Source organism: Hippocampus comes, unplaced genomic scaffold (assembly GCF_001891065.2).
Source record: "Hippocampus comes isolate QL1 unplaced genomic scaffold, H_comes_QL1_v1.1 scaffold248, whole genome shotgun sequence".
NCBI lineage: Eukaryota > Metazoa > Chordata > Actinopteri > Syngnathiformes > Syngnathidae > Hippocampus > Hippocampus comes.
In genome coordinates, this window is record NW_017806277.1 from 286,489 (window position 1) to 358,577 (window position 72,089).

General features: G+C 41.4%; 3 protein-coding genes across 4 annotated transcripts in view; 1 reads left to right on the plus strand and 2 right to left on the minus strand.

The window, feature by feature from the left end:
• Positions 1-432: 432 nt before the first annotated feature.
• Positions 433-27,910, minus strand: LOC109507992 (WSC domain-containing protein 1-like). The gene is made up of 9 exons (XM_019857775.1): positions 27,782-27,910; positions 25,957-26,598; positions 13,585-13,699; positions 12,371-12,555; positions 8,731-8,852; positions 7,320-7,509; positions 3,952-4,116; positions 3,671-3,871; positions 433-1,853 (listed from the first exon to the last, which is right to left on the minus strand). The coding sequence occupies exons 2-9, from the start codon at positions 26,345-26,347 to the stop codon at positions 1,501-1,503; spliced, it is 1,722 nt and encodes a 573-aa protein (XP_019713334.1). The 5' UTR covers positions 26,348-26,598; positions 27,782-27,910; the 3' UTR covers positions 433-1,500.
• A 34,163-nt stretch (positions 27,911-62,073) lies between these two features.
• On the minus strand, positions 62,074-63,242 carry bhlha9 (basic helix-loop-helix family, member a9). The gene has a single exon (XM_019857710.1). It carries the CDS (start codon positions 63,101-63,103, stop codon positions 62,294-62,296), a length of 810 nt encoding a protein of 269 aa, XP_019713269.1. The 5' UTR covers positions 63,104-63,242; the 3' UTR covers positions 62,074-62,293.
• Positions 63,243-71,687: 8,445 nt separating this feature from the next.
• Positions 71,688-72,089, plus strand: part of sptbn4a (spectrin, beta, non-erythrocytic 4a) — a 25,206-nt gene continuing 24,804 nt past the window's right edge. The window contains exon 1 of one of the 2 annotated variants that reach the window (XM_019857712.1): positions 71,688-72,089. This exon is cut by the window's right edge and continues 697 nt beyond it. The gene's annotated coding sequence lies outside the window, so the exon portion shown is untranslated. The other variant, XM_019857711.1, reaches the window with a different exon arrangement.

Consider the following 72,089-nt stretch of genomic DNA (forward strand, 5'->3'; position numbering starts at 1 on the left):
ATTGTTCAGATCCACTTGTTGGCAGTCGTGGAATAAAGACGTGTTTACAGTCAATCGTGTGTGCTCCTTTCGACTGCCACAATCGTGATTTTATTTATTTATTGTACAGGTTAGATTCTGTTGGTGTTTTGGTTCTGTGCGTCGTTCATTTAGTGCGGCTCCACCCACAACTTGAGTTTTGCATCAACTCTTATGTTTTTATTTTGAACACATTGACCTATTGTCACTGGCAACCATAATTATTCATTTAATTGTACAGTCTTTTCTGTTGCAGCCAACCTGTGATATATAAGACAGAACTCTTAAGACACAGGGATTTCATTTACAGCAAGGTCAGAACCGACTGATAAGTAAGTAAAATTCAATTCATGGCAATTCCATGGATTGGATTTTATTATTTTTGACTCGAAGCAAGTCTCTCTCTCCCTCTCTCTCTACTGTATGTATATTTGTGTGGTTGCGTGGGCGTGTCTGTGTGTGAACAGGGGCACCACTAGGGGGCAAACCTCCAGAAAATTGACAGAATGTCAAGAAACGTCGAACGTGGCCACATTGTCAGAAAGAGCTAACAAAGACTGAGAGATTGATTGCCAACGTTTTGGGGTTTTTTTTGGAATGGATTCGAGAAAGATTTACAACATCGGCAAATTCCATGACATGGCAACATATAAAAGGTGAAGTCTGACTGGATGAAAAGATATCAAAGCTGGCAGCCAAGACCTGCTCGAAAATGAAGGCGACAGACTTTAAAAAATACAAAGTAAGTGAATACCATTTCATGTAAACTCTAAATGTTGCTCTGTGCTTCTAAAAGTTTTCAGCCCAGCAGAGAAGATCCCTGACAAGCATACCACCAGCAGACCAAGAGTATGACTTTGCATCTGGTATTCATGAATTCATTCATTCATTCAATTTTAACATCTCTTAAATTGCAATGTAAATGGATTTAATGAAAAGATGCATTTCACAGCAGGAATTCAGTCCAGTCATTGCATTAAAAGTCTGCAGCATGTAGTAAATTTGAGGCAGCGGCAGATTTGCAGATCTGTATAATCTGTCTTTAGCCGCTGTCGTCTGTATTAATGTGGGTGTACGCTAAAAGAAAAATCTTACAGAGAAGTTGAGAAAACCATTTCCATCTTCAATTTGCACAATCATCCTTTTGTGCAGTCAGACACTTTGCTCGATAATCCACTTGTGGTGCCGCACACATCTTTGTGAAATCCTCTCTTAGCATTCATCATATTTGTTGCTCACGGAGAAGTGGGTCCAGCCTGCAGGCTTTTAATGCAGGCTTCAGGGTTCATTGAATGATGGCACGATGATTTGTTTTGTACCGTGTGGCTCCACTCATGGGGCATCTGGCCCTGACAAAGAAGCTCTTGGTCAAATTAACATTGGCCAGTACGTGTGTGTGTGTGTGTGTGTGTGTCTGTGTGTGTGTCTGTGTGTGGTGTGTGTTGCTCTATTGACAGCTACTTGGATGAATTTCCCACGCCATCATCTATGAATGTATTCTCTTGGAAGTCCACTGAAGTTTCTGCTCTGTAGTGCCGCATCGACAGTATGAATAAAGGTGTTAATCATTTGCCTCATGTGAGGTGTAAATGGGTCAAAATATGGCTGCTGGGCCCCTGGTCGTTTAAAGTAGCCATCTTGGTTGCTCTGAGCACAGATCAGTCGCTCCTCAGTCGCGGTGATGTTAAGGAAGGCCGTGATGAGTCGGAGCTGCGGGAGGAGAGCCCTCTGGAGCTCCTCATAATGGATCACCTGGAGGTGACGTCCAAACTTCAGCCAACTCAATGCATGGGATGCCCACCAGGGGGCGTAGCTGGAGACGAATTCTGGCCATTCTGCGGTACAGCATAACGTGGGATTGATTTGACATTCACCGTAGATTCGCAACTACTTTCATTTTATTCATTGTAGTACACAGTCGAACCTCAGTTTTCAGATGCGTTTGCGTCACATTTCTTATCAAAAGTCAGACTTTCAAAACATATGTGCATGGACACAGTTTCACCACAGTGTGGCTAATTTAAAACTCAGACTCAAGTAACAAGCTTATAACTTCACAAATTTCTCTATTTCGATAACCTGGGTATTGGCCCGGAACGAGCACTAGCACAAGTACGGTGGAAAAGGGCCATCAGGTGCCCTCAGCAGGTGCCAAGAAACTGACTCCAACGGGCACAGTCCGTCTGGAAGACTAAAACTGGTTCTCGCAAACAGCTGATGCACTGTCGATGCGCATCGCCCCATAGAGCAGACTATTGATGTGATTTACTTTACTCGCCAGCTTGTCCAGCTTTTTTTTTTTTTTTTTCCCACTGTTTGTGTTTAACGCCTGTTGCCCGTGATTAGAATCATTACAAGTTGGATCTGATTCAAACAGAATTCTCAGACTCACAGGCTACAATGAGTGAGAGTGTGGGCCAGAAGAAGTCTGTTGGCCGCCAGTTTTCCATGCCTGCATTATCATCATTAAAAGTCACTCTTCCAGAATCAATTGTGAGGCTTTTTTGGCGTTTACCGTATAATTTTCATAAGTGGCAGAGGCCAATAGGATTGTTAAAAAAAAAAAAGATCACATTTCTGAGAAAGTTAAGAAGGGTTAATCTGAAGGAATGGCCAATTGCACACAAGTTTGGGAATATATATATTTTTTTGTTTTACGACAATGCATGAAATCTCTTGATTCTTGCTTATGGTAGAACTAGGGTCTTGTTCGGAATCACCTACTTTCGATTATTTAGTGCCCTGTAGTGAGTACACTCGTTTATAAGTGCTGTCTTGATGTGTCGTGAGAATAGGTTATCCATTTTACAGTCTGCTCAATGTTGCCCAAAATGCATCTTGAAAAGTAGTGAACAACAATGATCATTAGAAAATTAAATATGTCCCAAGATGCACTGTGCTGATTTAGAAAAATTATTACATTATGGTCAAAAATTATCCTTAATGTAAGTAGAGCAACACATCATATACCGTACATATTAAATGGCTTTTTGTTTGTGGGTAATTGTATAAAATAAATTTACAAACAAAGTTTAATTTTACTGTCATGGACTGATTTGTTCACCATTTCTTACAGAAGGTAATTATGAGACAGATAATGTAATTATGTAATTAGAAACATACCTGAGAAAGGCTCAAAAAAGATTTTTCTTTCGATTGAGAATTGAAGAATTACTTCCGAATAGAAAAAAAACAATATTACTTTTTTAAATTTTTTTATTGAATGATTATTCACAGAAATGCCCGCATTTTTTTTTTCGTCAGTGACTCAGCTGTACATAGAACCACTTGACCAGGGTTCATCAACCTTTTTGAAAGTGAGAGCTACTTCTCGGGTACTGATTAAGCGCAGGGCTACCGGTTTGACAAATACTTCTGACATGAGAAACTTGCTCAAATATTGTTAATAATAATTAATGATATTCGTCCGCCGTAGGTGAACCCACCGACCATTTTGATCATTTAACAACCAATAGGAAACAGATAAATGTCACCCCTGTATTTCTCCAAGTGTTTCCATTTTCAATTGCACATTCCTACATGACTAGGAAATCAAAATATTACCCCACTAGTGAGTTTTTTTATTTTTAAATTTTCTTAGAACATATCCCGCCTGCACTAGACCGTATGGGTATGAAGAATAGAATGTTACCTTTGCTTTTCCATTGGGCATCTGAAGCGTGGCCTAAATGTCCGGCACACTTGCGGTTGAATTCAGCCATCAGGGACCGATAAGGATTCCGAATCAGCAGAATGGCGGAGTCGAACATCTCAATCTCTTTCTTTCCACTCTCATGAGTCTTGACACAAATACTGCGACCACTCCGCCAGAAGTCCTTCTCTCCTTTGAAACCTGGCAGAGGTAAACAAAATAAAATGAACATCTGTCCATCAACGGTTGTCAAAACACACCAGAAATGACGCCATTCCCACCTTTGCTGTATAAGGTGCCATCAAAATAGAAGCTGCCAGTGTAGTAGCCTGTCATGAGCTCGATCAGGTGTCGGACCCAAGTGTTGCCGGCACCGGGAAAACTGGAGAGAGCCACGACAGAGCTGGATCTCTGTGGTAGAAACATCCTCTCCTTGCACCTGGAGTCTAGGAGAGCAGTTTGTTTTTTTTTTGTGTGTTTATTTTTGTCAGGAAGCTGAAAGAGTCCTGGCTGATAAGATCTAGCTCATGTGTTCCAGGGTGAGTAAAAAAACATCTGTGAAATGATAATCCTGACGTGATCTTTTACGAGATCCTCCAGTATCAAAGGGTGGAAGAAAAAAATTGGCGTGTTCCCCTACTTCAATAATGAATGTGGCCCTGCCTGTTTCATGTTGAACTCATGCCTTTGACTCTCCCCTTTTTCTCTTAATGTCCATGGGGAGGTAAGCATTTTTTTATTGCTGGAGAAACTTTTGTTTTCATGTACAAGTTTAAGTATTTTAATACATTGCTGTGCCATATAATTTGTATTAGGGTCTGCTGGATCAATATAATTGGGGAGGAGGACATTGTTTTTGTCAGGCTTTGTGAAGTGAGATGATTCAACGCAACCAACACAAGAAATCCTGCCGTGCGTCATCAATCTTCTGAAACACAACGCAGTCGGACACCACCGTTTACACCAGTGCTTCTCAATTATTTTCTGTCATGCCCCCCCCCGGAAGAAGAAAACATCGCACGCCCCCCCCCACGACTATAAATAGTATCATTTGTCTATCACCTCTGCATAACACTGTATTCTTATTAACCTATAAGAAACCTATAAAAAAGAAAGAAATATGGACCAACTTACAACAAAGAATAGCTTTATGAACTGTAACAGAAAAGATTTAAAGTGCATCTGAAATTCAAAAATAAAATTAAATCCTTAATTAAACTGTAAACATTTTTGACTGACCATGTCAAACCATACGATACTGAAAAATAACATGAAATCAATAATAATGCATTCAAACTGATCACCAACATTAACTCAGGAACACAATATATAAAAAAAAACTTTAACCTGCAAAACAAAAATATATGAAATAATTTGTGCTGATTTTTTTTTTTTTAATCATAGATGCTGTCTGGATTAATGGCTACAATGAGCACGGTTTGCAATGCACATCTTTTCGAAGCGAGGTTTGAAGCAGGACACAGCAACTCTCGGCTCCTGCTCAGTGTGTAGCTGGGACCTGTATTTTAGTGGACTGAAGTAGCAGTCACAAAGCGGCATGATTGTTGGCAATATTGGCCACTATTTGAGAAACACTGGTTTACACTGATATACAGTGATCCCTCGCTATTTCGCGGTTCGTTTATCGCGGCTTCAGTGCATCAGGGATTTTTTCAAACATATTCATAAAAAAAAAAAAAAAAAAAAAATTCATATACATGTAGTACAGTACTGTATATGTTGCTTTATGTGACTCGCTGTTGTTACTGTATTTTGTTATTCATAAACTAACCTCACATATATGTTTAAATCTATTAGTATACAGCATTAAGTCATGTTAATTACTTCAAAATTTACTTCTACATGCATGTATACCATTAAATTTGGCCTTATAAATATTATGTACATGTACCTATATGGAGGGGGGGGGTCGCTACTTCGCGGATTTTCGTTTATCGTGGGTGGTTTTGGTCCCCATTAACCGCGATAAACGAGGGATTACTGTAGTGCATTTACTTCAAGAATTAAATACTGTCCCTGGCAAAGCTTAGCGTACAAAGGAAGCCAGAGGACTCCTGTCCTCCATTTCCTTACCCCTCTGTTCCTCAAATGTTCCACTTTCCAACGACAGTGAACTTCAGCACATTAGTGATTTGGCGTTCGACAATTGGCCTCTGCGAATTTTTAAGGTTGCCTATTAAAAATTCAGCTATTCACTCTTTTTGTGGTGGGACAAATCAGGAACAGTATTGCTTTGGTGCCATATAGTGGCATAGTTGTGCCAAAGAAACTATTTGAAGAGAATTGATGAGCTTCATTTAGAAAAAAAAAGACATGTCATTTGCCACATTTGTTGGGAACCATGAAACCCTTTTAGAGGGGGTGTCATATACTCGTGGATTATCACAATTAGCGGCAAGGCTTGGTCCCAATTACCTGTAAACAGTGGGGGTTCACTGAAATCATCAAATGAAGGCAGAGCCTTCTGGCACGGTCTTGTCATCCGGAAAAATCGAAATCTGCTGAACCACTGGAGCTCTTTAAAAGATTTCTGGACTGTTGTGAGAGCTGAGGCAGGGTGGCATGCTCGGCGCATATGCAGAAGTTCACATAAGAAGAACTCACATGAGTTGTCTATTTTGCGTAGTAAAATGTGACTGTTTTTACGCTTGAATAAAAGCAACAGCTTTATAAAAACAAGCTGCAAGTACTGTATTTTCCGCACTATAAGGGGCACCTAAAAGCATTCCATTTTCTCAAAAGCCGATAGTGCGCCTTATAATTTGTTGCGCCTTATACATGGACGTAGTGTTTTAAATGTTCTGTAAAGCGCTTTGTTACAGCGACAGCGGTTGTGAAAGCTCTATATAAATAACGCTGTATTGTATTGCCTTTAGCGTAGCTCCATCTAGTGGATGTGTAGCACAACCGCAGCCACTTTTGTAGCTCTTATTCTATGCGCCTTATAATACGGCGCGCCCTATATATGAAAACAGTTTTAAAATAGGCCATTCATTGAAGGTGCACCTTATACTCCAAAGCACCTTACAGTGCGGAAAATACGGTCGTTAAAAAGTAGCTCTCCTGTTGCAGACCAACTGTGGTTCGAAGCCGCCATTTTGAAGTGCATAAAACGATGTCACTGCACATTACGTCAAGACAGCATGTGCAGACAGAACTTCCTGGGTCGTTGGATTGACATGTATATATGATGTCTGATTAGATTTGGCCAAAGAAATATACTACCCCAGTGGATTTGTCACACAATCCAGTGAGACAAACTAAAACTATTTTAATGATAACTGTATGCTAGTGGGTGTAGTTGGCAATGGATTTACAACTGCACTCCTTCATAGTAAATGTATTTTTGAAATCTTGCTCTCACCATGTAGCTCGACAAGGTTAATCTTTTGAATAAAGCCAACACTAAAAAAAAAAAAAAAGGGGTCTCTTTGCTGTATGATTGTAATTCTCTATTGATTGGCTGCTTCATCAAGTCTCGAAGGTCTCTCCTCCTGTGTAGAATCTCCTTTTGATAACGGCTCAATCAGGCTTAGCCTTAATTTCAAACTACAGACGCCACATGCAAAAAAAAAAAAAAAAAACACTGACACAGGTTTATATATCACAGTTATAACAAATAACTCACCAAGAACAGGCGTGTGATAGACCTGATAGTAGTCCTGCCCAATCGATGTTGGAGGAGTGGAGTTACTGATGCTGTCCATACCCGTGTTTTCCAAACATCGATTTCGAGCAGACTGCTGGTCCAGACTGAAGAGAGAGGATGTCCAAGTACAGAAACAATGGGGCTTCTTGAACACGGCAAGCGGGAGCTCCTACAAGGCAGATGCACAAATGAGCATGTATTTCATGACTCATCCGGTTTATTTACAATGTATCACTCGGACCCCAAGTGGTGAAACACACCTCCCTAATATTTTCTCACACGTACATTGATAACACCAAACGTTCTATTTTGTTTTTTAAACTCATCCTACTCGTCAGTAGGCATCTCTGGAGGGGTAACAGACAACCGATCCGGAGGGTGGAGGCATAGATACATGAGGTCTGCCAGAATCTCGTTTACATATTAAATGCGGGTACCCATTTATGTTGCCTGTTTTCACACCGGCAAAAAGAAATGAAAATTCTGCGGGAACGCACGGCTTCCTGCTTTCTTTTCCATGTTTTAAAGGGAACAGGAGGAGCTGCGTTGATTGACAGCGAATGGACTGCACTGTGTTCACGCTCACAATGGCGCAAATTGCCATTTTTTTAAATGTACCGGTTTGAGCGTGTCCGTGAAATTACCAACACCCGGTCAAACCCGACTCAACAGATATTTATAGAGTGTGGTGCACCGACTTGTGCATGTTCAAAAAACAGAGCCTTCAGTGTCCAGTAACTAGGGCGAACACTCCATGGAAAACTTATGAAAAAGTTTTGCATAATTACACAGACATGCTCACTGTGATAATTAATCCCATACAGTCATGAAAAATATTTTTACACGCCATTCCATCTTTGGGAGGGGACCAAGCTGCCTGCAGGATGTCACTATAGAATTCAGATTATATCTTTCTCATTAGAGGAGGAAAAAGGCTGATCTGATGCAAAATCCCAGAAGCTCTCTTCATGTCATAGGCCAGGGGTGGGTAATTCATTCATTTTCCAAACGGGACACGCATGTGAAACAGTGGTTCAGGGCCACCCTAAAATGTTACCCGCAATTTTTTTCCTATAATAAAAAAAAATCATTATAAAAATACAAAATAAAAATTAATTTATATATATATATATATAAAATTTAAATTGTTGCCAGGGGGGGAAAGGAAAAGTCACGTAATGTGGTGACAATTTTGCTACGGTGGCCACATTGAGGACACAATACGTGCACAACAAAATACAAGCACCAAATATTTTATGTTCTATTTTTACTTAATATAGATTGTGAGGGCATGCCAAAGACTGTGGGCTGCCGATGTGGAAGTCTGTCATGGGCAAAACAAGGTTCACGACAGTGGCCAAGTCTTTAGTGGTAAGAAATTTATTCAAACCTTGTCGGTGCAAGTCTCGATGCAGGACTGTGAAGTGAGATTGGTTTGAAATGAGTGAATTGGGAAGTTGTTGGTTGTGTTGTTCCCCAATTTGAAGCAGCCTCGCTGGTGAGCATTCCTGACTGTGGCAAAAGCAAGGAACAACAAAAACACACACAAATATAACCAATAGATTTCAGTAAACTCATTTACGAACATAACTCACTATTTAGAATTAGCGATCCATCCATCATCTGAACCACTTATCCTCACAAGAGACACGGCGTGCTGGAGCCTATCCCAGCCATCTTCGGGCAGTAGGCGGGGGACACCCTGAACTGGTTGTGTGGGATTAGCTTTCAAAATAATTTTTTCTGACATAGCAGCCTTATACTCAACCAGCGGTTCTTAACCTTCTTAGAGGTACCGAACCCAACCAGTTAATATGCACATTCACTGAACCTTTCATTTGCGAAAAAAAAAAATTATATATATATATGTACTATCACGACAGTCACACGTTGACTACTAAGTGAACTAAATTTCCCACAGCACCGATTGGACAAGCAATGTAATGTGATCATCTGCAGCCAGTGATGGCCAAGCGGGCATGTCATAATTAATTGACATGTGAGTCGGGTGTGTCTTGCCCTCCATGGCAGAAGCTCCGTCGAAGCCCTGAGACCGATTCACCGAACCCCTGGGGTTCGATCGAACCCAGGTTAAGAACCACTGAACTAGACGTAGAGTAACTCATATCATTTGAAACAGAAACAGCACAATATCAAAACAACTGCAACAACCAATCTCTTTCAAAGCATTTCAATATTGTATTTGAAATCCATTCTTTTTTAAAATAAAGCCTAGTTATCGTACTTTAGTTTGTAGTTGTACTTGACTTACACTGCACTTCCACCCAGAGCAAAAGAAAACCAACAATCGAAAATTCCATTCCACTGTTTTCTAATACATTGTGACTGACAACAAACAACCATTCTCATGATCTCATATTGGCAATTCATCAATGAAGCAAACGTGCATGTTTTTAAAATGGGAAGGGAGCCGGAGTACCGTGCAAACGCTGCACAGGAAGGCCGCAGCGAGACTCAAACTCAAAATCTTTTAACTTTTGAGGTCGATGTAAGATTTGATTTGGTACATGGTGAAAAAAAAAAGGTGACCTGAACTCTTGGCTACATAGGCACACGGATGACACGCTAAATCATTGTGATCACCATGTAAACATGCGCAAACAATTTTGCAAACGCACAAATTTCAACGACTCGCAATATTTAAAACCGTAATGGGAGAGTGCTGAATACAACCAGGTGGGGAAATCGATGTGAATTATTTCCTGAGCTGAGAAAAACACTCAAGGCTTGTTTGTATGAATCCTCAATGGGCATGGCGGTCGGATAAAAAGAGATGGAACATATTTTTCAAGGATTTAAAGATGGCTCGAGGACACAAGTGGATTGAGAGGCCGAGGCTGAACTGCTGTTGAATTGCTTTGTCAGCAAGTTGACGTTGACATACTTTGTGCCGGCCCTCGAGAGAGTGCATCCAGATAGAAATATTCCTCATCAGATGAAGAAGCACACTTGTGCTTCAAGTAGGGCGACTGTGTGACAGTGTTTGTTTTTTTTTCCCAGACCAATCTGTTCAGCAGCATGCAGAGATCTTGTCTCATTAGCCTCAACTTAGGTTGCAGCGGTGATAAAAGACGCTGAAAATATGGCAAATTTAGTGGTTAGCCCGTCTCTGAGTGAAAATGTTCGACTCTCGACTGCACCCTTCTCTCCCTTAAGTTTTCTCCAAGTACACTGACTTCCCACTGTATTTCAAAAACATTCCATATTCGATTAAAATTGAGTACTCCAAACTGTCGGTGTGCGATTGTGAGTGCAGATTTTTTTTTTTTTGTCCATACTGTATGTTTCCCACCTCTCTCCTCAAGTTAGCTGGGATAGGCTGCATATGGACTCCGCTGTATTCACTGCGATCATAAAGAGGACGGAAAACAAACGGATGGTTATGACGTTATCTTTCTATTTGACGATTTTATAATTTAACCCTTTCATGCGCCCTGTAACCCGATAACATGATAAGCTGTGCACTGTAGTAGCCGCTGTCCCTGAAAGGGTTAATGGAAATGGCATGGCTGTAACAGGAAACAATTTGTCTTGTACATGTACATGCATCGCATGACATCAGCGTTGCTTGGGATATGTTTGATTTTTCACATTATTTTCTTTGTATCAAATATTAATAATTATAATAATAAAAAACAATATATATATATATATATATATATATATATATAAAATTTAAATAATTTAAAATATTCACAACCATTGAAACTGACGTATACACCTTTGTCCAATTTCGAGTATTCAGTGCACCCTCTGCGCTGTAATGCATTCGGCCTGACTGATGGAAAGGACAGCTGGCATAACAGTTTCCACCGTCAAATCTGGAAGGTACTGCAATGCCATCTGACTGGGGGGAGAAAAAAACCCTCCGTCGTTAAATGTGTGTTAAATTGCGGTACTTTCAGTGTCGTTTCTTTTAATGCTGTTCATTTTTTTTTTTTACGTGTCACAGACGCGACTTTGATGAGCCACGATATTCAGCGTGCATGTAACATGCTGTGGCTGGCGGCATGGTGATCGACTGGTTAACACATCCGCCTCACCCTGCACTGTGAGTGGAGTTTGCATGTTCTCCCCGTGCCTGCGTGGGTTTTCTCCGGGTACTCAGGTTTCCTCTCACATTCCAAAAACATGAATGGCAGGTTAATGGAACACTCAAAATTTTCCGAAGGTATGAGTGTGAGCGCGAATGGTTGTATGTCTATTTGTGCCTTGTGATTGGCTAGTAGCCAGTTCAGGGTGTACCCCACCTACTGCTCGAAGACAGCTGGCATACGCTCCAGCACCCCCAGCGACCCGTGTGACGGTAAACCAATCGGAAAATGGATGGATAATAATAATAATAATAATACATTTCATTTATAAGCGCCTTTCAAGACACTCAAGGACACTTTACAACCAAAACAAGAACAATAAAACCACAGATAAAATTATAAATAATAAAAGGAGAGATGAATTTAAACTGAATATGCGATTTTAAAGAGCGATTTTAAATAGTTGACGCCGGCAACATCGCCGTCGCGAGGAGCACGAGCCGACCCAGCCAGGCCGGCCAACACGCCATGGTCCGCGGATGGATGTTGTGGTTGGTGGTCTACATGGAAAGTTACAAATGGTGAAACAGATGTTGGTGAGTCAGGAATGGGTTAGAGTAGACCCCCACACTCACAGATTCACATTTTCGCTAATTGTTTTCCATTAATTGAAAATATTAATGAAGTCTTACATTTTTTAAATGTTTATTTGCTTTTTTTCTTGGCGCCAGACCCCATTATTTCTTGGTTTAGTCCCGCTCATTCAATTTTTCTTTCAATGCATTTAAAATGTGTGCCAATGATTTGAACATTTTCACAATGGATCGTGAGGTTCAACTGTACTTTAATTTCCATTTTTAAATTTTTTTTCCCCTAACCCGATGGTTAATTCCACTTTATTTTCATTTATATGCTCATTGTGTGCAAAGAATCAAGAAACTTCTTTTCATTTTCACTAAGGATGACTTGACTCACATTTTCGGTGACCGGGCATCTGCTCCTGCACCTTGTAAATGGAGAGACGTCCCACGCCGCCACAAGGAGAACCCCTCTCACCCCGACAGGCCAGACTACAATCCTCCTCGGCAACCTGCGGGCTGTTGATTCTGTTCCCACAGTGACATTCTGCGCCATACTCCAAACCTGCAAACTGATACCCACTAACAGCACACACCCGCACAAAAAATATATATACATATATTGATATATATCCAGTAATTATTACTAGTTATCACCCAAAGTAAAGTTGGTCGATAACCTTCAGGCTAAGTACACTCCGCAGGACATTTGTGATTATTTCAATACATCCCTTGTGTCAAATCTCCTCTCATCTAATCTATAGTACATGATGTGATCGTTATACCACATCCTCCTTTACTCATCTAGCAAATTCTTTTTTTGAGCTATAACACCTGTCATCTGTAGGCTGCTGCGACTCCTTCTCACTACTTCCCTCGTTATCCTCTGTTCTTCGGCAAAGACAGAGACCTCATCAAACCTGACCTTTACATAGTTGCGTTTGGCGCTTCCTCATAAATTGCCTTGACTTTTTAGTTTTTGCCAGTCGCAGTAATTGGCCCAGTCGGTTAACGAGCAGGATTTCAGTCGGTGTGAATCAGGAGTGAACGAGGGGCCAAGGGGCTACGTGGAGGAGGTTTGGCTGCTTGTTTGAGCAGTGAGTGGCAAATCTGCATTCATCTCAGGTGTTAAAGTCTTAAACAGAATAATTCCTTTCTTGATTTCGCTTTGAAGAAATCCACCTGCTTCTCCACGTTTTTTTAATGCAGTCATGCTCTCCTTGACGATTTCGTGAAGTGTAGCTGCTCTAGCAGCAAGCCGTTGATGTCATCCAATGAAGCTCTCAAAAACACCCACACGCGTATACACACACACACACACACACACACACACACACACACACACACACACACACACACACACACAAACACACACACACACACACACACACCTGGCCGGTTCTTACTTTTGCAACAGATCCGGCCTTATATTTGCTTCTTTCACCCCGCCTCATCTTTTACTGTCATCTAGCCACCTGGCGCTCCGCTGGCTCAACACACAGGAGGCTTTCATGAAGTAGACTGAGAGCCAGAGCATTTACTCAAACAGCAGGGCTTCTGTGGTCCCCCCCAATAGAGGCTCCATGAAAAAAAAATAAAAAAAAGCATTACCTTTCTGAGCAGGTGTCTTGACACAGAGAGCTGGTCATTTTCCGCAGGTCATAAAGCATAATTCCTCCAAGGGCTCGCTCGCTGATGTTGTGCAGGAAGCAACCAATGTAGGTCCCTATATAGATCAGAAATGGTTTTTAATAGTAATTAGATGGCTGCATCCACCATAATATCGAGCACTCATTGAGGAACGTACAATTTTTTTTTCCTTGGGTAGTCTATGACTACAAATAGAGTATTTTGATTCATAATGAGTGTCACTGCATATATCTGAAGCACACGCATGTCATCAATTCCTGCTTGGCAATGACTCCACAGTAAATTTCATTGTTGTTAAATTACAGACATACCAAAAAGCAGGGGTGCTCAATACGTCGATCGCTATCGACCCGGAGCTTGCGGACTGGTACCAAGTCGATCGTGAGGGGTGAAGAAGGGAAAAAAAGCCTAACTCAAAACATTGGTGTGTCTGTGTGTGTGTTATTAATATGATATATTTTTGTGTCAGCGCACACTGCATCCTTAGCATCCCATCAGTCTCACTTTCACAAAGTATTTAAAATGTAAAATAAAAAAGCACGTCACCTTTAACCTACGGTGGGACATGAACTGCATCACCAGAAGTTATTAGCGGTCAGCAGTCTGCAATTGAAGCTTGCAATCAGAGCTGTTGCAATACAGTATATGTATCTATTTTTAAAATTATTATTCTCATTCAAAGTTTATTTCATGTACAATTCACCGATCGCACTGACAAAGAATGGCAATCCGGAGCGCCCAGAGACGCATTTTAAAACGGTACACATGAGGTACGATTGTTAGCACGCTACGAAAGTGTGCCCCAAGCCTCCTCGTCAGGTCTCGATGAAGGTAGGCAGTGATTTCCTTTTCACAAACCCACAAACTCCTCCGTCTAGTTTATTTTTCTGTTTCATTCATCTTAGGGACCGTTATGGCTGTTGCTCATCATGGCATGCGTGTAAGTGCGTGCGTGTGTGCAGCAACAGTTTTGTTGATCAAAAAGTAGATCTTTGGTCAAAAAAGGTTGGGCACACCAGCCTTAAAGTACAGTAACTTGTTTTTCCAACAATGAATTTCAGAATTTGTAATCTTTTACAGAGGTGATGATTCTTCATTTTCAGGTCTCTGTTTGAGTTCGACATCATTCAGACAAGTGCTTTCAGGAAATAGCTACCTCATAGTGCTCTTTGGCCTGCCTGTCACCAATGACTCATTGACTAAAGATCTGTTAAAACAGGACTGCCCAAACTTTTTGGACCGAAGATGGACTTTTCGATCAACCAACCTCCCGGGATCGCCCCTTACCGCGCACGCGCGCGCGCGCACACACACACACACACACACACACACACACACACACACACACACACACACACACACACACACACACACACACACAAACACGCGCGCACACACACACACACACACACACACACACACACGCGCACGCCATGATGAGAAACAGCCTGACACGGAGGCATGCGATGCACTTTTGTAGCCTGTTCACGATTGTAGCTCACACGTACCGTTTGAAAGTGCTTCCCTCAGCTTTCTAGATTCCTATTCTTTGCCCGCGCCTCGGTGAATTGTACACGAAGCAAACTCTGGATGAGAATAATGACGATAAAAGATATAGCGCAACAGCTAAAATCACAAGCTGCAATTGCAGACTGCTGAGCGCTAACAACTTCTGGTGACTAGTGGCGGATGCTGGTCTGTCAAGGAGGGGAAGCTCAATTTCGGCCTACATCATAAAATGTGTCAGTTTTTTATACAGGAATTCTACTCTCCGTTCCTTTTCAAGAAAATGATCTGTGACCCTGTCATACCAACAAGGCGTCTTTTCCAGGGTCTTAACTGTGGTGATATGTCAGTCTGCGAGCACAAGCAACTACAATAAAACACACCAGAAATAAAATATTAATCTGTCGCTATTCATTTTCAACAAAGAGAGTGTCGCTAAGATTATTAGAAGTCTCCAGTTCAACTCAGAACAGAATGAGAGCTGAAAAATGCTCCCACGGATGCATACACCAAAAGATCGGTGATTGGCTCATTTTGCTGTCAATCAAAAAGAGATTCCGCCTCGGACAGATCATCCAATCATCATGCAGAAAAGCTGAGCGTCCGGGCCCGCCCATAAATGCCCACTGTCCATAGACTCCCAGAGACACTGAGCGTCCAATGGGCGGGACAAAACCAGCATTTATCCACTGACTCGTCTCATTTCAATGCATTGGGACAACCTACCCTGAACTCTCTCGACGCCCAGCGTCCGCGCTGTAGACGCTCAGCGTCCACACAGTTTAAAGCACAGTGAAGCTGCGGGAATGAATGAGAAGAGAGTCGCGTCGTAACCAGTAATAAGAAGCTGATTCGCAACAAAAGTTGAGCGCGTTGTAGCGCATATTTAGTCAATGACATGTACACACAATTGTATGTACACACATATATTTGATCACTTATCTTTTGACATTTTAGGGGAAGCTGGTCACGCGTCACCGTAGGTTAAATATTTACCTGCTTTATTTTATTTTATTTTTTAAATATTTTTTTGTGAAAATGAGACTGATAGGATGATTAGGGTGCAATGTACATTAACACAAAAAATATATTACTGACATGTACAGAGACAGACAAATGGTTGTTTTTTTTCTCCTCTACACCCCTCAGATCTACTTGGGACCAGTCCGACACCCTGTGTTAAAATGTTTCCTGTTCACATATCAGCATCCACTTCTTTTTCGCTGTTGTGGCCCACACCAGATGGGAGAAGCCGGAGCCAACTACTACGCCGAGTGATGCTAAATACAGCAGTATTGATAATTACAATATGAAATACTAATATCCATTTGTCACAGCGGACCGGTACGCTGTCAATTATTCCCACTCCCAATCATTCCATGTTGACACACACGCCTTTACCTTGACTTGGTTGCCTTTGTCTTAACCCTTTCATGCGCCCTGTAACCTGATAACATGATAAGCTGTCCACTGCAGTAACCACTGTCCCTGCACGTGTTAACTCTGGCACTGATGATTACCTCAAACAATACCCGCGCAGTGCTTGTAAAGTATAACGCATATGCAATGATAAAATAACATATTCGTATTCTTACAGTAATGTGAATGTATTTAGCAACAACAAAAAAAAAGAAATACCCCAGCGGATGGAATGGTTTAATGTATAATAGGCTTTGACAGACTATTACGATACACTGGCAAGATTAAGGCTCCTTCCAAAATGTCATCCAAATTCAGCCTTTGATGGTATCCTTTTTTTTTTCATAGTCGATACATAAAAGTTGTCCTTTCAAGACAGTGTGTAGCGTGAAATGTGTGTTTGTGTTTTCTTCAGTTTCTTCAGAAGACATAATTTATTATCTTTCCCCTTGGGGATGACACTGTCATATTTTTAGTCTATATGCTACGTTTTACTCATTCAAGAGCTACACGCCGTGAAGAAAAGATTTTTTGTCTTTGGGGTGCCTGCAATGCATTCTGTGTTGACTTTTAAATGTATTTCAGAAGCTCTCCCAAGAGACTTTTTTTCTAAGATGCTTTTGCTTTTAACATTTGAAGGATACGACGGTTTGAGCTTCTATTTTTTTCTTTTTCTCTGTTACTACCAACATAAAACGAGATTGCTGCCAAGGGCCAAAGAGCGAATCTAGGGTGTTGGAGAAGATAAATGGAGGGTGAAAGCATGTGGCATCAAGGTGGGGAGAAAGCAGCAGAGCTTTGAATCTTGTGGTGCCTACCATGCACCAGTATACGGAATTCATGAATTCACTTTGCGAGAAATATCAGCCAGTCAGAGCAATAGGATCTCAAAGCTCAGGTTCCACCAAGCAATACTGTTTGACACTCAAAGCTTGGGTGTTTGTGTTGTGTACGCTGCAGTGCAGTGATTGGAGAAAACTCCAGTTATGCACACAGTCGGACTGCATCGACTTCCACTTTCCACAATCCATCCGATTCTCATTACAATTTCAACAACTTACGTGAATTCACGCATTGCCGTTGAAAGCTAGTATTTTTCTTATTCCAGAAATTCCCAGTGTTCCCCAAAATTCAACATGTTCAACCAAAAATCCGCGTTCATTCCCAACGGGGACATTCAACATCATATATTCCAATCATTCTCATTTGAATTTCAAAAAAATCAGCTCATTCAATTCACCTTGGGAACAATTTTCACCTTGCCAAAAAAGCAGGATTCGGATTCTTCATCAAGAACCATTGAGATCCACCAAGTGCAAAAGTCCACGCATCCATCCATCCATTATCTGAACCGCGAATCCTCATGAGGGTCACGGGCATGCTGGAGCCTATCCCAGCTGTCTTTGGGCAATCGGCAGGGGACACCCTGAACTGGTTGCCAGCCAATCGCAGGGCACACATAGACGAACAACCATTCGCGCTCATAATCAGACAAATTAGAGTGTTCCATTAACCTGCCATGCATGTTTTTGGAATGTGAAAAGAAACCGGAGTACCCGGAGAAAACCCATGCAGGCACAGGGGGGGAAAATGCAAACTCCACACAGGAAGGCCGGATCTCTGCAACTGCGAGGCGGACATGCTTACCCTGTCATCCACTGTGCTGCCCTACCTGTAATTAACCAATGTTTACCGGTAATTTAGCGGAAAAAACAAACAAACAAAAAAACCCATCCTTTTTTGGGGGGGGAGAATAGTCTGCACTCCTGCCATGCCGCAAACGGTGTCATGTTGCGCGTCTATGCGATGCTGGCCAACACCATGAGCTTGCCAAGTCACTTCTCAGTCAGTAACTCCTCTTGTAATTTCCTCTGTGTCTGCTCATTGGGGTCCTACAGTTCACCATTGTGTTTCTGGGAATATCATTTTTTTCTATCTGAACCTGCCATCTTTCCTTCTCTAATCTTATCTAACTCTTCGGACTTTGAAGATTATGGCTCAAAATTATATGACTTAATTCCGAGGTGGGCAACCATCATTTCAGAAGTAGGGGGACAAACAACAGAAGGAAAGTCATTTTAAATCATTTTCGTTGCCTTTCGCTTTGTCATCCAGAACATTAGACACAATATCAATGTGTTACAGTCTCAACAATTGAATTTACAATGCTTGTTTGGAAAGTTTTTTGGCCCTCACAATATCTGTCTGTGTCTCTCATTTTCTGTCTGTGTGATCGCTCGTCAAGCTCAGAGAATTGCAGAAGTGTGGGGGGCATGTCCCTTTGTTCTCCTCAAATATTTCTCCGCTTGTTCTAGTTTTTGACTCAGAATCAGGTGTGCATTTGTGCGGTTTTCCCAGTGAGGTTTATCACATCCGAGGCAGTTTCCAATCATTCATGATTTTGGTCACTAAATATCCTCTGTCCTTTTTTTGGTTACCAATTTGGCCATCTATTTGGGGGTTTGGCCATCACATTCATGCTGCTTCAGCAGGTCATGCATCTTGCCTTTATTTTAAATCAAAATATTTTATGAGGATACCCTAAACACTTGCTTTGTCTTCACTGTCCCCACCTGCTTTTTGCGTCCAGTACAGATCGATGGGTCCCCAGGTGATAGATCGAGAGGAAAAATTCAAGGTGAATTAGTTTTTCTCCATTTAGAATTTCAAGCATGTGTCTTGTGTGTTGATTTTTTTTTTTTTTTTTTTTTTTGTGAGTGAGTTAGTAAAAATGTCCCCATTCGTCCATTAAACGCAATGAATTGCTTCAGTGTATTGTCCAATAATTTCAATGTCTTTCAACAACATATTTTTTTGCTTTAGTTGCATCAAGAATCTTTCTGCCAGGTCTTTTAGACACATACTGCAAACATTTGTGTCGGGGGAAAATAAGAGAAATAAATGAGCTAACCTTGGGGACCATAAAATTAATACTGTTTGAAAAAAAAATATCAAGTCAGTTTCATTTTTATCGTGCAATCACAGCAGAAAACATCTCAAGTCTTTTTTCTTTTTTTTTTATGGTGGAGCAAGGGTTGCAGCACACAGGACGAATCATGAATCTTCATCCCTTCCAAAGGCAATGACCAACAGGTACTCTTAAATTAGCTGGGAAGTGTGGAGCCAAGCGTATCGTGGGAGGGACACTCTCAAGACATCTTGAAAGTCTGAAATTGAAATTTGGATTCCTTTTGCCAAGTAATCAAAAACAGATCATTCCTATTCCTCGGTACTGTATGTGTTCATCTTTTGAATTCCAGGTGCCTCACACGTTGAGAAGCATGACAAGGAGACCAACCACTTTGGCAACAGGGTCAAGGGAAATCCTCTTCAATGAAAAAAAAAAAAAATACTCAACTCAACTCTCAACTCAACTGTATCAAGGATTAAAAAGAGACTGGTGGAGGAAGCATCTTGCATGTCGATGCATCAGTTTAGGTTCCAGTGTTAGGCCACCAACCCACCCAGCAGGCGCTTTAATCAAAATGAAGAGGCGGCCAAAGGCATTTGCAGCTGGGCTTAATGGAGGGAAGTGGCCCAAACTCTCGGACTGAATAAAAATGAGAGTGCTTGGGTCTGATACTGTGCTGCCTTCTTAAATGCTAAGACAGATGGCTGGATATGATTCTCCCCGGCAGGATTGGATGAAAAAGACGAACCATATGACCAAAGAAAAGAGCATGTACCAACCGGCACTCCCTTCTCTGTTGTTGACCACGTTTCAAATATTCCTGGCGATCGGTGATGCAAATCATCAAACCGCAGCAGACGGCGTCTCATTACATGCTGCGTTAGACCAGGTCGGGGTCAGACCCTAACCCTTGGAAACTCCAATTATCCAGCAGGTTACTAGCAAGTAAATCTCATTTGCATGTGCCAGTGAAGCTCATCGACTTTTTTTGTAAAAGAGAATATTTGCTAAAAAAAATACAAAACAAATTGTTCGTCGCTATGCTGCAACTTCTAAAATATTCTTATCATTTGTACCTTCACGCATCTCTGTATTATTTGTGACGTGAATTTATTTATGACATAAAGGCATTTTTGACTCATCGCATCAAATTATAGAGCTCCGTTTATTGTGTTAGATTTCTGTGGGTAGAGCTACAGAAAACAATACAGTATCTTTTCCATCAAATAAAATGTTTTGGCAGTTATTTTGGCACTGTGTCTAGTGGTGTAAAGATGAAGAATAAAGCAATTACCGTATTTTCCGCTCTAAAAGGCACACCTAAAAGCATTCACTTTTCTCAAAAGCCGACAGTGCGCCTTATAATCCGATGCGCCTTACATATGGGTCAAGATTTTGATTCCTTCTATTTAGTATATTACATGTTCTGTAAAGCGCTTTGTTATAGCTGCCGCACTTGTGAAATCTCTATACAGTCATACCTCGGTTTTCGACCATAATCCGTTCCAAAAGGCTGTTCGAAAACCGATTTGTTCGAAAACCGAAACCACGCTCTTTTAAAAAAAAATCTTTATTGAACACGTCTGGTCAGTAATGGAACGCTACACGAGGAAGCGTCACTTCCTCCTGTAAGGAAGTCGAGAGGAGTCAAGTGGCGCATTCAAGTGCGCTCAGTTTATTCGAGAACCGATTTTCGATCGTCATCCGAGGCATAAAAAAACTCGAAATTTTTGGTCAAAAACCGATTTGGTCGAGAACAGAGATGTTCGAAAACCGAGGTTTGACTGTATAAATAAAACTGTATTGTATTGTATTGTATTGAATTCTCTTTAGCATAGCTCCATCTAGTGGATGTATAATGCAACCGCATCCACTAGTGTAGCTTCTATTCTATGTGTCTTAGAATGTGGTGCGCCCTACATCCGAAAACAGTTTTAAAATAGGACATTTACTGAAGTTGCACCTTATACTATGAAGCGCCTTATAGTGCGGAAAATAAGGTACATGAAACACATATTAAAAAAGAAGCCCTTCTTCAAATTGATGTCAGCCTACACAATAGATGCTCCAGCAATAGTGAAACATTGCCTCAGCAAAGTGAACATGGCCAGACAAACAACAGCCTGATGATTTGGTTTTTAAAAACAAATGCAAAATAATGCCTTTACTTTTGCACTGCACATAATCCAAACCCTCAGATATGTGACAAATCATTACTCTGAGCCTGGCATTGTGTGCATGAAATGCCAATGCACTTGAGTTTTTTTATATGAAAGCAGTTCTCCCAGATTGCTAGTTGTAGAATGATGGCTTTAGTCATCCAGCACTTTCTCGACACATTCCAATGGCATCGAATCACACCTCCAGCATCGCTACTGAAATGTTTTAATCCTCCTTTCATCCCCCGTTTCTGAAATATTTTGAATCAAATGGGATGCATTGTATTTTAACACGGGGTCATGTGGGTATGACTTGGCTGAAAGCGTTATCCTTCCTGCATTCCCCCTCATTGCATTGAGGTTGCTAGGTAACCAGCAGAGACTTCACCAAGTTCCTTATCCCAGCATGAGAGCCGGCCCAACTCTTCTCTGAATACTGGGCTTTAACCTACAGATGCACTCATCGAGCTTTTTTTAAATCGCATTCTTCTAATTTTGATTTTTAAAGCGACTTACAAGGAACCCAATGATGCCTTCTTCTTTTTTTGCTTCTTTCACAAAGAACACAATCTACAAAAAATAGTTACCAATGTATTGCAAAATAAATACATACCTGTAAATAAACACATTAATTCATTCGAAAATAATATATGGTTAAAATGTAGTCATCTTTCCAGAATGTTTTACAGGATGAAAATGTTAAAGATGACGCAAGGCAACTGTTTTCGGTGGTAAATTCAACATCCTTTTCCTTCTGAATGAACGCAAACATTAAGCTAATTAAATGTAATATTTCAGGATGATTTCCATGCAATTGGCATTTGTTAGCAAGAAGACACAACTGACAAACTTAATCTAATAGCAATTGCTGAAATAGCACGTCACCAGAAATGATAAACCTTTATTTTAGAAAATTGAAATAGCTTATTTCATTAAACCCCGACAGAGAGTGGGGACATTATGATAAGCAATGTCATTTTAACATTGTCCTTTTTGCGCTTTGACTGTGTTGTATTGCTTTTCTGATTCAAATTTTACATGTATACTGAAGTTTTTAATTTTTTTATTCTATAGAGAAATATGATTCATTTAACACATCTGTACTTTCAAATTAAAGTGTGACTGGCTAAGTCAGGGGTCGGCAACCCAAAATGTTGAAAGAGCCATATTGGATCATAAAACAAAAAACAAAAAGCAAATATGTCTGGAGCCGGAAAAAATTAAAAGCCTTATCATGAACTCAAAACATGCTGTATGTATCTATATTAGCGACATTAGCCTACTATCAACATGACTAAGTTGGCTACAAAGACACAAGCATTCATGATTAAATGTTTTTTTTCCCCTGCAGTTCATCCTGTAGAGGAGGGGCGCCCAAACCTTTTTGACGGAAGAGCTACTATTCGATCAACCAACCTCCCGCGATCGTCCCGTTACCGCACACACGCGCATACGCACACACTTACACACTCATGCCGTAATGAGCAACAGCCATAATGGCCACTAAGATTAACGAGGCACGGGATGCACTTTCGCAGCGTGCTAACTATCGTAGCTCACGTGTACCGTTTAAAAATGCTTCTCTCGGCCGGCCAGATTCCCATTCTTTGCAAGTACCCTCGATGAATTGTACAAGAAAGGCTGGGGTTTTTTTTGGGGTTTTTTTTTTTCACAACAGCCCCCTGACTGACATCCTACCCTGGAAATAGAAATGTGTGTCGCAGGCTACGACGCAAATCCTCGTTGATGAAATGTTGAAATTTAATATTTATTCGACACATTTTTACAGCATTGGAAAACGTTAATAATGTTGTCGAAATCATATTGAAACAAAATAATATAGTTCTCTCACCCATATTTTTCCATTTTCAAACATTTTTGAAAAAGCTCCAGGGGAGCTAATGAGTCAGATGCGGCTCTTGAGCCGCGGGTTGCCGACCCCCGGGGCTAAGTAATCACCAAAATATTACTGCAAATTAACCCTTCCATGCACCAATAATGATAACCTGTAACCTGATAAGCTGTCCACTGTAGTAACCGCTGTCCCTGAAAGGGTTAAGTACTCGCCTACCTGCCCAGGACAAATGAAAATATCTCGTTGCCGTCTGTGTTTATAAGTGATATCACGATAGGAGTGGCTTGCGTTTTATCCCTCAGGCGATTTCACCTCCAAGCCACAATGTATCTGTGTAATTAAAGGCTGTGTTCGAGTTACACTTCTCTGATAAGAACCTTTGCCAGGTGGCAGTTATTAAAACTGATTTCTTTCCAGGCCTTGGCATTTTTCATCGGTATTACTCCTCAGTGACTCGGTAATTGTCTGCTCTCTTGAAAACAAAAATGGTTTCAGAGCTCCGGTGGGAGGCTTTTAAGAATGAGCCGGGCGAGCAAACGTTCCACTGGAGGTAATTCCATAGGATTCGTCATCTCAGCTAAAATGCTTCAAGCATTGACGGACAAAGGAGAGAAATCTTTCAGGATCAATTAAAGATGGTATTTAATTGTGCCGGCTAGGGCTGAACAGTAATTGGGAAAACATGCAATAAGGATGTTGTTTATTGCGATATCGATATGACTGTGATTTTCACCTGACATTTAAATGACATTTTTATGAAAGAAATAAATCTGTCATGCAAGAAAATAAGTAGGCTCAATGTATTCTTCGCTAATTAACCCTTTCATGCACCAATAATAACTTGTAACCTGATAACATGGTCAACTGTCTACTGCAGTAACCACTGTGCCTGAAAGGGTTAATTGTAATAACTTACTTTTTTAAAAAAATATAAAACAGGACATATTTTTTTAAAGTTATGTTGTGTAAGTAAAGCATTACATCTATTATTTAAAGTAATTTAGGATTAGTACAAATACACCTGTTTTATTATTGGACATCGATGCACATTTAAGGTCCGATTAAAGCGTGCAATTCCACATGAAACTCATCGCACATCTTTGTAACATGCATATTGCATGGACCATTATCGCAATGAGAATATTTTTTTTGACATACAGTGCAGCCCGAACACCAGCTTTTTCACAGCGGAACCTTGTGAGGGATAATTTTAAATGTCACTGTGAGGACTACAATCTTTAAAAAAATAAATAAATAAAATCGAAAGCCTCTGCATCCGAAAAACGTCCTAAACATTCTAAATGTTCGCAGGTCATGATTATCTGCTCATGAATGAACAATAAAGTCTGCTGAGAAGGTGTTCTGTGAGCCCCCTTGTATTACCGCAGCCTCGGGCTATCTTCACAGTCGGACACATTTCAACAAGAACATACAACGAACCATCTTACAATATTTCAGAGGGAAATCACCGTCTCGCTCCACACAGCAGCACAATGATATTTAAATGTCATGTGTCTTCCCTTTCATTGCATGTTTTCTACTGTAAACCAGTATCACATTTGATGAAACAAGAGAGATGCACTTTCCGTCAATAGGGCTACATTTTGGATCGACAGCAAGCGAGAGTGAGGTAAATGAGTGGTTGGGTTGCTTGGTTGCGAAGTAGACACGCAATAAAGCTAGATAATGGATTGGTAGAAAATGGATTGGTTAATTTGGTCAGATGTGGATAGGCGAATACACGGTAACATTGGGAGAGTAATTTTTACAGTGTGTTTTTATTCCTCTAACTGAGTTGTATTTAAACATATTTAAGCACAATGGCCTCCCCCGGCCACCACATCAGGAGAAAATCTTCAAAAGGGAGCAAAATCTCTTCAATGACAGTACCGGAGTCTCGACCCCCTACTCTTATCAGTGGAAAACGTGGGTGAGTAACATATGTTTGTCCTTGTCAAATAAAAGTTTATCTTGATCATTTGGTGTACAATTAATCCACTCCTCTGAGTAAAATTTACTCTGATTTTCCTTCCAATGTGGAGTTTGCATGTTTTCCCCGTGCCTGTGTGGGTTTTCTCCGGGTACTCCGGTTTCCTCCCACATTCCAAAGACATGCATGGCAGTCTGATTGAACACTAGAAATTGTCCCGAGGTGTGAGTGTGAGCGTGGATGTTTGTTCGTCTATGTGTGCCCTGCGATTGGCTGGCAAGCAGTTCAGTGTGTACCCTGCCTACTGCCCGACGACGGCTGGGATGGGCTCCAGCACGCCCCACGACCCTTGTGAGGATAAGTGGATCAGAAAATGGATGGATGGATGGATATTTGACACTTTTCCAAGTATCATTTTTACTCTGTTTACACTGGGAGCAAAACCAGCCTTTTTTTCAGAGTATGACTTTCTTAGAGCAGAGTAAAATTGACTGTGTCGGTAGGTCGGTGGAGAATTAAGTGATACTGAGTGGTTGAGTAGATGGATGGATACCTTTATGGCTGGGCTTCTTTCGATCAGGACCTGCATTCTCTGGACTCTCCGTTAATGTACCATGAAACCAGTGGCGATGCAGGTGTTGGCCTCTCAGGCCTCGGGAGGCGGGCCAGTGCTGCTCCACCTTGGCGCCAGCTCCAGATGCAAAGTGTACTGCGGCCCATCTGGATCGTGCCCTCACACCCGAGCCTGCAGTCCCAAGGGTGGTCGGAGGTGCCGCAAGCGACAGCAAGGGAGGAAACGCGAGGAGGCTTGGCTGGGATACTCGGACGTTGGAGCGTTGCATGAGCAGGATGCTGCCTGCCATGAGATAGGCGATGCCCAGGCACAGAAGCAGCATTTGCGCCCGCTTCAAGGGGCAGAGCAGTCTGGAGAGCAGCACTGCCATGCCTGCTTCCGTTACAGTCTCTCATCAAAGAGGAGGGCCATTTCATGGATTAGGTGCGAGAATGACAGATCTAGTAACCTACTTACAACTTCATAATCTTGGCAGGAGCTGCAGCATTTGGCAGTGTCACAGACATTTAGTCTCGGTCCTTCGTTGGCACACAGTCCAACAGTGCTGCTGGAACAATGGATGCGTCACGGCACGGAAGGGATTTGATATGCCGGTCTGTGGTCGCTGACTCCAGGAGGATCCTTGAGGGAGACACACACGAAGGCACATAATACAATATATGCAGCTGCATTTAAAGCAAGAGGATGTAACAGTGTTAGCAAGCATACTCAAAAAGAAAAGTATTTTCAGGAGGATGAGAAACACAGTGCATGTTGATATTTGGTTTGTGTTTGTGTCTTGCAACATCTTGCAACATCTCCCCGCCGGCATACACACACATTTTCCGTGCATTGAATATGTTTAACCTCAGTGTTTTTGGGAGAAATTTTGGTGTTTAATTGTTGAGATTTTTTTCCCAATGCATATCAGTGGGCGTCAATTATATGCAAATTTTTGGCTCTTTGTGGGTCGGTCCCAAGAGGTTGACTGTACAGTCAATAAACCAGTTATCGTATTTGTTAAAATCGCTCATCGTGTGCAGCCTAATTATTTTCAATATTATTTGTTTATTCATGAGATTGCGTTCTGTTACACAATTCCCAAAACAGACGGACGTGGTGCGATTTCATCAACCTCCCATACCATTTTTAATCTGCATTATTTTTCAGTGCAGATGTTCCATTTACTTGCAGCAGTGTTTTATGATGTGCATCTCCCCAACACTATCTCTGCAATCTGAGACTCAGGAAAATTACATCATGTAATGAAAAAAAAACAGTCTGGAAAGCGCATTAAATGTGCCTATGAACTGAGGTTTATCACTGCAGGCTGACCTCTTCCATTTGCATGCATTTGGAGATAAATTCTGTAATATTTTACACCATGATTTGAAGTAGAGATGCTTAAAATGCACTTTCAAAAGCCTTTTCTGTCCCACATCTGATTTTTTTTTTTTTTGTGAAGCCCAAAGAGATTCCCATGAAACAAAGTCCCCTTCATCTCAATTCTCTTGCTGCCTCACTTGAGCAGACACTGCACCCACAAAAAGTCGGGGTGCGGTGCTCCAGAGGACAGACGCAACAGTTTGCCGAACAAGTTAGCATCAACTCCACATCGGATACATTAAATTCGCATTCTAGCATCGTCGCTCCCTATGTTTTGTTCAAGCGGTTGGAATGACGGGAGCTCGACAGGGAACGAAGCAAACACAGAGTAGATGTACACGTCACATATTTTAAAAATAAAATCAGCAATTACCAACAATCCCTCTCCCTCGCGATTACGCAATACTTACACGGGAGAATGTTTGAACACAAAGATTACCTTGACTCGCGTGTATCCACGAACAGCAGCGATCACTTTCTTGGGTTAATGCCGTCCTGCCTCGCTCCGGTCACCTCTTTTATATAATCTCCCTCTCTTGCTCTCCGTTTCTCCCTCTCTCTCTTTCGCTCTTGCTCTCTTCTCTCTCCCGCTCTTGCTCTCACGCGCTGTGAGACGTTTACACGGCGGTAGAATGTACTGTCGGCTACCGTGTGTGTGTGTTTGTGTGTGTGCGTCTGTGTGTGTTGGGGGGGGGGGCAGTCCCATTTGCATCGACTACGTGCGCGCGTCACGGCGGCTTGCCTGTGCAAACGGGTGAGTCGTGTTCAGTAGTCAGCACAGCGTTCGACAAGGCGCCGTATCCGTCGCAGCGATCAAACAAGCTCGACGCGCCACCGACACCTCGGTGAGTTTTCAAGAGGGGTGGGGGGAATCAAGACCTCAACCGCACTAACAGTCGACTTTGTGGAAGCAAGGTCTGATTAGGAGCAGCAAAGGAAGAAGAAACAACAACATGAATCTCAAACTGGTTGAATTGCTGCATCACTGATCTTGAAACTCGTCCATATGTTCGGGTTTGGTACTATGGTTAGGGTGAAACACAAAGAGTGGACTTAACCATGAGTCAGAGATGACGCATTAAGTCAGTCGACCATGTGTGACCCAGTTGACGGCTTTACATTTCAGCACTATGAACAGCGCTTCTCTGCACGAACGGATCAAAGGAAAGAGTGAAAAGCAAAGTGCATGAGTGACCTTCAAACTAAGCCTTCATAAACCAAAATGGCCTGGACACAAGCGCCGGCATGGTGTCTTCAACGACGCAACTGTGTGCATCACCGGTCTTCATTTATGGGGAGCTTTTCAAATGTTAATTTGTCCGCTGAGTCTGGGAATGTGTGAAGAAAATAAAATCATACGAAGAAAGTGAGAAATGCTGTGGGGGATTTTTTCCCTCAATTCAGTTTGAAGACTTCTCTCAGTGTGAGGACAGTCATGGTGGATGGATGTTAAAATGTGACCGATTCACATTCCCGGGGAAAGGGTGCATTTTCCCTTCTTCAATTCCTCTTCCATTTTTCTTTTGTTAAATATTCCCCACGCCCTCAGGAAAAATTATCTACAAACGCTGCTGTATTAATGTCACATGCATCACACAGAGTTTAAACACACATATGGGGTTTAACGCTTTGCTCAGGGGTATCTCGAAAGTTGTCAGCGAGCTGACACATCTTTCAAACAACCAGTACATTTTTTTTTTTTTAATTCTGCGATGCGATTTTAACCTTTGACACGCCAGTGTCAGACTGAGCCACTGCCATCACCGCAATGTGTAAAGTCTTCACTAAATGTGCGGCAGTAGTCATGCAGAGACTTTTTTTTTCCAAAATAGAACACAAAAGAGAAGCCATAAGAGCAAAATAAAGCACCAAGTTGATTTCGGATACTGGCGGTTCAAGACAGTTTTACCTGGGATGGCGGTGGGGGGTGGCAGGAAGTTCACATGGGGAGTTTATAATGCCCCTCCCCCCTACACACACATTTCTAATTCTAATTTCAATTAACTATTAAGCAGCACGCTCTGTGGAAAGCCCATCTCGGCAGTGTTCTGAAAACCTCTGTCGTCATGCATGGCAAAAAATGCCAGCTGTCCCAGAGAGGGCGTCTCCACAGCTAGTTAGCCGTAGCTTTATTTAGGATGCCGCTCATGCCTGTCGAGTCGATGTGGAGGATTTTATTATGTACCATGCAAACATGTGCAGTAACTGAGTTGGATTTTACCCTTGGCCACAGTGCAGAGTGGGATCCTGTTTAAAGTAAGCCATTTATTTTTAAACCTTAAAGTAAAACTATTGGGTGTTTTTGGAGCTCAAACAGTGGCAGGCGGCCACCAGCATTCACGACAGGTAGACAGCGCACTGAACGCTGGTGGCTACCTGCCACTGTACTTTACAGTGCAATAGATTCATTTTGCAAATAAGTGAATGGGAGGCTTTGTAAAGCTCTTTGGTAAGACATCGTATGATGTAGATACATTGATATATAAGCGCACTCCATGTAGTATTTTAATACACAGTATTTGATTTTCCATCTGGGTGGCAAAGTGCTTGACTGGTTCGCACATCCGCCTCACAGCGCAGAGGTCATGGGTTTGTATCCGGCTCCGGCCTCCCTCTCTGGACTGGGGCTAGTCTGAAATTATCGCTAATATAGCATTAGCTTGACCAACGCACAACAGATCTATGACAAAGATGAATGAAAGAAAAATGAAAATTGGGAGATCCAAAAATAAATTCATAAATATAAAACAGTAACAGTGCTAAAACACTGCTTAACAGAGCCAAACACTTTGACTAAAGTCATCCACTTGGCTCCTGGTAATCATCTCCTGCCTCAACACTGCATCATCTCCAGCTGGCATGGCTCTGAAATGCTGGTAACACTTGCCAACTTGTGCTCTTCTCTCTTCTCTTCTCTCTTGTTGATGCTGGTCCTTCTTTTAGAATAAAGGTCTAAAAATATATATAAATAAAAGAAAGAAGGAAACAGAAAATCAAGAAGAAAGACCAAGCAAAACTTTGAGTTCATGCTTTGATGCTCTTGAAGGTCTTGTGAGTTTGCTTGCTGAGTTTGCTTGCTTTATTTGCTGATTTCAAGCATTTTGGGTTCAATGTTATAATGTTATGTTATGTTATTGATTATCCTATTTTCCACTGTTTCATAGTGAGGTAGGCATCCTTGTGTAACTGGTCCTCATTGCAGCTGCAGAAAAATCAAAAGCGCTCACACACATTAGCCGGCTGATGAACGGAGAAAATCACGGACGTGTCGATTTGCTTTCATGGCATTTCCGTCCACTGCATCTTACTCTTGTTTCCTTCCTCCACTCAGGCTAGCTTGGTTTTAATCCGTCCTTGACAATACAAATGTTTGAATGTCATTCAAACATCCAGGTCAGATCGGAGTCTTTGAAAAGCAGGATGGGGGGGAACTGCCAGTCAGTCATTCGGATCTCATCTCTTCCCTTGTCTGTGTTTTTCTGAGCAGATTCACAGACACTGGTCACATCAGGCTCGACAGAAACACTAGCTGCTGTCTCTCTGCAGCACGATGCTTCACTATCTTCCTGCAGGACAACATTTCCGTATCTAATTGCACCTTTTATTTTTCCCTGCATCTCTGTAGTCATCACTCCCCCCCCCCCCCCCGCCCGCCCCTGACTTATCCACGAGAGAGCAACCTACTGGACTGCAAAAATGCTGTTTAATGGACATACTGTCGACGCTTTCTGACACTCGAGACACATACTTGTCAGAGAAACAAACGGAAACTGAAATCTTCAAAATGCGGAAAAAAAACGTCTTGGGATAAAACTAATTAAGGAATAGAGGAAGGTATAAGTGTTTGGATTAGTGCTTATGTAAATGAGAGCGTAGAGGGGCTGTGGTGAGTGGAGGGAGAGAAGTCGAGTCGAGCAGTCTTGTTTCGCTGAGACGAGCCAAGTCTCGGCCTCCTTCAAGCATTTGAGTCACCATGTTGAGCAACAAGTTTCTTTGTGACTCTCTGGAGTCTCGATCTGATCGTAAGCAGGTTTACGATGATTCACACAGAACCATTGAGATCCACTAAGTGCAAAACGTATTGCTCCAAATTAGATAAGGCATGCGGATTCTCGTTTGCTTGGAGGTTCGGTATTCCACAGATGTCACTATTTTTTTTTTCTTTCTTACATCTAAGATTGATGAGGAGGGGAAAAAAATGATTTTATTCTCTGATGATTTTGGCATCATTTTGAGATGTGAGTGTATGAGACAAGGCTGATGTTTCGCCCTTTCATGCACCCTGTAACCTGATATCATGATAAGCTGTGCACTGTAGTAACCGCTGTCCCTGAAAGGGTTCAAACTAATTTTATCGCTCAACTTGATTAGGTGCTGCGGTGTTTTGTGACTGTAGTCTCCATCATGATTGGCAAAACTATCAGAGTAGTTGTTTGGTTTTTTTTCTTCTCCTCAAAGAGTGGAATTACCAAAGTCAAACTGCAACTTTGAATTTGCGTCTGCCTTTTATGACTGGAACAATGAAGTGGCAGAGAGCAGACCAAACGGCCACACAGGGCCGCGATCAAACGAAACACTGTCGCGGCCAAAGCAGGGTGGGAAAAAAAACAATGCAGATGAAGACAGTCACGAGGCTCCTAGACGAACAAAGACACGTTTTTGATCTTCAGGAAACAGCGGAACCCAGTATAATGCAAACAAAATGGGTGAAGGAAGCGAGACTGATTTCCTGGTGACATTGGCTCATATACCCCACTTGGGTGACCCAGGGGTCACTGATAACGTTGATATGCATTCTTGAACTGCGAATGCGCATTCCGCGCTATTGTGTAAGCAGATCACGACTCAAGTGAGAGGAGACAAATACAAATTTTGTTGGTAACATATTTTGCACAATTTCTTGAGCGACTGCTGTCTTGGCAATGATGCTGTTGAGTGGCAGTGTCACCTGAACTGCCTTCTTTGTCAGGGACACTTCTCTGGACCGTTGTTGACATAGTGATGAGACAAAAGTCTGTGAAGATCGCAGAAGCTAAGGATGAATGAAGTGTCTAAATCAGTGACCATTTCTGAGCATGGATGGTAGCAGGTTCAAGGGTGCTGGGTTCGACTCGATCAAGTCAACCACACGGTACGGTGCTGGTGGCGCAACTGCAGAATTTTGAGCACTTGAGCGGAATCACTGAAGCAAGCGGAAGGTGCGTGTGATCATTGCAATGTTGCTTGTAGAGAGGGCCAAGGGAATTTGTTCCAATCAGTCCAATGAACAACCAGAACATCACGATATGACCACCTTCCAGATGGCCAAGGGGTCTCCTGATGTTTGTTGGCTGGTCTGGTCACTGCCATGTGAAAGTTTGGTGGATTGCATTTTCATTTTGCTTTCTCTGCCTTTGGGTGCTTGAGATTTAATTATCCTTATCACCACTCAAAGCTGCAATTCAACCCCTGCTACCTTCCACTACTTCTGAGCTTGGTCATAGTAATTTCCTTAGATAATTAAACTGCACCAAGACCTTTCTTGTTCATCCTGACTCAGAATGAACAATGAATGATCTGGTAGCAGATTTGCTGGCCCGGCTATCAAATTTGGGTAAATGTCGGTAAAAACTGAATACAGTGCCAATTCACAACAGAAATTGGAACAAGACAGTATTGGGGTACAAGGCATGTGAGAGAGAGAGAGTGAGAAAGTACCGTATTGGCCCCAATATAAGACGGTGTTTTTTGCATTGAAATAAGACTGAAAAAGTGGGGGTCGTCTTATATTCGGGGACGAACAACCATCCACACTCACACCTAGGGACAATTTTGAGTGTTCAATCAGCCTGCCATGCATGTTTTTGGAATATGGGAGGAAACCGGAGTACCCGGAGAAAACCCACATGGACCTGGGGAGAACATGCAAATTCCACACAGGGAGGCTGGAGCTGGAATTGAACCAGGTACCTCTGCACTGTGAGGTCAACGCGCTAACCAATGGACCAACGGGCCGCCGAAAGTTAAATCCTCTTGAAAAATTGCACACCCTGCAACTACCACACACAGACAGCATCCAGGAAAGGGGGTTAGCCTGAAGTGATAAGCATATCTGTCTATAGTCAGAACTGCTATTCAGCATCTCATTGGCTCTGCGGGCGCACTTCAAGGATTTCTACCATCGCTGAAGGTGACAGGATGATATCTTTTTTTCCCCTGCTTTTGACATACACATTGATATTTGTATCATCCACCTGCTAACTTAATTTGGACTCTGGGCATGTTTTTCTCTTAAAAAAAAAAGAAAGATAGAAAAGAAGAAAAGATGTAACCCTTTCAGGGACAGAGGTTACTACAGTGGACAGCTTATCATGTTATCAGGTTACAGGGTGCATAAAAGGGTTTAAAAAAAGAAAAAAAAAAGGATTTGTTGCAGTATGTCACCATAATGCCAACCAGAATGATCTTGAAATGAATGCAGCCATAACTAAATAACCTCCTTATCTTTGTGCATATTCTAGGCGTGTGCAACTAAAATGTTATCCTGGCCAGGTTCCCCACCAGACCTTTTACCATCTTATCCAAAAGCCATTAGCGCGTTTCCTGCTCTTTTCATCTCTCTTTCTCTGTCAAGCTGACCTCAGCTCTAAAACAGCCTTTCTTTTCAAGCCTACATTTCTTCTCCAACAATACGCGCATGTTAATTCACATTTGCATCCCAGACAATAGCAGTGAGCCCTTTCAAAAAGCAATATAATAGATGGTAGCATAAAGATTTGTTTCCGGGGTTGATTTATGCGCAGCTCAAAACAAACAAAAGGTGTGGGATTGCTTATGCAAACATCACCGAGAATATATGAGCTGCCGAAAAAAAAAAAAAAAAAAAAAACATTGCAAATTGTATTCTTTAAGAGGTTCTGTGTAGCGCACCATTAACGCTTTGTGAAAGGCTGCGCACATTGTGATAACAACCCTGAAGCAAGTAATTAAAACCTGGTGCATGTCGAATATGCAATTTTATCTAATGGGCAGCCGTGCATCACATCGAGTCACAGTCAACACATGAAATGCACCAAACAGGCTAAATACAATTCCATTATCACAGTTCCAAATTAACCGTTTGAATCGGAGATGGTTTTACGGCTGATTGTTCAAGCAAATCCTAAAAACCAAACTTAGCCCTCACTTATGGGTGTAAGAAAATGATGCACAGCAAGTCGCACGCATATACTTATTATGGCACTACAAGGAAACACAAACAACAGCAAACGTTTTTGGCACGCAACATAGAAACCTTTGTGGTCTGTGTCTAAACCTGGTGTCACTGACAATGTAACAGTTACAGCCTGTGAGAGCCAGAAAGTCACGTCTGCCATCTAGTGGGGAACAGTGTTTTTACAACATAAAACGGAACGGATAGAGGCAGCTTTTTTGTAATGTTCAAAAATCAATTGAGCAGCAAGTACGAGTGTGAGTATGAGCCTGGCGGTAGGCATCTTGCATTGTCACTGTGCAAAAACTCTCTCCTACAAAAACTTTGGTTGTATTAGTTTTAGCGGCTTGTCTATTGTTGTGATTTATCTGAGGAACAGATCATATTTTTTGATCAAATTACGCAAAAATTGATGTCATTCCAAAGGAATGACATCAATTTTTGCATAATTTGCATAAATTCTCACGCTTTTCCTTGCAACTATATACAAGTCTTGTACACAATAAATAGACGTATGGCTCAATCGATTGAAAGATTCTTTTTGGCAAGTAACACGTGTACAACAAAAGATTAACTTCAGTATCGAAACGGGAATAAGGACTAAAGCTGATAAAACAAACAGGAGTAGAGTGCAATCTTATCAAAGGCATAAAAGGCAATCAAGGGAGTACGTGGCCAAGGGCAATAAATTAACCCCAAGAAGATAAGATATTTTTAATCAAACATGAAAGATTTTCTAACCTGTAGGAATTGTAGGAAAACAGTGAGTTTTGCTGATGTTATTTTGCGAAGATAATACTGAAATCGCCACGTACTGTACACATGAGAAGGATTTCCCTGCATTGGGGTTTGACTGTGCTTCCTGCTCCGTTCTTTCCTGTTTGTGTTTTGTTTGTCCTCATGTACCCCCTGCGAGTCTCTGGTTGGGCCAGCCTGGCCTACTTTCTGGCGCCTGCTTCTACACCTGCAGCTCATTTCTGGCAATCATGTGCACACGCTGGCAAGCTTAAAAGACCGGCTCACTTCTTTGCGCTTTTTGTGAGCTTTTTGTTGACCCTCTTATGTCTCCTAAAAATGCTGCTGTTTTCACATCCAATTGCCCCCCTGACCTGTCAAGTCTTTCCAAAAAAGTTGTGATTTGTCTGTTTCATCCTTTTTCGCTCTGGTGCTGGTACCGATTTAAAAGAAAAAACAAACTGTATACATTGTTGTAGATTTTTAAAATCTGACATGAGCCAAAAAAATAATTGTGTGTTAGCTGATTTCAAGGATTTTGGGTTAAATTTTATGATGTTGTATGTACAGTACTTGTAGACTGTGGTGTACCAGAGATGATCAGCATAGCACACCACAAAAGTGTCCATTCCTAATCAAATGTCTGTTCTAGTTCTCCAATGATATTTAATTTGAGGCACACAGGTATTAATGACTGACTTGATGTCTGGAAAATTCTAATCTCCTTGGAGTTGTGACTCCCTCATTTACCATCTCCTGGGTCCTCAGACTATTCACAGCCAGGCAAGCAGTATACAGTCGGAGTTCTACTAACGAACGTCTCTTCATACGGAATTTTAGTGAGAAAGTTATGAAACGCTTCAACAGGAAAATATTACCTCTTGTTACGAAAGACATTTCAAGATACGAAAGGTAAAAAACACAGTGTGGGCTGCTACTCGCAGCTCAAAGTTTCCTGAACAACTTATAGCTGCTCCGCCATTGGCTACTACCGAGCATCACCCTGGCATCTCCTTGGCTCAGAGGGACCTTTACCGTATGTGTCTATGCATGTAGATAGACAAATTGGTATGTGTCTATGCAGCGTCCTCGTCATTCACCCTTTGGACCATGAGGCGTTCCAATAGTTTTACGTAAATGTGACTCACCCAGAAAAAGTGTTTATTCTTTACTCTAGACTTTGTTTTTTACATTTTGCACAACTCTCATTTGTTGTGCAATAATCTAATTGTAACATCTATTATTTACTTATTTTGATGCATTTTTATGCTTTAAAAAACATTCATGTCTGAATTGGGGGGGTGGGAGGGGCTTGGAACAAATTAGGGTATTTACATGGAAAACGTGTCTCTACTTACAAAATGTTCTAGTTAAGTTAAGTTAATTTCGTAAGTAGAGGTACTACTGTACTGTATTTTAAACGATTAGTGGGAATGACATATACTAGTGGACAATATGTCTAACAAGAAGACACAACCAAATGTCATCAAGAAACCATTAAATAACACAAAAGCCGCAATTTACACAATCAAATTTGCATTTGTATTGTTTTAAAGATGAAGTATAGAGCTTGTTAAATCAATACTCATGCAACAGAATAATCTAATATCACTAATTTAGATCAATAACCTCAAGAGATAAACCAACTCCACGGTCTCTCTGCGTTTCATGCTTCCTCGATTTTGCTCTGTCGGCAGTTTTTTCAAGAGTCGCTCACTTGGTGCTTTCTTGTCTATTCTTGTTTGCGTCCAGATTGTGCCCTCGTAAATGTGAACATCCATTACAGGACAGTATGTTCTTCATGCGGAAAGTCCCTAACTCACTGCTTCTGGTTGATGTAATTTCCGAATGTCAAGCTTCCATGTTGGATGGCTCATTAAGGAACGATAGCATCTGACCCAGCGGTGGCCGGTAGACTTTTCGCCAAGTGGGTGGTGTCGGAGTGGAGGCACAATTAAAAAAAAAAAAAAAAAAAAAAAATGAAAGTGAATAAAACTGAACCTTCTGTATGTTTGGGAGTATGTCAAGGGAGCTATTGTATATTTTAATTAGAACGTAAGAAGAATGTCAGCCTGCTACATTTCCTCCCTGTGAGAATACATTGTCTGTCCTCAGTCGTCCACTGTGTGGCCCCTCCTTTTTGTTGTGTTACCTTTTTCCGTGTGGGCTGGGCGTCTCTCCCATCATTGCACCTGTCTCACCTACACCCCTGCCAGTCTTCACTTCGTCAGCCACACTGCCTGTTGCCTTCTGTTACACCTCGTTTTGGTTCCTGTGACTGCTTTTGGTTCCTGCCTCCTCAACCTGTGCCTCTTCCTGAAAATAAACCAGAATTGAGTTCAGTGTGTCTGAAAGAATGCTTTGGCCACTAGATATACCGCTTATCCCGTGACATCAAATGTGTCGGCCGTTTGAACTTCAGATGTTTGTGACTCTATAGAGGCACGAATGTTGTAAGATTACAGCCATCTCGTTACCTCTGCGTCCTGCGTCCTAAACGCATAATTTTCCCGTGGGATGCACAGTTCCAAATAATGTGCATTTTTGGGACTCAAGGAAATTTCTCAGTCAAAAAAAAAAAAAAAAACTACGGCAGGCCTGAGGATTTCACAGTAATTGTCGTTACCGGTAGTGTGTCGTTTCTGTGCCGTCATTTTGACGGTACGGAAAAATCGTTGAACCATAAAAGTCACCGCACACGAGTTGACTGTACACGATCGAATCTCTCCTGTGTGACCAACGCGATTTCACTGTGCCTGTATGTGTGTTTGTGGTGTGGTGTGTGAGTGTGTTTCTTCTAATTTACTTTCGTTTTGTTTTGTTTTCAGTGTTGAGGGGGATGGAACAGATAACGTTATGTGCGCATGTGGGTTGCTATTTTAGTCCGCAAACTGAGGAATCGTGCGGATGAAAGTTTGAGATGGCGGCGAAAAAAACTCACAAATGTCTATTAATTACGACATTTAAGAAATGGGAATGCCAGTCTGATTTTTCGTATGAATCCTCCAAAGGGCGTATCACTAAACTCACCTGTGATATATGCACAGAACACGAGAGCGAGATACAACGGGAGGCACGATTACGAGGCAAGTTGGTCATTAGATCTATAGGATAATCGCTATGAAAAATATGATGAAACAGTATTGGTTATTCTATAATTTACTGGTTGTGGCATGGTAACTTTAGGAATAAAACATTCGTCACAAGGTGTAGTAATACTAATGATGACGTGTGTTAGATTCTTTCGTCAAATTGATAGATTACACATGCATCGTCTTGGGAAGAGGATGTCAAGCCACATCAATACTTACCTGTATTAATGATTACCAGTAAATTAATCTTTGCAGTGTGAGATTCGAAAAATATACTCTGATTTTGTGGTATGCTGTGTTCATGATGCCATATGAGTACAACATATTTTGATCCATTTATTTAGTTGAATAAACCTGGAGTACACAGCTGCTGATGTATTGTTCATTGGTAATGCATAGTTTTCAAACATTTACAATTGAAACATTATACTTTGGAGTATCAGAATTCTTGATTATGAATATCAGTCAAAATAGAAAAATGGGTTCCCATGTTTACGCAACCCAAAATTAGTTACCGTGGTTTCCCATTGGGTAATCCGACGGAACCGAAAAACGGTTACCGTGAATTTCCGAAATCCTCAGGGCTGCTACTGAATTATTTAAATTTTTGCAGCATTTGTTTATAATTGTATGTATATGTTGTTGTTTGTGTTATTATCATATGCAAATGAATAAGTAGACCATTTCAGAATTCGAAATTTGGGACTCTCTAAATGCATAATGGGACTCATACTTTTCTGATCAGCAAGTCCCTGGGACTCGGTGGGGGTAAGCTGTAAAATTATCACTGAGATTACAAATTGTTTGAATTAAAAGATTTGGCTTCACTTATAAAATGCCTTGCTGTGAAGGTTGTGCAACATAAACCACTGCAGAAAGCACATACTGTCTACATTTTGGTAAATTGGCTTGATTTTGCATGTCCTTCAATTTCCCTAGATAATGTTTGTATCATTGGTAGAGAAAAGTAAACTAGATGCATTTTGTATTTGATTCATTGTATACATTAAATGAATAAAGCAAACACACTTTGATAAACAGTATAGCTGGAGATTCACCAAGTTGCCTGAATCAAATTGACTTGCAAGAGGACTTAATTTTGTTTGGCCACTAAATGCCAAGACATGCTGTTGTTGTAACCTCAAGAAGCAATTAAACTCTCATCAGGCTTTCCACGCTGTGTTTGCGTGTGTGTGAGTGTGTGTGTGTGTGTGGGGGGGGGGTATTTAATTGCTTTTATGACACAGATATACATGGGTATGAGGGTATAAACAAAGGCAAAACATTTTCTTAATCACAGCCAATTGTTGTTCACCAATATCTTCTGGTTGGCTCCGTTGTGGCAGATCCTGTTTAATCTCATGATAAACCATATCAAACCTGAATGATCTCTAGTCACACGAAACTCAGTTGAACAGCAGGAATAATTGGATTAGCAAATGTGTGATTTGATAACATTTTGATTGCATTGATACATTATATCATGGTGCATATTTTCTGCTTCAGTTACAGCCTTGTTCCGTCCTTTATTGCTTTTTTTGTGGTCTGAAACAGTTCCTTTTTTTTTAATTGACTGATTTCATTTGATAAATTTCTTGCACTACTTGTCCAAATTATTGACTAGTTACACCACAAGCCGCAAAGGCTTCACAGCCATGAAGATTGTACACGATTAATGCAGCTTGTGACAACCTTTCCGAACCCTCAAGTAGCAGGATGACCTATTACAAAGATGCGTACTCACTTACTCACACATGAAGTGTTCCATCCACAAACGCACTGCTGATAGAGACACAGCTGTGGGTCAGCTTTGATACAATGCTTAAACATCAGATAAAATATGTTCTGTAACTGGAGCTCAATCAAAATTAAAGTGTGACTGAAGTGTTCACTGAAAAAACAAAAGTCCTGTCACAATTTGTATGACTGTGCCAGAGTTGGGACCCTTGCCGGTGTAATGTTGCTGCAGTCAGCAACATTCAATGAAAGCATGTGAAAAGAGTATTATAGCTGGTTCAAAATTTATACCGGACATTCGTGAAATGTAAGGATGGGAAGCCACATCTCCTCCACTTTGATCCGAACCACTGGGACACCACAAAAGTGTGTACTCAGCCCCCTCTATTTCCTTTTGACTCATGACAGCTGCTGCATTCACCCAGCAAGACTTTTATCAAATTTGCTGATGACAAAACCAGTGTTGATCGATAAAAACAACAATGAGTCAGCCTAAAGAGTGGTGGTACAACATCTGAGGAGATGGTGTGAGACCACCCTGGTCCTGAAAAAAGCAAAAATGAAGGAGATGATGAACTCGGATGTGATTGCACACATTAGCCGTCTACATCAGTTGAAAGAAGGTTGAAAAATTGAAGTCTCTTAGGGTATAGAGATACAGACATACTCGTACACACGTGGTTGACAACCATTTGTCACCCGGTGGGGATGCCGCAAAACAGACTGTCCAATACTCAATAATCCACAGCAGGCGTACCTCGCTCCAGCCTGCTCGGATCAGAGGCTAATCGTCTTCTAAGACAACCGGACTAGTCCAGTTGTGATCAATTGAATGCCCTCGGAATGAAATAATACAGATGAATGAAAATATTCACAGGCATACCTCCCTCAACACCTATTTATCAACTTCTCTAGCTCAACCTTCAAGGGCTTCCTGAAGTGTGATTCAGCTGCTGTACAAATGAGGATAGAACAGTTCACATAAAATAACAAAGCAAACCAACAAAATACGGTAATATAACACAACACATAACATAAGACATGGACGGCCATGCAATCGGATGATTCTGAATTCATAATCTGGAATCACATGCTGGAGCAGAAAGCAGTTTGACAGCATTGTGGAGCCTCGTGAAAAACGAGGGCTCACGTTGGCACGCTTGATGATTCATTTAGGTTAGTATATACTCAGAGGGCGATCCTGGCCTCAGACATGTTTGCTTTAAGGTAAATTGGAGCAATTTCACATTTCATTGCCTTCTGGGGTCATCCAATGAGAATTGCAGAAAGTTAACAGAATCAAATTTAAACGCACATTCGAATTATTCCATCCATCCATTTCCGATCTACAAGGGTCACGGGGCGTGCTGGAGCCTATCTCAGCTGTCTTCGGGCAGTAGGTGGGGGACACCCTGAACCAGTTGCCAGCCAATCGCAGGGCACACAGAGACAACAACCATCCGCACGCACACACACACACACACACACACACACACACACACACACACACACACACACACACACACACACATATAACTATAGGGAAAATTTTGAGTGTTCAATAAGCTTGCCAGCATGCTTTTGGAATTTGGGAGGAAACCAGAGTACCCGGAGAAAATCCACGCAGGCACGGGGAGAACATGCAAACTCCACACAAGGAAGGCCGGAACCAAGATCGAACACATGACCTCTGCACTCGCTAAGCACTCGACCACCGGGCCGCCTTTGGAATTATTCTTCAGAACTAAACCAAGCAAAACTTAATCCAATCGGTATTTAACATCGAGGGTGAAGATACAGTATATGTGAGCTGAAAGATATGCGGGGGAGGAGGGTGACGTGAATGGAAAATATCACGTTTATCTTCATTAATTCATATGTTTATGTGCACATTGGGGCGGCGCGGTGGGCGACTGGTTAGCGTGTCGGCCTCACAGTGTAGAGGTGCAGAGTTGGTAACTACCCAGATCCATAAACTCTCAGTCATTAACTCTGGCGTTCCTGTGTGGAGTTCACATGTTCTCCTCGTGCCTGCGTGGGTTTCCTCTGGGTATTCCAATTTCCTGCCACATTCCAAAAACATGCGTACCAGGCTAATGGAACACTCTAAATTGTCCCTTGGTGTGAGTGTGAGCGACGATGGTTGTTCGTCTATTTGTGCCCTGCGATTGGCTGGCAACCAGTTCAGCGTGCTACTGCCCGAAGATAGATGGGATAGGCTCCAGCACACCCGACGACCTTTGTAAGGACAAGGGAATCAGAAAATGGAAGGATGGATGTGCACATTGATGAAACTGGTTCTCTGCATTTAACACCTGAACACTTGTTCACGACTGAGAGTTTATGGATCTGGGTACTTAAGCTCAAAGGTGTGCAGCACAGCTGTTGGTGTTAATCGGGATCTCAAGGGTTGTAGGTAGCGTTGTTAGCCACTTGGTGATGTCTTGCTATTTTTTTTTTTTTTTTAATGAAGAAGTAAAGAGATATTTGGCTATTTTTACGAGTACTGGTAATAGGATCAGTTTCATATTTTAACAGCGAAGACGGGATAAGGCACAAATGACAAAGTCAAACATTTTGTTTTTTTTTTCAAGGCGCAATTTATCCACCATACAATGTTCTAAGAATCCCCGATAATAATGGAAGTAGGGGCTTTGCCCGGCTCTCAGACTAACTCTTTAAACATATCCTTCAGACTAAATGCTTAAGGATATGTTTTGAAGAACAAGGTTATATTCTCTGCCTCAAAATGCTTTGCTCTTTCATCTCTACCTTACTATTTTTCTCACTCCATCTCTCTTACATTGTGCAGAGTTGTACGGATAGCCTCCAGTGTTTTTGTGTCATTCTGAATGACTTATACTTGAGGTTTCAGGTCAAGCAGAGTCGAAGTCAAATCAATTCGATTTAGACAGAGACAAATAACTGGATTTATAGCAGTGTATTTCGATTCACAATGTAATCATTGCCATGATGATGTGTTTTTTGCTGGAGGCTCAGCCTGCGTTTATTCTTATTCCAATCAGCATCATGAAGTTATCATCATTAAGAAAACATTGTCATCACATCACTTCAATTTACATTTCTCGTTCATGAGCGTATCCGCTGTGAATTGGATTGCTCCAAGGGTCAAACATTTCAACAAAAGCTCCATTCGGCAACTCAATTCTGAAGCGCTTCTCCACTTTGACGCCAAAATGGACAACATACAAAAAGGGGTGTTCGATTTTGTATGTCGGACCCTCTCTAAAATGAGATGGCTCATCTCAAGGTTTGGAGCTAAATAAAATAACTAAAATATAATGAAATAATAATCTGCTCACTCTGACACATACGAGTTTGTAAAAAAAAAAAAAAAAAATCTAATATTTTGGGAAGAGTGGCGAGTAGACTTTTGCAATGAGGATTCAGACTGTGTGTGGGTGACCATCTGCTTTCGACCATGTGGTTGGTTTAGTGAATGACAGAGGGAACAGAAGGAGAGACAATAGGGCCGGTTGTTGCCAACTCAAAATGAGTTGACATAATCAAATTACGCTATCGTTATTCATAAAGAATATTCAGCCATAAACTGAAACACGTGCAGACAAAATGACACTTGGAAAATACAACGGAATCTCAAACGCCCACGAAACTATGCAATTTAAAAATTTGACCAGAATTTTCGAAAGAATATGCCCCCAAAATTGCATCTAATCTTGGAATCCAAGCCACCATAGTCGCACATATTCAAAAAAAATGCTTAAACATAATAACCATAGTAAATGTATTTAGATTCTGTAAAGCTGATTGGCTTCTTCATATTTTGTGGCATTTATCAAAATAATCTAAACTTTGCTTATCGTGGTGCCCTTGTGACTGGCCGGCAACCAGTTCAGGCTGTAGCCCACCTCTCGCTCAAATTTTAGCTGGGATTGGCTCCAGCTTCCAGAGTTCAGGACTTGAATCAATGCAACTTGGACTTGAGTCACTGTTTTGATGACTTCCTGACCTGACAAACACTAAAAGACTTGAGACTCTAATTTGAATATGTGAGATAAAGACTCAGGACTTGGGACTTGTCTTTGCCTGCTCGCCAGCAACCCTAATGAGGTTAAGATAGAAAATTGATAGGTAGTTTATATCTGATGCTTGTCTTTGCCCTAACATTAACTTGACTGTTCTTCATATACATGAACCCCCACCAACCACGGGGTTTATAATTCTCTATTTTCACGAGCCCTGTAGCAATACAAAATAAAGCTGACCAAAGCAATCCGTCTCAGGATCACTTGGGGAAACAAGACGAAACGGAGGAAAACACAGCGGATTGATACTAAATGTGGTGCAACACATCAGGGAGGGACAGGAAATCAAAGTGTCACTACAGACACAAGGTCAGCAGGTAAAATTATATGGGACAAGACAAGTTGTGCTGCAAAGGAAAACACAAAAACTCTTTGGACAAAAGGTGACATGAAATGCTGAATAGTACGGTCTCAACCCGCATTACAAAGTTGTTGTTTCAGCAATTCAAGCATTAGCTCACAATTAGATTTATGGTCATCTAATGTCTATATCAGGCGTCGACTGGTTACCGCGTCGGCCTCACAGTGCAGAGCTGCAGGATTCCATTTCGGCTCCGGCCTTCCTGTTTGGAGTTTGCATGTTCTCCCCGTGCCTGGGTGGGTTTTCTCCGGGTACTCCGGTTTCCTCCCACATTCCAAAAACATGCGTGGCAGATTGATCAAACACTCAAAATTGTCCTTAGGTGTGAGTGTGAGCGCGGACGGTTGGGATAGGCTCTCTTGACTTCAGTGGGGTTGCAAAAAACTGGATCGACTTGATCGCAGGACGCATATCGAAAAAAAAACAAAAAACAACAACAAATCACACATCTGGGATTTATCAAACTTCATTTTTCGGATGTTGGAGAAAAATGGTGTGCCGGGAGAAACCCCACGCACACAAGAACACCACACAAATACCACACAGAGATATTCCAACAAAGAGTTTAAACAGGTTCTGTTCAGCTGTGGGCAGATACCGTATGCCATACTCCAAACAAGTATGTCAATATCGTGTGAACTGTGTTCTTGTGCAGAGCCCGTAAGGCACTTTACTCGTCACTGTGACAATTTGAGATCCTGTGTCACTCATTTGAAATTATTTCCTCAATATTTAATTACTCAACTCTCGCTACACTTATTTTTAATAATAGGAGACAAAAATGTTGCTCAAGTAAGCATACTGCTACTTTCAAATGATTAATGAAGATGGCTACCAAATTTCAGATAAATTCATTTTGAAAACTGCATCTGCGTCGGGCAGTGGAGACCATTTCATTCTTCAAATAGAGTCAAACGTCATTAGAATTGATATCGGATTAGTGAAACGGTGTCATGTCACACAAGTCTGAATGACAAAACAGAACGTGCAAGCAATAATAAATTCACAGCAGGCAGGATGTACCTCAGTATAATTAAAGTAAGAGTCATGATTCTTCTTGACAAAAAATATGCAAGTAAAAAACAACACATTGCATAAATACTAGTCTGACAAGGACAATTCATCTGAAACGTTACTACGGTAAAAGTAAGTATAGCTTGGGACCATACACCTCTGGTAGCAAGTAAGTCTATTAGACAAGACTTGTACGTGTAGAATTGCTCGTGTAAAGCACATGTATGGAGATGATTGATTGATAATCGTTCCTTTTTATGACAATAGGATATATCATTTCCTGCTGTGAGCTTTTTCTTCTGCGACTCGACTTGCTCGATCTGGTCTGCGATTGGCTGGACAACCAGAAAAGATTGTACCTCGCCTCTTAATCAAAGTCATTTGGGATACGCCCCGGCACACCTGCGTACCTCATAAGGATAAGCGTTACAGAAAATGGCTATTGAAATGAACAATTGCCAAGCACGGTGGGCCGAAACACAATATGGGCGAGGGTCACTGAAGTCTTCAAAAATGTATATGTGGTTGTATATGTCAGGTCAGGGATGGTGATGTTGATGAGTCACTGCTGGAATGCTCTAGGTCACGCATGAAAAAAAAAAAATCTGCAGGGAGGTATCCTGCAGGAATGCAGTACAAATGGATTTACATCTTTTGCTCAGCAAGCAGATGACAAGATGTGATTAGAGAATCTCTCTTGTGCTCTTTTTGTTGACCTCACCTTAGAGAGGGGCTGCAGGACTGGACGAATAATTTTGTCTCCGCACTGAACAAAAACACACTGCGCTTAATTTAGAGAGTTGACAATCTGGTGGAAATGGAAATTAATTTCTCCTCTGGCCATCTCAGATGTTTATGTGATAGAATTCTTCACTTTAAAGGGTAAAAAACAGACACGAAAGAAAGACAGGGACAATAATTACTTAGGAGGGAGAAAAACAGCAGCGCCCAAAAGTTCCCCCCCCCCCCGCCCCCCTCCAGTCTATTTTTATGAGCGGGGTTGAATTTTATGACTGTTGCTAAATCAGCCATGTTCTTGGGCTACAGCAGCTTTTTCTCCAATAGACATTTCACTTAATCAGCCAGGCACCAGTGAAGAGCAGTTAAAGGAGAGGAGGGGGGGAAAAAAGTATATTTTACTCCGTATTTTCTAAGCAAGGGGAGCAAACTGGGGCCTACGCAAGCTCCATAACACATTTGCAATTATTACATCAAAGCTTAACCGTGACTCTTAAGAGCCAATATGAGCTGTTGAGGAATTCAAATTTCAAAGGAGATTAATTTTCCTGCAGGCACTATTACCAGAAAATCCCTCCTGTAATTCAGAGAAGCCCCTCTGATCTATTCTCCAAATGTTTTGTACATCCTTGGGCAGAGTGCGCGCATGCCATTCAGAACATTACTTGTCATTCAAGGTTATAATGATGCACCATCCTTTGCCTCTCTCAAAGGTCATCTTCACACTCACTTAACAGAAGAAAAAGACCGGAGGAAATCTAATCTCATGTGCTTTACAGAGAGATTTCACTGTATTACAACATTTTACTTCATTTGCATTCGTGACTACGCACGAAGGGCAAACCACACGTCATGTCAGGTTCTGAACCCAACCGTATAATGTTTTGAATTCCGGAAATGCAGGCTCAGACAAAGTGTGAATTACCAAGTATCACAAGTCCAATGACATGAAACCAAAATTCAAGATCGATAACAAGGAATTATGAAAATACTTACAAGGTTCGATGACAAAACGAGAGTGACGATGAAAGACATCGAGACAGTTGAAGCACAATGGCGAACAAGGTCAATAATCAGACATGAGACGAGGCAACTTGGCACTTCTTAAATAAATGGCAGGCTTGATTGGTAAACACGGAACAGGTGCGGTTGCTGGTGGGAATTGCCCTTCACTCCAGCTGGGGCTGAAAACAAAACAAACAGGCTCAGATCCTCATTCAATGCAATATTTACCAAACTAAACAAGCCATTTGTATTTTGTCATAAAACAGGATAAAGGCCACATTACAGAACACGTTTTGTTTGTTTGTTTTTCAAGCTCAGTGATAAAAGGCAGTGGCAAAAAATGTTTTAAGTTCATTTCCAGAGATGGCCGGCTTGATTTGGCAGTTTGCGACGAGACGAACAATTATAAATCAGCTTGTGCTAAAATACGTCATAATGCCATTCGATCTGTATTGGTGCTTACTTTAAGTGTGTACATGTGTGTGGTGGGGATTTGATAAGCAACGCTTGCTCGGTGAAATTTTCGATGAGGTGGAGGTTTGAGAAGAAATGTGGCCATCGAGCGTATGAACTGTTGCTTCCCACAGTAAAAGTGCTTTCTTTTTGTCACTTTTTATTCACATTCTGGGCTCTGCATCTCCTTGTAGAAGCGAGCAGCCAGCCGCCGCATACTTACTGCCAAGCAAGGCGGAGTGGTCAGTTCTGAGAAGAGCTGCACAGTTTGTGTGCATATCTGTTGAGTCATTTCACTTCCAAATCAAACACTGGCTCCTTGTCTCATCCTACCGTCTGGGATGTCCGAGAAGACAGCCAAAAACATTGACTGTGCTGTATTGTCTTTGTTCTTTCACACAAGAGATATAAAACAGCACTTTCATCCCATTTAAAAAACGAGCTCCCACTTTGCTGCTTCACACATAACACCTTTTGGCAATCCAGTTCTTTTTTTTCAGTTGCTCCTTGTTAAGTGTCTTGTTTTATTCCGGCATCAATCACTCAGCTTGCCGCTTTCCTCAGGTACAAGATTCAGACTGATTATGTTTCGGAAATGTAATGTAATGACGGGAAGCCTAATATCGGAAGTGATAAATGTGTGCTAAGTGACTACAAACAATTGGTAGGTTTTGGAGCAATACAGTGGTACCTCTACTCACGAATGACTCGTCATACGAAATGTTTAAGTTACGAAACGTCTCATCAGGAAAATATTGCCTCTTGTTACGAAATACATTTCAAGATATGAAAGGTAAAAATACAGTATGGCCTGCTACTCACAGTTATTAGCTGCTCTGCCATTGGCTCTCACCGAGCATCATCCTGGCACCCCATTGGCTAAGAGGTACTTCTACTGTATGTGTCTATGTGTGTAGATAGATAGACATGTGTGGATGCAGTGTCCTCGCCATTCGCCCTTTGGGCCATGAGGTGTTCCGATAGTTTTATGTAAATGTGAATCACCCAGAAAAAATGTTCACCAGTCGAGCGATCGCTCACTATGCTGATGTTTGCCTTGGTCATTTTCGAAGGATTATTAAAAGCCGACAAAAGCAAATGTCCTTGGATCAGTTCTTTACAAAATGCCAGGCAAAAACCACTTCCGAGAAAGAACATGGACTGAAGAGGGCAAAAAACGATGAGGACACAGTTAAAAGTTAAATGGCCATCATTTTTATTCTTTATTCTTTGTTTGTTACATTATGCACACCTCTCATTTATAGTGCAATAATCTAATTGTAACATGTATTTGTTCCGTATTTTGATGCATTTTTAGGCTTTCGCAAACATTTATGTCTGAATTTTTTTTTGGGGGGGGGCTTGGAACGAATTAGGGCATTTACATGGAAAACGCGTCTCTACTTACAAACTTTTCTAGCGAAGAAATTTCTTCTCGAACCAATTAATTTTCTAAGTAAAGGTACCACTGTATATAATTATGTCGGACAAAAGAAAGAATGACCTTCACTTACATCCCAAAAACAAAGAGAGGAAATCTTATCTTGAGACTTCTCTTGGGGTCTGACTTTTAAACCTCAATTTGTAATGGCAGAGGAGTGAGTACGAATGAACCAGCAAGATACAAAGCATTATTTCAAGGCACACAGGAGCGTTCCCACAGCTAATTTCTTTTACTACGTGTCACCATCGCACCGGCCTCACCTCTGCAACGTGTTTAACTCAACAATCTATACTCCTTACATTTTCCTTTTAAAAAAAAAAAATAGTTGGAAACAAATCCTGACCGCGAAACTCGGAACAACACCAGCAGCTTCCTAAAGAGGGCGACAACAGAAACTCACAAATGCCAGTCGTCCCCGAGGACCACATTAGTGGACAACAGGCCTACTTTAAATACAGCTCAGCAGAGGTGGGACATTGTCGTAAGAATGGAGAAGTGATATTTCGAAAATGTCAATTTTCCTGAAAATTATAGAAATAAAGTGTTTCATGTTGATATTAATTAATTCCTGCCTTGTTATTTATTTATTTATTTTTAAGTGTGTATCAAACTGGTAGCCCCTCCCATTAATCAATACGTATCTTCACTACTATAAGGTGCCATTAAAAGTAAAATTTTCTCCAAAATGGACAGGACGCCTTATAATGCGGAGTGTCTAGTATATGCGCCGAGTTCCAAAGCTTGACTGAGAGCACATCTGGCCGACACGCTGTTTATATATAGAAAAGGCGGACGTGAGTGACGACTGGCATGCGGAAGTCCGCCAATATGTGAAGGGTGGGCGTGTAAGAAGACGCTAAAGGCACGCCCCTACCCAAAAAGTAGCTCTCAGTTTCAAAAAAGTTTGTGATCCCTGGTGTAGAGGAACAAATACATCTGATATGAATTTACACAACTATGGTGGTCGGCTGGTTAGTGTGTCGGCCTTATAGTGCAGAGGTGAGGGGTTCAATTCCGGCTCCGGCCTCCCTGTGTGGAGTTTGCATGTTCTCCCGTGCCTGCGTGGCTTTTCTCTGGGTACTCCGGTTTGCTCCCACATTCCAAAAACATGCTCGGCAGGTTAATGGAGCACTCTAAATTGTCCCTCAGTGTGAGTGAGCGCGGATGGTGTTTCGTCTCTGTGTGCCCGGCGTTTGGTGGCAACCGGTTCAGGGTGTCCCCCGCCTACTGCCCAAAGACAGCTCAGATAGACTCCAGCATGCCCCGCGACAGTCGTGAGGATAAAGCAGATCAGAAAATGGATGGATGTTTGTAATGTTTATTCGAAAAACAGGAAATATTTTGTGATTTGGTTTTATTTAACTGAATCCGCCTCATTAAGTGATTTTCTAAACTGTATGTGACTTTGGCGTGTATATTTTTTTGTATGTAACCTCATTAAGTGATTCTGCTGGAAGATGAAAGATGTAGAGCTGAGTATCTCATATGCCATTATTTGATCAATGATATCATCATTCCATCTAACCCTATCAATTATATAATTCATAATCAGTAATCTATGAAATCCAATTAACAAGGACATGGAGAAAATAGTGTTTGGTTTTGTTTTTTAAGTCGATAATCTGCTTGATTAAAAAAAAAAAAACCTTGTGGATGGTGAACCCCCGGGCACCAATCTTTTCAATATAGGACACATCACAAGACACAAAAGGATACCAAAGGTTTTATTTTTCCCGAGAAAGTGTCTGTCAGCAATGTAATGTGGAAAATAACCTCCCGCGGCTTCTTTGTAGCAGAACTGCGCTCAAGAAAAGAGGGGGCCTTTGAAAGTGCCTGAATTCCCTCTGGTTGTGATTCTCTTCATGGATAAAGCCGTAAAATAAGAGTGAATCCGAAAGAAATAGCCTTGGTATGGATATTTACCCTAAACAATCTCGAGCATCTGTGCGTGATGTTCTCCCAAAAGCTATTTTTATACTGCAAAAATAGTCAGCTGTCCTAATTATATAAATGTGTGGTGACAAACATCCAAATAAATTATATTGTGCACCAAAATTGTATATTGATAGAGGCACAGAGAGATGTGTGACAAAGCCCCTGACAACATGAAAGACAAAGACGCTGGGACTTTCACTTTGAAATACAAACATACACACACACACACACTGCAAAACGAAAAAGGCACACAGGTTAAAAGAAAGAGCCAACTAATCGGCTAATCAAAAACCAAAATGGTGATTCATTTTTCGTGTCAACCCAAATGTTCAAATCCTTCTGGAGGAGAGTATTTATAATGGGGTAAAACTGGGCATGTCACAGATTTTTGGGGGTCGGAACATTCAATATGGTAAAGAAGCAAATAGCTTTATCACATCCATACATCCATCTATCCATTTTCTGATCCGCTTTATCCTCACAAGGGTTGCGGGGCATGCTGGAGCCCGTCTTCGGGCAGTAGGCGGGGGACACGCTGAACCATTTGCCAGCTAATCGCAGGGCACACAGAGACAAGCAGCCATCCACGCTCACACTCACACCAAGGGACAAGTTGTAGTGTTCAATCAGCCTCCCATGCATGTTTTTGGAATGTGGGAGGAAATTGGAGTACCCAGAGAAAACCCACGCAGGCACGGGGAGAACATGTGAACTCCACACAGGAAGGCCGGAGCCAGGATCAAACCCACAACCTCTGCACTGTGAGGTTGATGCGCTAACCACTGGGCCACTGGGTCGCCCTCAGCTTCATCACATAGAACAAATTTACATCTTTTCTGTAACCAAGTACAGTGGCTCCGCCTCTGGCTTGCAAGTGTCCTGGCTAGCAATGTCATTGTTGTAATAATTGTAGACTTCTCCATTGTGGGACAAATCAATTATTGTATAATGAGGTGTGTTGGGTTATTTCTAAATACTCACAGATCAGTGCCTACTTTAGCTACTTTAGTTCAATAATGTATTTGCACATTGGGTGTTTTTTCGTGAGCGCTGAATAATATTGCTATTCTGAATAGGACAATGTAGCCCAGTGGCCCTCGGCTTTAAATTTCAGGCATACTTTTTAAAAGGGGCAGCTCAAAAAAGGGGCTATTTATTCTACAATAAGGACCATCATGGCTTTTGATCCTCCCCTTGAGTGCCCCATTAACTGAAAGACTTCTGTGCTCTTCCTGGCCATTTCCATGTGCCTCATTACCCTTGTGTGAACTACAGCTTTTTCTGACTGCATGTTAAGTAGAAATAATGGAGCTTGGAGAACCCTCTCTTTATGACAACCTTCAGGATATTCTATTCATCTTTTAAGGAGCACTGACCCTTGCAGCTCATCCGAGACGTGTGAGTGTTCTGGTCATGGGCCTCCAAAGATGCATTATAGTTTGTGGAAGATGACAAAATCGAGGACTGGATTCCCCAACTGCTCAGGCTTTTTTGCTCAAGAGCCAACCAAAATGACCCCAAATGCAGTACGTTTCACTTTTATGGCCAACAGTGTGTCACTTCCATTTTGGACAGTACCATTAGGCGGAGAAAAAAAATAGTGTGTTTCCGGTAACGCGACCGACCGAGAATTTCTACGTCGAAAATGCCAACCGTAAAGTTTTTTTTTTTCAAACAACCCTCTACATTTTTGTGTAGAGGGTTTACATCGATGCAAACTCTCGCGATATTCACGTTGAGCGCGCGCGTCGTTTGCCATGTCGTCTGTCAACAACATTGACTCATGGCGGCGGCCGCGATCTCCGACGACAGTTTAAACCGCGTTTTCTGTGTTACAGTCGCATGCTCGCACCGTAATGTTAAGAACATAGCATCCATTGATGTATCGAAAAAATTCAGCGAACTATTTGATGAACACCACGGGCCGAGTATAAACCATGTGAAAATAGCACAGTGTCAATGTGCCAACGGTGAATTCTATGACATTGATGATATGGATATGTCAGTGTTTCAAGTTTTAAATACTTTACCTGACCTAAGATCGATTTGATTTCGATGAATAGAAAAAACACAAGAAACAGTGGCAAAAACAGAAAGTGTAGACGTATTCGATGTCATGATGAAAGCAGCACGTTCAGAAAAGGAGAAAAACAAAGAATTTCAGAAGAAAACTCCAAGGTAGGTGGGTCTACAACGTGTAACTAGACTTAAAGTTATACTATTAAATAAAAAAAATGTTTTATGTTTTTTGGTTATTTTTTTTTAATTTTTGATGAAAAAAAAATAAAAAGATTTAAAAAAAAAAAACTTTGTCCGACCTACCGACCCTATGCTTAAATTTCATGTTACCTGAAACACACTATCTTTTTTGTTTGGCCTTACGAATCTTTTTTGGTGTGACTTTAAGACCAGCCAGCAGAGTCATGATGAACCAGTGGGACTTTTGGGAACTGTTGTTTGAACTTAGGCTTTCCAACAAGGTCTCTTTCCATTCATCTATTTTCTTCTACGTTTGTGTTGTGGGCGTAGCAGCTCTCGCACGGAAACCAAGACTTCCCTCCCCCAGCCCTTCTAGATGCATACCATGGCATTCCCAGGCCAGCTGGGAGACATAGTCTCCCCAACGTGTCCTGGGTCATCCACGGGGCTTCCTCCAGGTGGGACATGTCCAGAACACGTCACCATGGAGGTGTCTTCTCATCCGATCACGAAGGGAGACATCCAGAGGAAACCCATTTTGGCTGCTTATATAGGTGATGGTAGGAACATCGATCGACCAGTAAATCGAGAGCTTTGCCTTCCAGCGGGACGGGGGGGTAACCGGCGACATTATACTCTAGTGACGCCCACCCAACTTGGGGATGGAACTCGTGCAGCCAGTACCTCAGAGCACTGACCAGTGGGCCTCAGCTACGCACTGGATTTGAAAATAAAACACGGTCATCCAACTGAAAACAGGTTTGCTCCCCTTTCATTCAATCAACAAGCTTAGGTGGAATTCAGCATCAGTAAACGTTATGAAAATGAAACTTGGGAGTAAATGAGGTCAGCAAATGAGCCCGAAACATTGATGGCTAGTGACTTTAGCGGTTACACTGTACAGATCAATTTTTAAGCAGAGCTTGACAATGTGACGTTTCATTGTCCTTAACCACACCCAAAACAATGAAACGGCGGTCATTTTACTGCACCGAACATAACTAATCCGTCTTCTTTTGACAGCTGGGGTTAAATTCCTCATATTTATCATATTTTCTATTTCAGTAATTGCCCTATCTGTCTAGTTCTCAAGCTTCAAGAGAAGAATTGATTAAATCACAAATCTCAGTGGCATTGGAAGAGAAAAGAAAATATCAGTGAAAGGGAACTATCGTACTGTACAGTGAAACCCTTCGGGCCAAGTCAGCCTGACACAGAATGTATCTTTATCTACAGTATGACTAATGACTCAACGGTGATGGAATTTTCCTTGCATCTGATCCATTAAACCCGAGGATGATGATTTGAATAAGATAAAAGGGTATAAAAATCTAGCTTGTGATGGATAACAACAGCATCGGTCCAATATTCCAAGGATATGTGGAAGTTCAGGAACTTGTGTAAATAAATGTTTGGGTCAACGAAGTCTTTTAAAAAAGTGACAAACAAATGGTAGCTTACAGCACAACAGATTGATTGGTTTTAAAGCGCACATTTTTGTTGTCTTTCCTTGCATCAATTCTGTCAAGTTGAATAAATTCAATTCCAAGATTATTTGTCACCTGTTTCTGCAGAGGCATTCGAAACCAATGTAGTAGGAAAAATCTATTTGTTAGTGGCTGATTAGAAGTACAGAAAAAAAAAACCCTGAATAATTAATGGCAGAGCAGTGCGAGTAGCTGTCCAATTACTTAACAAGGTGTCGTTTTATATTCCTGCGATGGGGTCTTGTATAACGGAACAGATAGGCTTGAATAAACCAATTTATTACTTGCTTACGGAGCCTCGCCCCTCTGTTAACTAAATTACTTGTGTTAAGTGATCGAGTCTCTATATCGTGCTCAAGGTGTAAAAACCAAGAGGCAATCCCTGTATTCCCTGTACACCTTCTAAAATCCCAAATATACCGTATTTTCCGGATTATAAATCGCATTTTTTTTCATAGTTTGGCCGGGTGTGCAATGTATACTCTGGAGCGATTTGTGTGTGAAATGATTCACATATTATATCATTTCACGTTATTTTCACATTACAACCACAAGAGTCACACGTTGACAGCGAAGCGAACTACGTAAATTTCCCATAGCACTGATTGGACAAGCAATGTAATGTGATCATCTGCAGCCAGTGATGGCCAAGCAGGCGTGTCGTAACTAATTGACATGTTGAGTCGGGTGTGTCTTGCCCTCCATGGCAGAAGCTCCGTCGAATCCCTGAGACCAATTCACCGAACCCCTCGGGTTCGATCGAACCCAGGTTAAGAACGACTGCTTTACACATTGGCAGTAACTGATAAAAACAACTGATGACACAGTCTGACGTAAGCGACGCAGAAGAGGAAGCGCCGCATCTTCTACCTCCGGAGTTCGCGGAGTTTTTTAAAAGTGACACAGAGAATGAAGATTTCATTGGATTTACTGATTTGAAGAGACACCGATGATTTGGTAAACTTATCATGTTCTTCATGCTATAGTTTTCTGAATCACTCTTAATATGTGACGTGAACATACCAGGCACGTTCTCAGTTCGTTGTTTATGCGTCATGTGACGTTAGCATATCGTACACTTATTCAGCCTGTTGTTCTCTATTTTTATTTGCCTTTCAAGATGACATGTCAGTTCATGGTGTTGGATTTTATCAAGTAAATTTCCCCCCAAAATGCAACTTATACTCCAGTGCGACTTATATATGTTTTTTTCTTCTTTATTATGCATTTTATGGCTGGTGCTGCGACTTATAGTCCGGAAAATACGGTACTGTATAGCAATTGAGCATAAAAAAGACAACAAATAATTGATTGCAGTTTTCAAAATGGGCATTCCTTGGAATAGTGTCATATTGATGTGTTTATTGACCCGTGAGATCAAAAGAAATTGGCAGGATTAATATAAACATGTTAAAGGAGAAGATAATGGAATGTGCTCGTTCTCTCGTTTGTTTTGTCATTTGGGGAACTCTCTCTCGCGCGCACGCACACACACACAGACACACACAGTGTTTGGTCTGAACTGTTTGACAAGTGTGAGCACTCAAGCATGCAGGCGTGGCACACTTGACCAGTCCCCAGCATGGTCAGGAGAGCTTGGTCTCAGCATGGCACGATTTCTCATGCGCAAACACATGCACACAGCCACCCAAACTGGATGTGTGGGTATAATCGGTGAAGAGGCCAGTGTGGTGCCAGTCAGAGCTTGTCTAAGGGCTTCCAAAATAGAGAATCAACTGTGTTGCTGTCATCGATTCCAGGGAAATTTCTTAAGAAATAAATCAATAAAACCCCCTGAGAGAAACCTTGTTAAAGTGTGTTTTTGTGCAAATGCCCGGAGAAAAATCCAAGCAGGCACGGGGGGAATATTTAAACTCCACACAGGAAGGCCCAGAATTGAACCCATGACTTCTGCACTGTGAGCCAGACGTGCTAACCAGTTGCACACCGTGCCGCGCGTCTGTGTGTGTGTGTGTGTGTGTGTGTGTGTGTGTGTGTGTGTGTGTGTGTGTGTGTGTGTGTGTGGAGGGGGTGGGGGGGCATTCCCAACGAGGCGGCCCATATAGTTTCCTTTTTTCTTTGCTTCCTTCCTTGCTTGCATTCTAGTTTCCTTCCCTCTTCTGTCCTTCCTTGTTTCCTTGCTACCTTGTTTCCTTCCTTCCCTCCTGCCACCTTTAAACTGCTCACCTTATTCCTACCTAAATAATAAGAATAAGAAAACCTTTATTTGTCTCACAATAGAAAAATTCGCAGAAGTTAATAAGCCAGAAATTAATTATGATTTTGTTTTCACTTTCTATGTATTTTGACCTATTCAAACCATTCCACATTCAACGTGTTCTGCAGGTCATTGAGTATCATTGTATATCATTAAATGTCATTTCACATCATTCAATATCATTGCACAATTTTTCACTCTGCCTCTGAACCTTCATACGCAATTTCACCAGAAATTGCATTTTCTAGTTGTCTAAGTGCTTGCTCATCTGGGGTCAATTCATTTTCTTGCTTGTGCGAGGTGTGCGGTTGTTGATTTGCTCTTGTGAAAATTGCCTTGAAATATCTGATGTTGTGAACTGGTGTTTTATAAATAAAATTGACTCGACCTTTGAAGGAATTTTACAGAAAACATGACTCATCTTTGTCATGGGTAATTCAACTGAATTCTTGTTGTGGTCCAGTGTCTCCATCTAGTGTTGAGTCATGATACCGCCTGATGCGCTGTGAAGTCAGACAGATCAATAAAACAAGCTACATCTTGTTTCATTAGTTGGAAAATGGCAGACATAACATTTGCTGGGGTGAGAGTTTCCCGTAATAAGTATGCAAGCACGGAAAATAATAAAATGAAAAGAAGAGACGGAAGAGACATTAAAAAAGAATTTCACATTAATGAGACTGCTTAGGACAAAAAAAAAACAGTCTCTTTTCATCTGTATAACAGGTAGATACTCTACCTTAACGGATGATGTCATAGTGTGTGTGTGTGTGTGTGTGTGTGTGTGCGCGTGTGTGTGTGCGCGTGCGTGCGCGTTTGGTGTGTGTTGTGCGTGCGTGCGCGTTTGTATGTGTGTGTGTGCGTGTGAGCACATATGGAGCACATGGAGTATGTACAATATCAGCAGGCGTCATTATTCCGGAGGCTGACTCATTCCCATTGTCACGCAAGCACACGCTTTGTATCCTTACTCTCGTGTGTTCTTGTTTTCTTTTCCATCAGTTTGGCAGCCAGAGGTGTTGAGGAGGCGGATCTGTCTGAGAACAAGTTGCATCACTGACACACTCCAGTGATTTGTTGGAGAGGTGAAGTCACTTCTCAGGTGACTCACATGAAGTTAACATAAATTTGATGAACATGCGAGAATATTTTCAGCAAACCCGATCATAGAAAAATACAGAGGTCCTTAGTGAAGCCAAAAATTGTACTCAATAAAAATGACTGTGACTTGAGAATAATGTGACTTATGTAAAAATAAAAAGTAATGCTTCAAATAAATTCCTGAGTAAGGGAAGTCAGTGTTTCATGGGGAGGAACGATAGAATAGACAAACAAGGGCAAAATTACCGGTAAGCCACAATAAATGTTTTCAAATTCCCATTTTTGTCCACACATGAAGCACATTGGACCAACAAGGGCAGAGGTGATTCATTATAAAATTCTCTATCATTTAATATATATGGAACTTTGACAAGTGGAATTCAACAATGCTGAAATGTGTTTCATTCCTTAAAAACAATTTGTGGGATCCCATCATACATCTTAATGCTCAGTGCTGGGCATATAATGTGGATAATTTTTCTCCCTGCTTTTTTTTTTTTTTTTTAAGTGCATAGCCTTTTTAACAGCTCGGAACTGAGAACTCAAATGGGTCTGACTGGGTCAGCCAAACTCCACAGAGCACGAGGCTCCAACCGCCCCGTACACACAAAAACAATCGGGCTGTTTTGGTCCCAAATTTTCTCCCATCCCGACCGAGGTCTTCAATCGCCCGACTATATATCGTCTAAGATTGTCCAATAAGATTATCCATCTGTCTGAGGTATTTTAAGAGTGGATTTGTACCGAAAATAACATCCAAAATGGCTCAGGGCCGACCCAAAAAAATTTATGTTTTTTTAATTAAAAAAAAATAAAGCATTCAATATCTATGACCAAAAATCAATCAATGTGTATGGGGAAAGACAACTATTCTCATTTGTCATTTGACTGTGCACTGTGATGTGAACGTAGCCAATCAAAGAAGACTGACGAACAAGGAAGCATATAAAAAAATAAAACAAAATATGTCCTACCTGGTGTCATTTCTTTTGTATAAAAGTGGGTTCTCTGGTAGCTAAGACGTTTTTTTTTTTATTGTTGTTGCTCCTGCTTCTGGAACACTCGGGCAAAATTGCTGCATACTCAGATATTTCTGTTCTTATTCTATTCATTTTTTGTGAGATCACATTTGAGCACACAAGTTTCCTGCCTTGAAAAACTTTGACGGGAGGTCGACGGTGGGACAGATTCAGCATCAAATGTGTATTTTGCTTTGTGTTGAAAGAATTCTGAGCACACACATAATACGACCAAAACAGATGAATACCTCATTTTCTATCTTCATTTTTGGTGGCTGTTTAAGAATGAAAAAATCTCTGTGTGGACCAATGCTTCTTAGACTTGCAAATGCAGCCCGAGGCAGAATTTGGTTGTCAAGTGGTGTTCTTGTAGCTTGAAATTATGACATTTTAGGTCAGACACAAATGATGATTCATTGATTGGTCAATTCCCCAGTGTGGGACAAATAAAGGTTTTCTTATCTTATCTTAATTGGACACTGCTCAAGAGCAAATTTAAATCAGAGATGGCTTACAGGATGTGTCTCGAAACTTGTTTTTGTTGCTAATTTAAAAAAAAAATGCTTCTACTTTTTCATCGACCGCATTACGTTTTTGAGATATTTTCATTTTTTTTTGTTTTTGAAGTTTGACCTGCTTGCGCAATACGGATTTTATCACTCGTTGTAATTTATTGTTATGCCTTTTCTGAACATAATTCCAACTGTTGCTTAGTAAAGCCTTAATTCATATATATGACTGAATATTACTGTATTCCATGTAATATATACCGACAACTTTTGTTTCAGATCTCTGAGATTAATCTGCAAAAAATTGTTCCTCAAAATTAGAAACTTAAATGAAGTCATTGATTTGCCAAACTGTTCCGCAACCATGAAAAAAAAATAAATATTTTGAGCCTTGATGCTTGAGCCTACATTAACGCCTGGTACCTTCGGGACTGTGAAATGTTAAACTTAAGTAACAATAAACTACTTGGTGTTGATTTGGTGCCAACTACAAATTTAGAGTGAGTTGAAAAAATGAACACAAATGGAACCTTGAATTTCGGCCCCACTTCTTCTGAAGTGGGGGCGTTATGTCAAACGTAAATAAAAACAGAATACAATGGTGCACAAATCATTTTTAACCTATCTTCCGTGGAATACACGACATTATTACATGATTGCTGTTTTCATTTCGACCGCACGATACTGTGATTGTAATGTCTATGACAGATCACCTGCAGACCCAGGCAAGATTCTAAACACGCAGTGTAGAGAGTGAGGACCAAAAAAAGGAGTCGAACAAGACATGCTGTCATTAGGGGCCGTCACCCCCCATCGTCTCACACTGGTGAGTCAAGGTTTTCTGTTGATTCACGTCTGCTCAACGACAGGCGAAAACTGAAGTCACCCTCCTCCTTTTTCATATCCCCTCCCGCCCCTCCTCCTACTATTTCACTCCTCCTCGCTGTTTATCTCTTTGTCCAAAATTCCCTTTCCTTCCGGTCTGTTAATTGTTGTACAATCAAGCTCGCTGTCTCTGGGTACTTGAGACCATTGGAAAAAAATCAAAAACATTCATTTGTACCTTCAGGCCAATGCGGCTCCGACGGGGGATTTCACCGCACTGATGACGGGGCACAGTCTTCCTTCCTGAACCCACATAAATCTGTCGGTGAACTTGCTCCCGTAGTATGATATTAAAGCTATTTTTCATGGCATTCTACTTGGCAGGGAAGGGGAAAATGGTTGGTAAGCAAGTAAAACCTTGGAGAAGAAATGCTGTTTTGAGTTCTTTTTTTTTTTTTGCTTGACTAGCAGTGGACCACGTCACTTGTAATGACGTGACTCCCTTGTTGTTTTTGAAACAGTTGCTTTAACTAAAATTGGCATACTCTTTAAAACGCCCCATAAAAACCACAGGCTGTATTGCACATTGACCCATGTTTTTATTCTCCTCTGTGCCGATGTTCTTTGACTTTTGCCAAGAAAAAGTGACAAGAACGGACTTGCAAGGACATTTTTCAAATGAGTGAAGGACCTCTGTCATCGCAGACACGGAATAGTAGAGGCTGCTGACCTGAGGCTATAGTTTAATATACACACAAGCACAAACTCACACCCATTGCTTGCACACATGGAAATGCATTTTAAAGGTTTTTTTAAGTGAAGTTTGAGCAGTGCATATTGTAAAGAAAACCAAATCATAGAAATGATGACAAGAATCATAGGCAGTAATTTGAACATTTAATTTCGAAGGTTATAAAACAATGTAACAAATATCCAAACAATACACATACAGTCATGGATTTTATGCCAAAAGAGTAAATAAATACTGATTTAAACTGTGGAGTAAAATGTTTGGATGCCCTTGCATTAAAAAAAAAAACCCTCTTACATAGCAATGTAGGACAGAGGTACTTGTGCATCTCTATTACGTAATGGGAAATGTAAGATGTAGTGGTTGACCACTTCAAAATTTGTAGTGACGTGCTTGGCGATGACATCATTCTGTGTGTGTGCTCTAGAGTCAAACATTCTCTGAGATGATTCATTCTCCAGATGATCATTATGCATTTATGTATATCTTTTAATTACCGTATTTTCCACACTATAAGGTGCTTCAGAGTATTAGGCGCATCTTCAATGAATGGCCTTTTTTAAAACTGTTTTCATATCTAAGGTGCACCGTATTATAAGGCGCATAGAATAGAAGCCAGAATAGTAGCTGTGGTTGCATGATGCATCCACTGGATAGAGCTACTCTCAAGGGAATACAATACAATACAGTTTTCTTTATATAGCGCTTTTACAACTGCTGCAGTTGGAACAAAGCGCTTGACAGAACATTTAAAATACTGCGTCCAAGAAATCAGAATATTGATCCACATATAAGGCATATTGGATTATAAGGCGCACTGTTGGCTTTTCAGAAAATTGAACGCTTTTAGGTGTGTCTTATAGTGCGGAAAAATACGGTATATTTGACGAGAGCAAATTGTAACACTGAGTTGATTTAATCATCAGAAACAACGCCCCCCAAAAAAAAAAAATCATCAAACTCTTCCCTGAGATCATTGAACTGTCCACTGGTGTCCATAGCAGTCACAAGTCCTGTTACAGTCTGTCTGAGCCCGCAGAGAGGTTGTGCTCAAGTTCCTGCAAATAGTTCATCTGCCAGGGATGTCCCAATGCTCCACAAGAGTGTCTATATACCCTTGAGAGCAGGAGCCCCACATTCCGGGCTGATACCCCAACCCGTCACCCACCTGAGAGTATCGCAGAGGGCTAGTCGGACGGTCATGCGGGCTGCCACAGTGGTCGTGTGAGGCATAAAATTGTCCCTCTGTAGGATAACAAGGGTAGTGTGGTGAAGGGGGACACGAAGAGATCCCATTATCCATGTAGACGTGCGGCTCCACAGCCAGCCTGTGCATGTGTGGCCCCTCTTGTGGCTGCATCTGGTGAGAGATGGACGCATGCCAGGGAGCGAAACTCTGATGCTCCAGTCGAGGGATGGTACCCCCGGTTGGCTCAAGTCGAGATGCTGCCATCGCTGCTGGCCCCACCAGTGACCTGTTGCACTCCCGATGGGTGCAAGGCTTGCTGGGAGGGTGCGTGCTCAGGAATACAGAGAGAGCCGAAATGCGATTGATGGCCCTTTGCAGCGTGGCGATCTTTGAGAGCCGTTTGCCACTGAGGTCATGATTCAAAGCAACACGGAGAGCATTGAAGGCCTGGTTGTAGTCCATGATGCGTTTTCTCTCACGGACATTGGCTGCCACTCGTCGAGCTTTGGAGCGGACTGGCCTATTCCGTTTTTTGGTCTGGCTCTCCTCCGGGTCGCTTGGGCTGCTAGTTGAGCTCTCGCTGTCTTGAAATGACGTCTTTGGACTTCTTTGGTTCTTGGCTTGGCCAAGTGCGCTGAGGTCCAACTCTTCCTCTGAAAACTCAGACTCTGCAACGCTGCTGCAGCTCATTGTGTCGTCCAAGTGGACAGTACTTGGAGGGATGAAAAATACGACTTGCAGTGAAAATCTCAACGCCGGACTACATTAGCAGATTGCTGCATGCGGGGCTGTCGGTGTTTGCTGCTGTGCCGACAGCCCTGGTGCTCTCTTCCCCTGTGGCTCCTCTGGTGACTTGCGGTTACTTGTACTTCAACAGGACAGGTTGGCTTGCTTTTTAAAGCTCCCGTAGTCACATGGTACAGTCACCTGTGAGGAATGATGCACTCTCTCCCTATCGCGGTTTACGAGTACCCTCCAGCCAAAATGGCACTGTCACCTCCTCCTCCTCTGACTCTCCCTCACATCCCTTACAAGTTTCAACACTTGTGCCTCAGCATACAAAACAAATCACACGACAAATATGGAAAATAAATCCAGATTTTAATTTGCTTTGTTGTAAAGGGGTGGCTACCACAATGACTTGGTCTTCATTCATCCTAATGTCTTCCTTTTTGCAACCTTTTCTGGACTTCACTGCATGCAGCTCATTCTTTTGTATAAATAGGAACAAAGCCATCATTCAATACGCAACATGAATGACATATCACAAGGAGACAAATTGCACAGTTATCCAAGGGTCCCTATCTTCAAAACATGTTTTTCCTTTTCTCTCTTGGAACCTTCTTCTCGACCACAGGTTACATTGGTCTTGCAATTAGACATCTCAAGAGCGATGATTTGACCTTCTCTCAGTCTCTCTCTCTCTCTCTCTCTCTCTCTCTCTCTCTCTCTCTCTCTCTCTCTCTCTCTCTCTCTCTCTCCCTCTGTCCCTCTCTGTGCAACGGTTTAAGGGACCATGTAATTTAGAGTAACTTCCCTCGAAACCATCCTCATAAATCAGGTTTGGGCAGCACCTCAGGACAAGAGCATTGCAAAGCCACAACTTCAAAGAGGGCGGAGGGGGACAAGGGCACTTTACTATTAGAACCTGCAATTGCTGATGGCTGAGGCGACCAATCTTCCAGAACTCGTTACCCGTAAATATAATGCAGTTCCAATATTTTTAAATGACCTACAAATCGTGAAAGCACAAGTCTTTTTTAATAATGACATCTACCATGTAAATAACCTTTTCAAATTCAGACCGTTCCAAACAGCAGAGTTGTCAGTGAAATGATCTCACCCATGTGAATGGTACAAGTGTTTCGGACAGCAAAAAGGTGATGGTGCTGACTTTCAAGCATCTGACCCTGAGTGAGCATGAGGTCAGGTAACTCTTCAGACACTTGAACTGAGGGTCATTGAGAAGCATTGCTTCCTTCCTCTAAGTTTTATTGTGTGTTGTGACTTTGAGACACTCATCTTAAAACAATTACAGGCTTACTGCTTTAAGCAACTGTTGAGTTGAGGTGTCTCATTTTCCTGTGTGTCTCTGTGTTCTGAGCGGTAGCTGATTTTAACAGAAAAGTACCAAACGAACAACCATTCACGTTCACAATCACAACTAGGGACAATTTGGAGTATTCCATTAGCCTGTCATGCATGTTTTTGGAATGTGGAAGGAAACCGGAGTACCCGGAGAAAACTCACACAGCACGGGGTGAACATGCAAACGCCACACAGGGAGGCGGAGCCGGAATCGAACCCTGCACCTCTGGACTGTGAAGCAGAAATGCTCACCAGTCGACACCCCCCCCCCAAAAAAAAAATATATATATATACATGGCACTCTGAGACTTCTTGTGATTAAGGGCTTTCTAAATACATTTGAATTGACTTGTGTCTTTGTTTGTGTGAAGCCGATTGAGTTGTCTTGTGGATGTAATGTGCCATACTGTATAAAGTAAGCTGCCATGCCTTTTTTTCATGATTTGAAATGTTCCTTATTTGTCGATTAAAAGAGTCATCATTGTGAAGAAATATTGATGGAATTTTTTGGATGAATAATTTTTTAAAAATCAAAACAGAATATGGTTTATAATTTTATATTCTTCAAAGTCGGCACCCTTTTTTTCCGGATAATAACAGCTTTGGTATTTTCTCAGTCAGCTTTATGATGTGGAGTGACTTTCAGTTCACAGCTGTGCATTATCAAAATGTAATCCCTTGAATTTCTTGACCTCTTTATGAGTCTGAGACCATTTGAATTTGAAGTTGTCTCCAAAATTTTTACTGGTACTGTACCTCTATTATGGCATGTTTCATCAAACTTGTCTGAAAAGTGAAGGCTCCCTTTTCACGCAACAGAAAACATTTTGGGAAATCTCCAAATTCACTGCTTACCAAAATCAGTATCCTGTTAGTCATCAACATCCCGCTGTGTAGTGTGTGCCTTCATTTATAATTAGTTCTATTTTAATCCTTGTTTTGTGTTCAGCAATGAGCTCTTCCACTGAATTGTAAAATAGTTACATACACTTCTTTTACCTAACACACCTTTCAAGTAACCCCGCTGATCATTTTGCATACCTTTAATCTCTCAAACTTCGAAATGTTCACCCCATGCCGCAAAGGCTAGCGCAGCCTTTATCAGAAGCTCTGGATGTACAGCTTGACAAACATTTCACATTGACTGCAGTGTTGTAAACACCACGCAGACTGCAGATTCAGACTCTCCCCGCCCGTCCATTTTTGACAGGTGACAACACACCCGTAATTATCAGCCAGCCAGAAATAAATCACAAGATTTTATCAGGCAGCTCACCTCACCGGTGCTGGGATAACCATTTTCAAGGAAGCGCTACCTGTCCAATGCCGCCGCGACAAAGATTTGTAAATCTCATGCTCAAGCCCCAATAATGACTGGTTGTTAGCTGTTTCTTATTAGAGGTCTGTGTGCCAAACGTAGATGTGTATTACCAGAGGGGTGGTTAGGACTAATAAGCGAGTAAGGTCTGGCTTCGCTTAACCTTGGCTTTGCAGTGGTATGTTAATGTATGTTTTTGGCCATTGCGAGGAATTTTCTCACCTCAATAAAAAAGGTGTTTGTGGTTGCCTCAGTCCCTGAACCAATTGTCACAACCTTAATCCCTTGAATTTGTAGTGTCAAATGTCGATTTCGGTTAAAGGGTAGTCGTTACTTTTTAACTTTTAAACAGTGCGTGCTCTGACCTCGCCTACAGTATATGCTAGAAGAAATAAAAACATGTCGGGAAAAATGTGATTCATATCAATCATTATTTAGAGGTCTCTCTAAATAATGTGATGTTTTATATGTGTTATACTATTTGCTGGTATCCAAAAATTTACTGTATGCATTTGCTCACACTTTCACACTTTCAACACTCAAGCCTTCCTCAGGTCTGTTGCTGCTTTGGGTGATCTCCCCATTAGTACCGACCACTTCTGGTCGTAATATTTTTTTAGGGCGGCCCTGAAATGCAAACCGGAAGAGGAAATTACTGGTTGGGTCAGAGAGTGATAATGAGAGTGTTGGTTTTTTTGGACAAGAGGCACAGTCAGTCAATCAGCGTCTCATTTGTTAGGGTTGTTGTTGTTTTGTTCTTTAATTGTGATGACAATATGTGGATGTGTCACATAGTGCATTCAGCATGTTAAATTTTTTTTTCCTGGTGGCTTAAACACGATCTTTGTAACTATTGGCTATTTTTTTCAAAACTCTTCACACAAATAAGACAAACTTTCACCAAAGTGGCAAAACATTGTAGTTCTTTTGCACAAGCAAATAAGTCTAACTTAACTCTTCAAACCTTCATTAAAAAAAGTATCAATTGTAAAAAAAAAATAAAATGCAACAATAACACAAACTGTCCCACTAAAGCTTCTTGACTTACAAGTTGCTGCACTCTAATCATAAAACCACACATTTATCGTGCTGGCTTTAACATTCCTTATTATTATACAGATATAGAGCGAGGCTATAACGTGTATAATAGAAAAGACGAGAAGAATAGAAAAGATTATTTCAAATTAAAGATAGCTGACAGGCATGGAAGAGAAAAGTGTTTGTAAAGCAATACTGTCATCTAGTGGCGTCTTATGGTGTAATTACAAGCACATCGCCATTAAAACTAAGGCGTTATTTTAAGGCATATTTGGCAGTGGTTCGCTGTATGGTTTTCGAGAACAAATTGGATTTTATGTAATTTTATTATACTTTATTTTTTAGAGATTTCTGTTCTTTTTGTACAAATCTGTACAAAGTGGAGTGGACACGTTAATCGCTGCTGATCGGGGTTTCAAATCTTAAGGTGACTCTGTTATTTAGTTGTTTTAAGGCAAGTTCTTTTTCACTAAATCTAAACATATCGATGTTTGACCTGCAGTGGAAATACATTGTCTTTACCATAAACGTTTAGTCTTTGTCTCCATGTTTGATTTCGGTCACCTTAAAGAAACACAGTAACTCCTGAGTTACGAGATGATGGTCATTAATGTGTAAGCTGTTTTTCAGTGGATGGCTCTTCTTTACGAATGACAGATGGAGAGATGGAATCCTTTAATGCAGTTTATTAAAAAGGAGAAAGAAAAAAGAACGTCTGCACCTCCGAACGGATGAACGAGAACACACCCCCCTTTCAGCATGAAAGCACTTCCTGCTTCTCCTTAGCCAATCAGACGCAAGCAACGTAAGAATGTTTCAACAATTATTAAACAGAATATAATTTAGATAACTATAACATAAAAGAATATAATGCTCAAATATAAAATGAAAATAATTAATAATTTAACATAAGCTTACAAATGTAAGATGGTTGCCATGTTAAAAAAAAGTCACTAAGGTTGAGGTCAGTGACAGTCTCTAATTCGTGACAGTCGGATGTTCATGTAAACCTCTCATGTTGATTTATGTCACGCAGATCTCGTACTGATGTCATGACACGTCGAACAGTTTCCGCTGCAAAGGAATGTTGGCACGCTTCCTCCCCTGCCCTGAATCATGTTATGAATCATTCACTTTAAGACGGCTGGATTTACTGGTGGATCAGTAAATGCAAATGTGAGGACAGATATTTATTGAAATGATACTTGTATTATTCCACGCCATAATGGCACAGACAATCGGCTGCTTCTATTTGTTTATACAATTCGGACACATTGCATATGAGCCGACAAAAAACAAACAAGTTCTTCAAGGCAGAGATGCATGTTCATCTCCGGCATTCTTTCCACAGAGAAGTCACTCATTACACTGGGTTATCATTAAGGAGTCCTTTCGCAGTGTTGGAACAGGTGGTCAAGGTTATATGTCTATGGGGCCGGTTCCCACACAACAAAGGATATTTGAATTTGGTGCTCGCTGACAGCAGACACTCCGACAGACATACTCGGTGTAACTGACTCCAAAATGTGCTGTCCAAAATGAATGTGTGTGTGTGTGTGTGTGTGTGTGTGTGTGTGTGTGTGTGTGTGTGTGTGTGTGTGTGTGTGTGTGTGTGTGTGTGTGTGTTAAGTGTCTGCAGATTGTGTATTGATGTAAACGTGTTCATTGTGCAACTTTCCTCTTTTAGGTCGGTCCTGTGGAGGGCATAATCTTCTCATGCCTCAAGACTTTTTAATTCTACCAGAGGATAAAAGACAATAAATCTATGTTACGGTCTGTGGAGTTGATAGAACAGTCTCAGTCGATGCCCTCGTTCCATCAATTTGTGCAGAGAAGAATTTCTTGACGTTGTTTATTGTCAGTTACCTAAGTGATTGTTTCCCAAAATTCCTCCATTAATAGTTCCGTTCGTTTGTGACTCTGGAAATTCATTTGTCAAAACTATCGGTATTAATACTGCCAAATATTGTCGGACTGTTGACTATATTTATGCTTTAAAATAATAAACTGACTCTTAAAAAAAATCCTTCCCAAAAGAAAAAAAAGCCCATGTGTTTATTTTTTAAATTGTATTAAAAAACATGTAAACAATTCAGAATGTGCACGCAATTGTTTGTTATTGAATATGAACTAACAGAGAAACTGAAATAGTCAGTATCAGGGTCAGTCACCAAAGTTTCTTAATTTTACAGGCAACATTGCCTGTGTTTTTTTAAACACTGCTCACTCTCAAAAAAAATTACAATTAATTATGCCGCTGTAATAATCAATTTTCCAATCATAAAACACTCTTTCAACGCGCAGTCAATAATCCATTCAAAGTTGAACAAAGATCACATGAAAAAGTTTATGTGATGTTCTTGAAAAGACTGACATACAGTTCAAAATATTATCAAATACAGAAATATCAATTACAAACAGCTGCAAATTGTTTGCATAGAACAAGGCTCTTATGCTGGAAAATACCAGTTGGTGTAAAATACACGTTTTCCCCTCTAGATGGGGTAAGTAAACTACAAAACGAGAAAGACGAGAAGCTTTCTTGGCAACACGTGAATTGCAGGAAAGACGCGTGTATTTTTCACTGTTCTTTAAAGCATTTGAGTCAAAGGACAGAAAAATGCAAAGTATAAGCATATAAGTATGTATAATGTCCCCTTCAGCTGCCAATCACTCTAAATCAGGGGTCCCCCAACCTTTTTTGCCCCACGGACCGGTTTAAGTCAGACAATATTTTCAGGGACCGGCATTTAAGGTGTGGCGGATTAATACAACAAAATAATATGGAATGAGCTGCATGAAAACTGTGGTGTTTTCGAAATATAATAATAAACACAAGGAGCGTCTAATCTGGCCGCAACACTCTGATCGCTATGATAATGTTTAATGCCTTCAAAATACGATACAACGCAAATTCAAAGTGCATGAAAATGATGACTCACCACAGTCCCGAGCTTGATTTTCTGCAACCAGACGGTACCATCTCGGGGTAATTGGAGACAATTACACCTCAAGTGTGTGGTTTATGTCCAGTCTACTTCGTAATTTTGTTTTAGTCGCCGTTGTTGCACAAAACCCCCGCCTCACACAGGTAGCATGTCGGAAATAGCAACAGTGCTATTGTGGCGATCTCAGAGTATTCAGCCATACCTTTAATCTAGTAGGCTCTAACATACTTTTAAGGCCGCAGTCATTTGCGATCTCCAGCAGTTTTTATTTTTTTTACTCATTTTGCAAGCTTCAGCGTTTTGTTTTTAGCGTCATCGGTCACGTGACCGAGAAGCGTGGCTTGACGTGAGTCAAGCGTGACACGGACGGATGTAACGGAGAATCTGGTAATTTTTCAAAATAAAACATCTTTCGTATACCGAAATAAATAAAACGGAATTAAGGCAAGTTCTTTCTGTGCGGCTCGGTACCAAATGCCCTGCAGACCAGTACCGGTCCGTGGACCGGTGGTTGGGCACCCCTGCTCTAAATGAAAGCCTTTAGTGAATGACTGATACATTCCAGTGATAAATAGGTAAGAAAGTCGTTACAATAATCAAGTCTACTGGAGATAAAAGCATGGATATGTTTTTTTTTTTTTTTTTTTTTTCTGGTATGCTTGGAGCATGCAGACTCTTTGGTCTGTAGGTAGGTACTTGTAGACCGGTCCCCACTCCCGATCGTTCGTGTGTCCCACCCCATCACTGTGCCGCACAGTGGGTTGATCTTAAAAATATGATACACTGATTCAAAGGGTTTGAGGCCTCCTGTTGAGATATTTAAGAATGAAAAACATTTGATATCCACTACACTTCCTCGGACCTCAGAACCCATCTGGCTGTGCCCAAACCAGCTGTGCCGTATTGAAATCTGGTCTGAGCAGACGCACATTTACATGGACAGGTTAAATTGGAACTTAAACAGTACAAATGCAAATGCCGAGCTAACATTTAGCTTATAAAATACACAGCGTATTTATACATGCATATATTCACATATAAAGCATATTTTGCGCTTACAATAAATTTGGAGCATTCAATCAACCTGCCATGCATGTTTTTGGAATGTGAGAGGAAACCAAAGTACCCGGAGAAAATCCACACAGGCACGGTGAGAACATACAAAATCCACACAGGAGCCCAGAATCGAACCCTACACGTCTGCACTGTGAGACAGACGTGCTAGCCAGTCGACCACTGTACATACCCTGTTATTGGTTTATTTATTTATTTAATTGATAGAATAAATTCTTCCTTGACGTTCAGTAAAATAATGAAATTGATAACCAGCACATTTTCAAAATTAGAGCAAATCATTTTATATACAAACAGTTGCTTTAATGAGGCTGTAAGCAAAAGTGAGGAAACGGTCAAATGTGTTCATCCCCTGACTTGGAATTACTGTACACATGGATTTTTTTGGGGGGGGGGGGGATTTGTAACAGAGGGCTCCCATTGCAGATTGTCTTAAAGCAGCAGCGTGAGCACTGATCCAAATCAGTCAGTTGCGCTGTTGCTCATGTGTGCATGCAACCTCCTTTCCCTCTCATTCATTGCTTTACAATGACCCCCTCCTCCATCCCAAATCCCGCTCCTGCTCCCGAGCGCAGTCATTTCTAGTGCAGAGAAATGTCCCTGGTGACACTGAAGGATGACGCAGGCGCTTTCCTCCATTCGGTGTCTCACCAGCCCACCGCCACCTCCCAACACCATCTTTTACCTCTTCCTCCTCTTGCCTCCTTTTCCCCCCCCTTTTAGATTCCCTCTTCCTGCCTGCCTCTCCTACACTCATATTGCTGCTTCTGCCTATCTCCCTGCCTCTCTCTCTCTCTCTCTCTCTCTCTCTCTCTCTCTCTCTCTCTCTCTCTCACTGCTCTGGCACTGCAGTGCTGATTGTGATTGCACACACACATACACACACACACACGCGCACACACGCACACGCACATGCACCCACACAGACCGTTGCTGAGAGGCAAGGACTGCACCAGCACGCGCCAACCGCGGCTGAGCTGCTCGCGAGCATGAGAAAGGCGAACCGAGGCGAGAATGTTGTGCGCTGTCTCACGTCAGCATGCATCATTGCAGCGGTGGCAATGATGCATTTCAAGAGCAGATAGCTTATGTTATCCGGCCTCCTCTGCACTGCCTCTGCATCCTGTTCGCCCTGCTCCTCCCACTCGAACTCTTCCTCCTCCTCATCCTCCTCCCGTCTACTGCTTCACTAGACAGGACTATAGATTGA

Coding starts and splice junctions, on each gene's coding strand:
- LOC109507992 (XM_019857775.1), bottom strand. CDS start 26,347: ATGGCAGTGCTGCTCTCCAGACTGCTCTGCCCCTTGAAGCGGGCGCAA. Junction 7,510..8,730: donor TCGAGACTTGCACCGACAAG/GTTTGAATAAAT, acceptor TCTGCCTTGTAG/GAGCTCCCGCTTGCCGTGTT. Junction 4,117..7,319: donor CTATCACACGCCTGTTCTTG/GTGAGTTATTTG, acceptor CTGCTCTCCTAG/ACTCCAGGTGCAAGGAGAGG.
- bhlha9 (XM_019857710.1), bottom strand. CDS start 63,103: ATGAGCTGCAGCAGCGTTGCAGAGTCTGAGTTTTCAGAGGAAGAGTTG.